This window comes from Carcharodon carcharias, chromosome 1 (assembly GCF_017639515.1).
Source record: "Carcharodon carcharias isolate sCarCar2 chromosome 1, sCarCar2.pri, whole genome shotgun sequence".
NCBI classification, from domain to species: domain Eukaryota; kingdom Metazoa; phylum Chordata; class Chondrichthyes; order Lamniformes; family Lamnidae; genus Carcharodon; species Carcharodon carcharias.
Genome location: NC_054467.1, coordinates 64,149,984 through 64,222,072, shown reverse-complemented (window position 1 = coordinate 64,222,072; position 72,089 = coordinate 64,149,984).

Genomic DNA, 72,089 nt, shown 5'->3' with positions numbered 1-72,089 from the left:
AGAGCACATGAGGTTTATGCTTCACTGTCAGAAGAAAGGTTGGTGAACTATGGTGTGGTAAAAAAGGCTACTTTGAGTGCATAATGAGATGGTTCCTGAGGCATGTAGGCAGAAATTTTGGAATATGAGAAAACAGCCTGGGCAAACCTATATTGAGTTTGAAAGATTAAAATAAAGTAATTTGACTGGTGGATATGGACCTTAAAGATAGAGACAACATATGCAGCTCTTAGAGAAGTAATTCTTTTGGAAGAATTTAAAGATTTAATTCCTTTGGTAGTGAGAACTGATGTGCAGGAGCAGAGGGTTCAAACGATAAGACAAGCAGTAGAGATAGCTGATGATTGTGAGTTAATTCATAGAGCTAAACCTTTTGTCATCACCCTCTTAAATCAGGGAAGGATAGAAAGTGGGAAGGTGAAAGGAAGATGGGTGGTCAGGGAAGAGAAGGAGTAGGTGGAAATTCCCAGGAAGTTATTTTCTCAGAATAAAAAGGAAGGTGCTGAGGGTAGAAGTGACATTCAAAAATTGAGATTTTTTCATTGTAATAAAGTTGGACACACAAAGTCAGAACTTGCAGGTAAAAATCTTTTTGAATTATCGGGGTGCAGAAAAGTACTCGAAGCAAAAGTACTGTGAGTTTTGAGGTTCAGGCACAGGAAAAAACAGTGGTTTGTGTTCTTTTAAAACAGGAAGAATTAGTGATAGGTAAAAAGTCGGAATGTGTTTGCAATTTACCTAAGAGAATTCTGAGGAGCAGGTTGCAGAAATGTTTAAAGATTTTATGTGTGAAGGGGAAGTTTTTCCATGTGTACAGGGTGGAGTAGGTAAAGATGTTAAAACCTTAAGAGACACAGGGGCTAGTCAATCCTTAATGTTGTGGGATAGTGACATTTGTTGTTCAGAGGGAGTACTGCAGGAATAGATAATAATAAGTGGGGTTCATGGAGATGCTAAACCTATTCCATTGTGGAAGGCAAATTGAAAGAGTAAGTGGAAAACAGCTGATGTGATTGTTGGGGTAGTGGAAAAATTGCCCATTTCAGGAGTTCAATTTACTTTGCATAATGATATAGCTGTACCACAGATGTGGATGATGCCTATGGTAGTTGAGCAGCCTGTATACATGTTTTCAACATAAGTGTTGCAAAGAGAGTATCCTGGATTGTTTCCAGATTGTGTGACAACAAGGTCACAGGCTCATAGATTGAAACAGGAAGAACAGGAAGCTCAAAGGCAGAGAGAAAGTGTGGAAATCCAATTAACTAACACCGTGTTTGATAAGGTTGCTCAGGAACAAACACTGGAAAACAGTTCAGCTGAAGTGTTTAACTCAAGGCAGTTAGTGGAGTTACAAAAAAGGATATGCAAATAAAACATTTATATCAGCCAGCTTACTCAAAACAGAGGCAAAACATGTTCCAGAATGTTATTACCTTAAGGGTAATGTTGTAATGAGAAAATGGAGGCATTATCATGTTTCAGCAAATGAAAGCTGGAGGGAGGTGCATCAGATTGTAATATGATTTGGATATAGAAATGAGATTCTGAGGATAGGTCATGAAATTCCAAATGGGGGGACATTTAGGAATTAGAAATACACAGGTGAAGATACAAAAACATTTTTATTGGCCTGGATGGCATAGGGATGCAGTCAAATTCTGTAGAACATGTCATACATGTCAGGTGACAGGGAAACTACAAGCAGTGATTAAGCCTGCACCTTTAATTCCCATTCCAGCATTTGAAGAACCTTTTACTAGGGTCATAATTGATTGTGTAGGATCTCTCCCTAAGACTAAAAGCAGAAATCAGTACTTACTGACAATAATGGATGTGTTTCCTGAAGCAACACTTCTGAGAAGTATTACAACAGAGAAAATTGTGAAAGAATTGACTAAATTTTTTACAAGATAGTATTTATTTAGGTAAACCATATCAGATCAGTGTTCAAGCTTCATGCCACAGCTGTTTAAGGAAGTAATGAACAGTTTGGGGATAAAACAGTTTAAGTCAACTGCTTACCATCCTGAATCACAAGGGGCTTTGGAAAGATGGCATCAAACTTTAAAAACTACGATGAAGGCACATAGTCAGGATTATCCACATGATTGGGATGGGGAATTTCATTCTTGTTATTTGGTATTATAGATGCTCCTAATGCAATGACTGGTTTTAGTCTCTCATGGCCATGAGGTGAAATGACCACTGAAATTGATTCATAGGAAATTGTTGGGTCAAAATTCAGAAACTACTCTCCTGGATTATGTATCAAATTTCAGAGAGAGATTGGACAGAGCATGTGAGTTAGCTAGGGAACATTTAAAGATATCACAGCAAGTGATGAAAGTGAAGTTACAGCTTGTAGTATTGTTGCTGGGAAGAAAGTGCTAGTTCTGTTACCAGTACTGAATGACTTGTTAAAAGCAAGTTTTAGTGGGACTTACTGGATTGAAAAGAGACTGAAAGAAGTAAATTATTTAGTAAATTCTTCAGATAGAAGAAAGAAGCAGAGGGGTGTCATGCAAATATGCTTTAAAAGTACTTTGACAGGGAAGAGGGCCAACAGGAGGTGTTAATGGTGGTAGATAATGAGAAAGAGGTAGAAGTGCAGAATTCTGAAATTGATTTTCCTCTAATCAAATTAGATAATGAGGGGGTATTTGAAAATTTAAATGTAATATTGAGCTACCTTCCAGACAAGTGTCAAAGTGATTTGGGGAAGCTATTATGTTCACACAAAGATATTTGTGGGAATAAGCTGGAAAGGACAAATTTAGCTATACATGATGTATGTGTAGAAGTTTCATCTTTGATAAGGCAACATCCTTATCGATTGAACCTGGCAAAATTATCACAAGTGCAGAAAGAAATTGATTTCAGTCTTCAAAATGATATCATTGAGTTTAGTTGTAGTAACTGGAGTTTGTCTATTGTCCTGGTACCAAAACCAGAGGGAACACAAAGACTGTGTGGACTATTGAAAGGTGAATGCGGTGACAAAAGCAGATTCATATCCTATACCATGGTTGGAAGATTGTATTGAGAAGGTAGGACAATCAAAATTTATCACAAAGATTGACTTGCTAAGAGGATGTTGGCAAGTACCATTATCAGAGAGAGCAAAGGAGATAACGGCTTCTGTGATGTCAGATGGATTATATCAGTTTAAAGTTATGCCATTTGATATGAAAAATGCACCTGCAACAATTCAAAGACTGACAAACAAAATATTCGCACATCTGAGCAATTGTGCCGTTTATATTGACTACTTGATAGTTTTCAGTCAGATGTGTGAGGAGCAGTTACAATATCTGGAAGAATTATTTGCTCGATTACAAGAAGTTAATTTGGTGAACTTGGCTAAAAGTGAATTAGCAAAAGTGCAAATTACGTATCTAGGCCATACCATTGGACATGGTAAGGTGACTCCGCGGGGTGTGAAAGTCAAGGCTATTGTGGATTTCCCCATACCTACAACAAAATAAGTTTTCAGATTTCTGGACATGAGTGGGTTTTATCAGAAATTTGTACTAAACTTTATCAGTGTGGTTGCTCCATTGACTGAACTATTAAAAAAGAACAAGAAGTTTCGATGGATACAGGAGAGCCAGAAGGCATTTGACAGTTTGACAACTGTATTAACTACAACACCAGTTTTGGCAGTACCCAATTATGCCAAGCAATTTAAGTTGGTCATTGGCGCAAGTGATATAGGTGTTGGGGCCGAACTGTTACAAGATGATAACACTGCAATTGAGAAACTGATAGGGTATTTTTCACACAAGTTGAATGTATGACAGAGAAGATATTCAACAATTGAGAAGGAGATGTTGGGTTTGGTGTCAGCATTGCAGCATTTTGAGATTTATGTTGCAAACAATTCATCAGAAACAATTGTTTATGCAGCTACAATCCTTTAACGTTTCTGGACAAATTTCGAGACAGAAGTGCAAGGCTATTCAGATGGAGTTTATTGCTCCAACCATTTAATCTACAGATTATACATGTAGTGGGATGAGAAAATCTGATTGCAGATGCATTGTCAAAGGCTGGAAACTTAAAGGGAAATTTGGACATTTAAAATCTGGACACTGGACTGGAATGATTTCTGGAAGGATTTGTATATTTATTATGTTAATGCAGGCTATTGTCTATTGTCCTGGTACCAAAACCAGAGGGAACACAAAGACTGTGTGGACTATTGAAAGGTGAATGCGGTGACAAAAGCAGATTCATATCCTATACCATGGTTGGAAGATTGTATTGAGATCTGGTAACATAATAGTGTAATAAATATACAAGGTAATGTAAGATAGGTTCAGAAAATGAAGTCATCTTTTTCAATTATGATGGTTCATTTTTTAATAATGGGGGTGATGTCAGGAAGCTATAATAATTCTCATAAAGTTATTGGATTTTATTGTAGAGTAGAGTAATCATGGGGTCTATGTCTATATGTGTGTGTGTCTGACTTAATTGAATTAAAGGCAGCTGGTCTGAAGGCTTTGATGTAACAGAAGATAAGCTTGGTTTGAAATGTTAAGTAGGTAAACATGGGGGAAGTTTTACGATATAAGGTTTAAAGGGAACAATTGCATTTTTAAATAAACCAGGCTAGGTTGAATTCAAAAGAGGGGGTGAAATATTACACCTAGCCAGAAGAAGTTAAACAGTGTGTTTTATTCTTCCCAAAGATTACTGGGAAAATGATAGATTTTATTATTAGAGAGGTAAAAATCCAAAGACATGGTGAAACAATGGGCATTTGCATTCAAAGGGGAACATATGTAGAAAGGAGCAAAGGCTCTGTGTAAGGGCAGGCATTCTAAGATCTCAAACAAAAAGCCTCCATCATCTAAGCCTCAAGCTGCTGCCTACAAGGAACTGAAGCTCAGAAAAACTCACTTTGAATTCGACTGTTCGGGGTATTGTGTATTACTTTGCCTGGGTCTTTTAAAACCTATGGGGAGAATTTTTTCTATGGCGGGTGGGCTGGGTGGGAGTGGGTGGGCGCGGAGCCAATTGCTGCCCGCGATCGGATGTGCACCGCCATTTTGCGCAGGCAGGCCAATTAAGGCCCACTCAATGTAATACGCAGCCGGTAGCACTCAGCACTATCTTTGTGGGCAGGAGGAGGAGAAAGAGTTGGGGCCTGTGCTCTTTCATGCGCATGCATGCGAAAGAGTGCAGCAACCTCCTTGAGGCATGTAGCTGCCTCAGGGGGATTGAATGGGTTACAAAACTTTTTAATAAATAAAGTAAAAATTTATTTACATGTGCCCCTCATGTGACAGTGTCACATGAGCTGGGACATGTTTGTGAAGCTAGGAAATTTTATTTATTTATTTTACGAAAGCTTCAGGAAACCTCATCCCGCCTGTAGATGATTTTTCCTGAAAAACGCGAAGGTCGCTTGGGCTCTTCTCCTGCCTTAAGCTTAACCTTAAGGTTGGATGGGCAGCGTTGTTAACAAGTTTAATTACTTTTTTAATGGCATTAATAGGCCATCGACAGCTTGGCGGGTGCACAACCACCTGTTGAATGAAACATCAAAATGATGTGCGAAGATGTCGGTATGCACGCCCGATGTCATCATGCATTATTTTATGCATAGGCGTGTCGGGCCCACCCCTGCATGCCGACAGCAAAATTCTGCCCTATGTGTCTCACTGTTGCCTTAACGGATGTGTAACTGGGGTTTAGATTACTTACGAGATTTAGAAGTTATCATGTAGTAATTTGTAGAGCTACGTATGTGCCTGAAATCACTTCTCCTATTAATAAAGGTTGAATTTAGTTTTGTAAGAAACCTATAAGACTTAGTGGCCTTATTACTACTGAATTCAAGGAATGCATCTCAAAATTTAAACAAATTGCAAAACAGTTGTGACAGTTGTTTCAAGTTTCCTTTTGGGTTTTGAGCAGCTCAGCATTTACCATTGACTGTGCCATAACAATGCTGAGTCCTCCCCAGTAAGGGCTGAGATGTTGGTGGTTAGGCTTTCAATGTTGATAACTTACCCACTAATATTTTGTGAGAAGCCTGAGCTGAGTGACGCTCTGGAGTGCATAATGCCATTATATGAGTATGTGTTTGGAGTGAAATGAATGATGCCTTACCCTGGCTGTATGGATGGGATCATTCATCCTCTTCCTGCACTAGATGGTGTTTCTCAGGTGGGTGCCCGATGAGTTGACCTCCTTTGCAACCAACTCCCAGGCTGGTGAGGTGAGGTTGGTGGACCTCCTGGAACCATTCCTCGGGTAGAGGACATCCTAGTGCTGGTGCACACCACAGAAAAGGGAGTCATTGCTGAATCTTGGCGCTGCCTTCTTTTTTCTTGGAGTCACTTCAGCCTTCGTCATCCACACAGTTGGCTGCAGAGTGTAATATGTGTGTTCGGCTGGTGCTTATAAATGGCACCAGGACCTTCGATCCCATTAGGTTACGGCAAGGCAGATGAATTATTGGTTGCTCCGCCATGTGATTTGGAGAGCTACTCACCAATGCATAATTAATGAGCTTTCATGCGTAAGATTGGGTGTGATTTCCTGACCCATTGATCAGCAGGAAACTTGCCACTAATCCCACCCACCACTGCACTTAATCTCCAGGGTAGAAAATTATGCCCATAGTTTTTGTTATGAATTCCCTCAAAGCTTTAACCATTAATCAGTTGGTTCAGATTTTGAGGAGCATTGGCAGCATATGATTTGGGACCACAAAGGTGAACCTATTTCCAAGCAGCAATAGATGTCCTGGGACCTCAGATAGGATTAGTGTGCACACTTTTGGCCTCAGGCTACCCATGAACACTGCCACAGGAGATTTGTTTTGTTAAACAACATCACCCTTCCTACCCAGCTCCCAAACCCTGACAATTTCCTCAGTACAGGAATGCTCAATAGAACCAGTTAACTCATTCATTGTGAACAACATTTTCCTTATCTCAGAGAATTAGCTGCAACATGTCTTGAAGAAACTAAACCTCCATATAAATAATTGTCAGGCATGCCACAGGAAGTTCCTTTCAGGAAAGTTTAAAGATTTTGAAAGATTTGTTTTAGCACTCTTTTGTTATGTACAACTTCTTTTGGAGGCAAAGACTAAACAAGAACACATCATTCTCACACAGCATGAGCTCAACTTGAAACTTTTCTGTCGTGACTTTGCACACAAACAATAGTACCAGAAAGAAATGGTTCTGTCAGTGTTTAGTTCACTTTCGAATTAATACAATTCATTCTGACAGTCAATGGACCATTTAACTAATCTAAATTGGCTCACATTGCTAGCATAAACACAATGGACTGAATGGCTTCCTTCTGTGCTGTAAACTTCGAGGGTTCTTTTAATTTCTAATTCTCTTGGTAAAAGTTATTTTTTCCAACAAGTTGACACAAATTCAAAAGCTAACTTTCAGCTTCAAGAGGGAGGAATGTGCAATATCAAAAAGTTGGTTATTAAAAAGATTTTAGGTGGCGCAAAATGTAGCAAAACAGAGGAGTTCAAGAGAAGTATGGAAAGTCATGGCTTTATGCTTTGTTATCAAAAATGGAGCTGAGGGGCAGGAGACAAAAAATAGATCAGAATTGTAATTGTGGAGAGGTGAACAAGGAAGGAAAGCCAGCAGAAATTCCAAAGCTGATTTGGGGCCAGGGCATGGACAGGTTTGCAAATGGGAACTGTGATTTTGAAACCTTCATAGAAAAGCATAATGCAATCATTATTTAAAGCATTAAATAGAAAAACAAGGCATTCTGGAAATACACAGGGTGTAAATGATGTCTCTAGACAAAATGTGAATCTAATGGGTCGTCTGTGCTTTTTGTCTTTATTTCAGATTTCCAAAATTTGTAGTTTCTTTAATTTGGCTACCAAATAGAAAGATAATAGATGAAAGCAAGGGAGGTGATCAATAACTTTGCAAGAGTAATTCATCAGTATTTATCTGACAGTAAGGTGCTCTCTGCAGTTGGCTATTTCCCCTCCAGTTGATATGTAGATAATTCCAATAATTTCCGATCAAGGCAGAGATGATATCATGCTCATGTGTTGGACAGAGAGAAATGTTCGAACAGGAAGAGAGTTCTTCCTCCAGATCAGAGAATATTCAGCTTTTATCCACTGACTTCTAGCTCAAAAATGTTTTCTCAGCTGGAAATCAATTTGATTTACGGTTTCAATTCTAGACAAAGGCTGCAACAGCTAGATTAAAGGAGTGATTAACAGGAAATATATCTTCTTACGCCACAGGCTTGAATATTAGATGTGATGGTATGGTAAAGCAGGGCTTGTTGTAGATTCATATTTTAATATTTAGTTGAAGTGTAACACGTTCAACTGAAATTTATTTGTAAATGAATGAGATACACAGCAAGGCTGTAACATGTTAAAATCACATCACATCAAGATATTACACAATAACAAGTGGGAAATCATGTGTTGTGAGGAATTTACAACTTCAACAATCATCTTTGTGGGAGCATCAAGTGCTAAGAACGTTATCTCAACTCTTACCTCTGAGTCAGTATAATTCCTGTTCAAGCAAACTATCTTGGTTGACACTAGATTGCAGTGCCAAGGGGGTGTTGCAATGTTGAGATGCAATACGTTAAGTGAGATGTGGAACTGAGGCCTATAGAGTTATTTAGGTGCATAAGATTAATTGACACTATTTGAAGAAGAGCAGAATATTCTCCTGGTATCCTGGTGAATATTCTTCCCTCCACCAACACTATCAAAAAAGAAACATAACTGGTCAATCACCTCATTGCTGTTTTGGTGAATTTGGTAAATTGAATTATCAGTTCAGCCAGCAGAACTGAGTGAATAGTAAGTACAGCAGGTGTTAGGAGCAGCTGAAGCGAACCCAGGGGAGATGGGGCGGGACTGAGGGGGTTCCGAGGGGTATTGAGAGGCCTGAGGTCCGGCCCAGCTTAGCCCGGCGTGGTCCAACGCCCACCCCTGATTGAAAAGTACTGTGGGGAGGCCACTGCACCAACCCAGCTCTGTCCTCTTTCCACCCCCCCCGCCCCTGCAACCCCCACCCACCACCCCCCAATCCGGCTCTCCCAATGTTTGCCCGGCTCTTGGCCCTCCCCTCGGTAGGTTGCTGCATTCAAGCACAGCTAGGCCTCAGGCCTCACTCTAGGTCTCTCTTCCGCCCTCATCACACCTACCACGCATCCCCCCCCCCAGCCCTTTTAGTGCGTGAGGATGAGCAAGTGAGTGCGAGGGTGGGTGGGTAGGTGGGTGACTGAGTGAAGGTGTGTGGTTTACACACAGACCATGTCCGTGAACTATGTAGTAGGTGGATTTTCAACTAAGACTGTCTGTTACAGCATGTTCTAATTTGCCTTGGCAAAACTCAAGCGTGGAACAACTATCCATATGATTACTGATATCATTTTTACTGTAAATATCCAATCCAGATACCTGACTGACTTAATGTATAGCTTTATTACCAATTCAAATACAGGGCGGACTATTCTTATAATGTTATTTGTAAGTGTATATGTGCGTGTTTGTGAGGGGTGAGCATATGCGAGAGACAGAGAGGGTTGAGAGGGAGGGGAGAGTGTGTATCTAGCTCACTCCCAGTCTCAGGGTTCTCATTCACCCTCACCCTGATACACCAACATGCACTCTAAAAGTGGGTGATGGTGAGTGAACATCTTGAGGTTGGGAGTGAGCTGGACACACACACTCTCAGCCTTTCACACTCTAATGGTTGTCTTTATTTATTACTCATTTTATTTAATTATCAATTTATTGTGTGACTTTTTTTTGCTGAGCAAGTTGTTTCTTTTCATACATCAGCTTTTTTTTCAAACTCATGTTTAATATTGTGCCAAACCTTGGGCAGAATTTTGCTGTTGGTGTGTGGGGGCAGGCCCAACATGCCGACGTGTAACATGACGCGCAATGACATTGGTGAGAGTGCGCGTTGGTGTACGAGGGTGAGGGTGAATGAAAACCCTAGATACACACTCTCCCCTCCCTCTCAACCCCCTCTCTCTCACACACATGCTCAACCCTCACAAACATGCACATATACTCTTACAAATAACATCGTGATATTTTGGAGGGCAGGCACGCTATGACTTCTGAGGCACACCCGCCATTAATTAATGGGCCAGTTAAGGCCCTTGATGCAGTTAAGGACACCGATTTCTAGCAGCCCGTGTGGTTAGGCCACATTTTTAATAACCACATCCACAGGCGAGATAAGAGGGGTAAGCTGGCTCGCGAATGTGAGTTGTTTGTAATTTACTTTTTAAACTTACTGCTATTTGCTTGTGTGAACAGGACAACTTCAATTCTCTTCAGAGCTGTTTTCACAGAAATTAACAGGCTTCTGTTCAGGACTCTGGAGGAAACATAATTCTTGGGGCATCACAGGTTTCAGGCAGCCTTCCCTTACCCTGGGAATGGGGATTGTGCTCTCCACTGGAGGTGCCTCCTCTGAGAAGGAAGAGAGGGCCAGTAGGGTGAGGAGCCTGGGAGTCCATATGCAGCTTCCAGGGGAGCCACCTTTGGGAGGACAGGTGCAGGGCCAACAGGAAGTGCAAGGCGGAAGGGGTCGCAGAAGACATCACTATTCTGCTGCCAGGGTATACAGGCGGCGATGCAGCTACCTCAATATGTCTGAGGTGCAGTGCTGAAGGAGGCTCCGTCTGTCAAGGGAGATTGTGACCTCCATCTGCCAGATGATTGGCCCTGAGATCAGCTCCAAATGTATGGGCGGACGCCCCATACCAGTGGCGCTGAAGGTCACGGTTGCTCTCAACTTCTATGCCTCCAGCTCTTTCCAGGGGTCATTAGATGATTTTTGTGGAGTCTCCGAGTCAGCTGTCCACAGTTGTCAAGCAGGTGACAGACGCTCTGTTCAGGCGTGCACTGACTTTCATTCACTACCACTGGGATGAGGCCAGCCAGGTGGAGTGAGCCAGAGGCTTTGCAGCGATTATTGTCTTCCCCCCCCACCCCCGTCCAGGAAGCAGTCGACTGCACACATGTGGCCATCAAGGTGCCAGCAGTTGAGCCCGGTGCCTTCGTCAACAGGAAGGGATTTCACTCCATGAACGTGCAGATAGTTTGTGACCATATGATGCAGATCCTGTAAGTCTGTGCAAGGTACCCAGGCAGCTCCCATGACGCCTACATCCTGAGACACTCCCAGGTGCCAAGGCTCTTCAGTGCTCCAGCCCGACTGGATTGATGGCTGCTGGGTGACAAGAGCTATCCCCTCAAAAGATGGCTCATGATGCCTCTCTGCCACCCAAGAACAGAGGCCAAGCAGCAGTACAATAGGAGCCATGTCTCCACTAGGGCAGTGGTAGAGAGAACCATCGGTCTTCTCAAGAAGTGCTTCTCTTGCCTGGACCGTTCAAGGGGTGCAATCCGGTACCCCCCCCCAGATTGTGTGTCACTGATAGTGGTTGCATGCTGCGCTCTCCACAAGCTGGCACTGGAAAGGGGGGACGCAGTAGAGAAAGAAGATGTAGATGCAGATGCTCTCGCTGCAGACGATGAGTCCAGTAGCAAGCCCGAGGTCGAGCACGCTCAGGGGAATGCTGAGGTGATAGATACTGACCCAGGCAACCTCCAGGGAGGCAGGGACACCTGGAAGGCTTTGATCCAATGCTCTTTCAGCTAGCCCACCACAGATGAGCCTCCAATGCATGCCAGGGCTTCAGGCTCCATACTCGATACCTGAGAGCAAGATTTGCCTGGTTAGGAACATTAACTATGTGACTTGTCAATAAAGCTCAATGACATTCAAGTCACTCATAACATCATGGGTTCCCCTTCACCTGCAAAAGTAATGAAGCACCCAGAGGCTTGTTGAGAACTAAAACATTTAATGATTGCAAACGAGAATACAGAAATGAAAGTCCATTAAAAGATGTTGAGCAGCACATCTACTGTTAAGCAACTAAACATGGGGCAAAAGAAAACCACCAGTGATAAGCCCGGGTTGTGCCTAAGGTGCTTTATGTTTATGCTTGCGGGTGCTACATCTAGGTGCTCCCCACTCGCTGGCACTGACATTGGAGACATCCTGCTCACTCTGCTGTCCTGTTGGCCTTGATGACCTCAGCGGGCGTCCTCTGGCCCGTGGAGCCTGTGCTGGCCCCGTCTGGGAGGGAGCGGCCAGTGCCACGGCTGGCACCTTCCCAGCCATCGCAGCCTCATCAGATGACACGGTCACTGGCAGAGGGACGGAGGAGCTGCTGCCATCATCCGGAGTGCCCTGAGAGGAACTCGCAGAAATGACAGGCAGCTCGTGCGCCAACGTGAGGTCGCTTCAGACCTCCCTGTTCAACATCGATGGATGGGCACAGAGCTGGGATATTGGGTGCCCAATCTATCTCCCACACTGACACTGACTACCTGTTGTGAGGGTTTGCAGGTCCGAGCGCACCCCCAGGAAGCCCTGATTGGTCTCCTGGAGGAGCCTCTCTGTGAGATTCGCCACTCTCTCCATGGAGGAGGCAATGCGCTCGGTCATGAGGGTCAATGCATTGCTCATGCTCCACATGGACTCCTCCATCAGGGAGAACATGGCAAGCATTTCCTCATGTATCTCTGTCAGATCCTCCTGCACACCCTGCTGGACTTCCAGCATCTGCTGCCTCAGGGATGACTCCAGAGGCACATCATCAGCTGCCAACTGAGCACGCTCCTGGTCCCCAGCATTCTTCCGACTGCCAGCGCCCTGGGAACACTCAGCTTCCGCCTACACCTCAAGTGAGCGTGAAGTGTCCTCACTGCTGTGCACCGAGATACTAGCCGACGATCTTACCGCCATCAAGGTGGTTGTGATCGTGGGTTTGGAAGGTCTTAGAGTGTGAGTGGCAAATGTGATGGAGGCAGCATCTAGGCAAGGAGGTCAGCCCTGGCTGCTTAGAGTGAGTGCATGGTGGCTCCAGGGTTACAAACCAGATGAGCCCTGTAATGTTTCACTCATGTGGGGGTGGCAGGGCTGCAATGGCAATGCAGGTACAGGGTGGACTAATCAATGCTCCTCTCTCCTTTCAGGAGAAGACCATTATATTAATTTTAGCTTCCAACATGGGATCTGGTATCTGCGCTGTTGCCTGCCTGGCTGAGAGGGTGTGACACTGGCGCGTTTATATCTTCTGGACTCTCAGGGGTCAGTGGCAGTCTGCCTCCTGAGTGTAGCGAGCTCTGGAGAGGCTGAAAGGAAGAACAAGGACATTTGATTAGTTGAAGTTGTGACACTGTTAATGTGCATGCCTGTCTCCCGGATCAGGATGCGCTCCTCCTTCCATTATCAATGGGCATCCCATATTGGAGGCTGAATTCACTGAACAGTCAACAGTGGAATGTTTGCACTGACAGACATTGTGACCTCCGTGCACAGCATTCCTGCCTCCCAGAGGTACCCCAACCTCACCGTGTCCGGTAAACCTGGGCGCATGGCGCCTCTTCAGCTCGAGAGCCTCCTGCTTGTATCTGGTGAGTATGAGTAGGTGGGCCTGCCCTCCGCCAGTCCACAGTCACTGTGTGTGGTCTTCTCCTGAAAGGAGAGAGGAGCATTGATTAGTCCGCCCTGCACCTGCATTGCCATTGCAGCCCTGCCACCCCCACCTGAGTGAAACATTACAGGACTCATCCAGTTTGTGACTGTGGAGCCTCTGTACGCTGACTCCAAGCAGCCAGGGCTGACCCCTTTGCCCAGATACTGCCTCCATCACATTTGCCACTCACGCTCTAAGACCTTCCAAACCCACGAGCACTGCCACCTAGAAGGACAAGGGCACACCACCTCCCCCACCACCACCACCACCCCCAACTCCCCCACACCACCCCCCCTCCCAACCACTCACCCCCACACCCAACCCCCCCACACACCACACCCAACCCCCCCACACACCACCTCCCCCACCACCACCACCACCCCCAACTCCCCCACACACCACCCCCCCACCACCCCCCTGAACTTGAGAAAAATTGAAATGTGGCCCCCTGCACGAAAAGGTTGGACAAGCTTGGTCTATACTATGGGCAGAATTTTGCCCTTGGTGGGGTGCTCAGCGGGGGTGGTCAGGAAGCCAACCACTGCCCGTGATTGACAGCGCACAAGGCCTGTCAGTCTGAAAAGTGAGCAGTAGCGCTTAGCGCTGCCTGTGCAGGGGCTGGGGTGGGGGGGAGGGGAGTGCGAATGGGCCAAGAGCAAACTTCGCACATGCACGCAAGTGAGCACTCCGTGATAGAGATACTAAAAAATAAAAATACAATGAAACATGGCCCCCTCAGTGCCAAGTAAGAAATGAAAAATTAAAGTTTTTATTCTATTTTTATTTGTTTTATGTAACTTCATCCTGCCCATGGATGAGGTTTCCAAAAAAATGCAAAGGCCGTTTGGCCTTTTCGCCTGCCTGCCTAACGTTATGTTGAACGGGCAGTGAAAAGTTTGATTTAATTGGTTAACTTAATGGTCATAACAGGCCTTTTAATTGTCGGTGGGCTCGCTGCCATCTCTGGTGCATGCCCGCCGACCGAACCATTATGCAACTGCACGTTGACGTTGGCATGCTCGGCCGACGACAATGCACGTCATTTCACGCTCCAGCAGGTCAGACACGCGCCGTCCTGCCAAACGAAAATTTCTGCCCTATGTTTCACTGTCTGTGAATGAGTGAATAAATGAGATGGAAGCCCTACACTAGACAGGTTAAAAGGACCCAAAAGAAATAAATCACAGAGATAGAGGTAAAAACAAAAAAACTACGGATGCTAGAAATCCAAAACAAAAACAGAATTACCTGGAAAAACTCAGCAGGTCTGGCAGCATCGGCGGAGAAGAAAAGAGTTGACGTTTCGAGTCCTCATGACCCTTCGACAGTATTTATCCTAGATTGTGAAGGGAGAAGATTTGTAAGATGTTGTCAGTCATTACGAGAGAGTTACCAGGCACTGGGGAGATATTGGTATGTTGGAAATTGATTAATCTGGTGCCCAATTAAAAAGGAGAGACAAAACAGACATAGATAACTACCAGCTCACTTTATAACTTCAATCCCATGCTAAATAATGGAGCTGGCTATCAGGAAAAAGAGGAATACCCCAGAATTACCAGCAATCAGGAAGGCCTGTTCACAGAGCATGCTGAAAGGTTTCTGGCAACCTTGTCTGGAGCAGAACATTTGTCCTCCCCAAAAATATCCCCAGCATTAGAGGGAGTGAGCACTCCCACCCTTGGGATTTCTTACTTCTTCAACCTCAGTGGGAACTGTTGAAAGATGGGAGGCTGTCGCACACACTGTGAGATGGTGAGAGTAAATCTTATTGCTGGGCAAAAGATGCCCTGGTCATAAATTTGGATTGCCCTGGGCCACAAAGAACAGGTAGTTTTTAAAAAGGCACCAGTGTTTCCAGCTTGAGTGAGATTGGAATGGTACACTGTGATAGCATTGGCTGAATCCAAGCAAATGAGGTGCCCTCCCATTGACCCTCATATTCCAGCAGGGCAGTGATAGAGGGCACTTGTGGGTGCACCAGATTGTGACCTGGTGCAATCCTACTGTAACCACTGGGATCATGGCCTATGCAATATCAGAGCTAGTAACTTCTAGATCATAATCTTTTTGCATATATATAGCTTGTTTGCTGGTTGGTCTTATTAGGAACTTTGTGAAAGTTTTGAAAAATCTGTTCCTACATCTGTCCTCTCACTGGTAGATAAATTTTAAATCAAGGCACCAAGATACTTTGGTTTTGCCATCCACAAATGTAAGTAACTTAATGGGAACATTGACTTAAACTTTTTATGTGGAATAAAGACTCCATGATTTGCACCTACACATATCACAACTTATAAAACTAACTAAAGCTGACAACAGCTTCAGAAGAGCCAACACAGCCTAGATATCATGAACACATGAACAGCCCTGATTATTCACTGTAGCCTACTTAAAAGCATTGAAGGCATGAAATTAGAATTATATTGTCAGTGGTATCAGCGGCATGCCCCCATTCTAGTTAATTAAAAGCACTTTATGCTTCACAATTGATTTTCTTTTTTCCAAATAAAAATAATACCAGTAAAACTGATATTGGTATTTTTAACAGACCAGTCAATCCCACCTCCACCTATAGCACCCTCAGCCCATGTTCATACAGGCAGTCTATCTTCCCTGGGTACAGTATTTAGTGACAGTCCCCAATCCAACTGTCCACACTCTCCTTCTCCAGCTCCACCAGCTCAGACTAACACTCATCACCCCTTTCTATGCAATTAAAATTTAACCTTATCTTTCACCCCACTGGCAATCTCCCTCAATTCAATCTGCTATTTCCTTTCACTTGAGCTCAAGATGGTGAACTTTCATCCACTACTTTGAGTTGCCTTTCTGCTTTCCACCCCAAAATTCAAGACAGCACTTCCCTTTCCCATAATCCTTCCACTTTTTGATGTTGGCACTCTTATCCTCACACCCTCTCAGCTATTACTCACTCTCCCCATAAGGAACGGAGCTTCCCTCCACACATTACAGGGCCTTGATGCCGGTTCTCCCAGCCATTTTTTAAAAATGTATTCATGGGATGTGGGTGTCGCTGGCTAGGCCAGCATTTATTGCCCATCCCTAATTGCCCTTGAGAAGGTAGTGATGAGCTGCCTTCTTGAACCTTTGCAGTCCTTATGGTGTAGGTACACCACATTGCTGTTAGGAAGGGAGTTCCAGGATTTTTACCCAATGATAGTGAAGAAACAGCGATATATTTCCAAGTCAGGATGGTGAGTGACTTGGAGGGGAACTTCCAGGTGGTGGTTTTCCCATCTATCTGCTGCTCTTGTCTTTCTAGGTGGTAGCGGTCGTGGATTTGGAAGGTGCCGTCTAAGAAGCCTTGATGAGTTCCTGCAGTGCACCTTGTGGATGGCAGACACTGTTGCCACTGTATGTCGGTGGTCAAGGGAGTGAATGTTTGTGGATGGGGTGCCAATCAGGTGGGCTGCTTCATCCTGGATGGTGTCAAGTTTCTTGAGTATTGTTGGAGCTGCACTCATCCAGGCAAGTGGAGAGTATTCCATCACACTCCTGACTTGTGTCTTGTAGATGGTGGACAGGCTTTGGGAAGTCAGGAAGTGAGTTGCTCATCACAGAATTCCTGGCCTCTGACCTAGCTTTGTAGACACAGTATTTATATGGCTAGTTCACCTCAGTTTCTGGTCAATGGTAACCGCCAGGATGTTGATAGTGGGGGATTCAGTGATGGTAATACCATTGAATGTCAAAGGGGATGGTTATATTCTCTCTTGTTGGAGATGGTCATTTCCTGGCACTTGTGTGGTGTGAATGTTACTTGCCACCTGTCAGCCCAAACCTGGATATTGCCCATGTCTTGCTGTGTTTGGACATGGACTTCTTCAGTATCTGAGGAGTCATGAATGGTGCTGAATACTGTACAATCATCAGCGAACATCACCACTCCTGACCTTATGATGGAGGGAAGGTCATTGATGAAGCAGCTGAAGATGGTTGGGCTGAGGACACTACCCTGAGGAACTCCTACAGTGATGTCCTGGGACTGAGATGATTGACCTCCAACAACCACACCCATCTTCCTTTGTGCTGGGTATGACTCCAACCAATAGAGCGTTTTCCCCTTGACTCCCATTTGCTCCAGTTTTGCAAGGGTTCCTTGATGCTACACTTGGTCAAATGCTGGCTTGATGTCAAGGGCAGTCACTCTCACCTCACCATGGGTGTTCCTGTGCTCTTGATCCCCAGCTAAACCCAGAGAAGAAGGTTGATCATACCAGGTGCACCAACCAAGCAAAAGGGGTAATGGTTCCACCAGGTCCAGGCCAAGATCATGGTTAACCTGCTAAAAGGTTGAAGTGTTAATGTTTTTATTATGTAATGGCAACCCTGTAAGACAGGGGTCTGCTTGACTACCACAGAGTTTGTGTTGGGTTTGGGGGAGGGGGTGTGTTATTAACTCCTACCCCACTCTGCAACGGGCAATTTATACCAGACTTCCTGTGTGTTGGGCAAGGAGGTGCACTGGAGGTGGCCACAAGATAGGCCCCTCTAGTAGCACGTGTATCGATGAAGGACATTCAAATGAAGCAAACTCCCACTGTCCCCAAAAACTCTAGCGGATTTAGCATCAGAGGTCATCAGTAAGTTAATTACTGTTATTATTACTGGAATTGCAGATCCAAATATTTTTTGGCCTGATTGTCAGTGTGAAATGTTAGTGGTTGATTTTTAAGTTTTTTAACGAGCCCATCACAAAAACAAGAAACTTGAAAACTTCTCCAGGGATGAAAAGGATTAGCCATTTATCTTTTTGACAGAAGGTTTTAGTTTAAAACACTAGATCAACATTTACTCTTTTCATTGCACAAAATATGTTTTGTATGACTAAAGGAGGTAAGTGCTATTGAAATAGCATGACATTCACTTCCTCCGTTCATGTCAAGGATCTCTCTGCAGTATTATCTTTCAGGGTCTGAGATGTGCATTTTCATGGAAACCAGGGGTGGGGGAAGAGACTGAACAGCTCACTTAATATGACTTGTCCATAGCTGGAAGGCGCCAGTTCTCTGTCGTCCCCCACTGAAGTGTAAACCTCCCTCAAAAAGTCACAATCCTAAAGATTGACAAGTGTGAAATTTACAACATATACTTGGATGATCTAGCAATCAGCTGCAGTTTTATTTTAGGTACTTAAATAATGTTAATATTTAATTACTTTTTCTGTCTCTGCACACAGATCATTTGAGTATTTGCTTTTCTCTGTTTGCAATTCATCAGTTCATTTTTTTCCCACTCCAGGCCATATTGTATTTAGAAGTTTAAATGTATTACTTTCATGTGTCTGGAGCCTGTTCATCAATTGATATCAACTAGAAATCATGCAGGGCCTTAAATGATTCTGATCAACCCCTGGGCAACATGGAGACTGAAACTGTCTTTGAAAAATGAGTTCTTAGCTCACATCTTGATTCGAACAAACTGGTGCACACACTATGGAGAAAAAAACTGTAAAGAGTAATATTTAGATATGATGTAGCTGGACTTCAGCTTCAAAAGATTCATTCTCTGCATGATAAGTTCAAAGTTGACCTTTCCTGATGTGCCAGGGATAATGTGAATCTTGCACCAGATTACTCAAGGACTGAAGTAATCTTAAAGATCAGAGAATCAAAAGCATAACCTCCCATAGTCCTCCAGTACAAACAGCAGGAAGTTGGATTCATATGATGTACTGCCCACCCACAATCCATAATTTCAGGGTTTGGATAGGTTCTGCACACTGCAACCAAGGAGTGGGGATTTTAATGTGGCATTTAGGTGCGGGTGGAGGGTGGAGAGGGGGTGGGGCTGTGGTTTGAAATGGAAATGAAAATTAAATGAACATGGTTTGAGGCTCTGACTGCTTCCATTGAACAGTCGGTGGTCTCTCTGCACTAACCTCTCACACAGTATGATCAGTTGCAGTAAAACGGACCCCATGGAGAATTAAAGGGAGATGGCAAAATAGAGAAACAAAAATATTTGGAAAGTCTCAAAATCACAACTCAATGCATTTTTCAATCTTTGTCAAACTGAAAGCGAAGAAGGCAAAGAGGTAACAAGCAACGGTGAAGGAAACAGAGACTTAAAGTGGAGGTATAAAGGCAAAACAATGTGAGGAACCATGCCAGCAATGGCCCTTCCTCCTCCCACACCTCCACTGCCAACCCTCCTGCCTCTTGCTGGTGTTACATTTGATGATTGTGAGAAAGATGGCCCAGTTTGCCAATTCATGACATCCCTATAGGTTAGCATTGTAGTAGGACTCAAATGTGGCGGAGACAGGCTGAGGCTGCAGCTGATCCATGCCAGTCCATTGTGTATGTCAGCAACAAATGTCGTTACAACAGGTGGTACAGTATACTGGCCTGGATCCTGCAAAGACAGGAGCGGGCAAATTACAGTCAAGCGTGCGGCCTGCGGCTGGGACAGGGGGTCCAATGGCCACAAGAAGTAGTTTCAGCCAATGGTCAAGGGGGTCCAACGACCACAGGAAGTAATTTCAGTTAAGTTAACCAATGATCGTGGGCTGGAGGCAGGCCTTTCTTGAGGAGAGAAGAACATGTCCTTGTGAGTGTGTTTTTGTTCAACACCACCAGTAAATCCTCACAGTTCAGGCACTGGGAGCCTCTCTGGTAAGTGCACTCATTCTAACTCCACTCTTGAAGTGGAGCCTTGAAGTAAAAGGCTCTCATCTTCCTCTCAGAAGCTGATCATTGTCTTTGAACCCAACTTCCAACTTCAATAGGCAGGCAAAGCAGCTTTCTTCCCCGCAGTCCTCAAACACATCCTGGATAATATCCCATGGTTGTATCCCCATCATCATAATGCACCACCACAGTATTCTCCATCCCAAAACTCTGGGAGACTCAGCTCCAATCCTTGGACTTTCTATTATCTCTTCCAACAACACTTGTCGCATGATTACATTCAGCCTGGGAACATTGCCCCCTGAGAGGCCTGGAATTCTGAGTTTCTCTGCAGCCACCGGTTTTTGTTGATGGACAAAGAAAGCCTTAAAGTTCAACAAAACCCTCCCACAACCCTCTCGCATGTCTCCGTTAGGGCACATGGTTCTCTACGTGCATAATAGACAGCAATGATGAGAATTAAGTACAATGGGGCATCCCAATGCACTTTACGACCAATAAAGCACTTTTTGAAGCTCAGTTGCAATGCAGAAAATACAGCAGCCAATCTGTGCCCAGCAAGATCCAACAAACAGCAATGGTCGTGGGATAAATATTGGCCACAATTCCTTGCTCTTCAACAACTAGTGCCATGGGATCTTTTTATGTCATCCTGTGAGGGTAGGTGGGTTCTTGGTTATATTTATAACAAATATCTTGTAGATTGGGACTGAGCTAAGGAGAAATTTCTTCACACAAAGGGCTGTCAATCTTAAAAGATCTATCCCACAGGGTTGTGGATGGTCCATTGTTGAATATATTTAAAGCTGCAATAGACAGATTCTGATGTCTCAGGGAACCATGGGATATGGGGAGCAGGTAGGAAAGTGGAGTTGAGGTTGAGGGTCAGCCATGATTGTATTGAATGTCAGAGCAGGCTTGAGGGGCCATATGGTGTACACTTATTCCTGTTTCTTACGTTCTTATGTTACCTTGTGGTTGCACAGGGCTACATTTTCACGGAGTTGGGGAGAATCCGTGGAGGTATGAAATAGAGGCCAAGATCCGATTCTGGGATTCCCAACCCCCGGGGTTTCCGATTTTTAACAGGGCCATTTAAGGGTATGAGTTGGTTCTTGTTGCAAGCCGGAACCTTGCAGTTCCAAACTGGCTGGGTCCATTGCAGGGATAGGCAGGTTCTAATCCTTTACAATTTTCATGGAGTTGGGCCAGCTTTTCAAAGAGTCATGGTTCACGGCACCTCAGAAGTGTCTTGAACCATAATCTGGATAAGGGAACCTTTTAAAAGGTAGTTCCAAAAAGCTTTTACTCACATATTCATGCCGCCTCATGTCCCTCCACCCAATCACCATGGCCTGTCATATGCCAAGACATGGCACTTCCATGCCAATTCTCAGCCAAGAATGCATAATGAGGCATGACTAAGAGCCCAGATATCCATTGGACTGTTGAAATAGCTCCACCCCAGGATAAACGTTGCTTGATTGACAACACTGGTTCTCTGATATATCCTGCCAATTGCACAATGTTTATTTACACAAGATAAAGAGGTTCCAAGTGCTTGCAGCTCCTGTTATTGATACTTTAAAAGGTCTGGATAATTGACACTTTTAATGGCCTGTAGTGAAAGGAGTTTTTTTAAGAAAGTTGGAAGTTATGAATGAGCGAAAGCTTTTTAAAAACTTTTTTTAACATCCTATTGTCACTATAGAGTTCATTGGTTCTAAACAGACAGTATAGTGATTGAATGAACATGGACGTGCTGTAGCTTGGCATGGAGGGTATGAGGGTACATGGGGGGTGGGTGGAGAGCAGGATGTGGCATGGATGGAGCATTGGGAGTGTGGGGGCAAGGGGATGTGAGGGGTGAGGGCTAGAAGACCTTATTGTTTTAACTGTAACTGGGACAAAGTCCCACAGCACTGAGGTGGGCTTTTGAACAGCTCGCCTTGGCACCCAGCATCTCCTCTGGCTACCTCCAAACTCTTTCTAAGGGTGGCGAGCCTGACACCTGTTAGCATATCTCCATTCCAACCCCACTGGAATGAAACTCCTGTCTTTGTTTCTCCTGAGGTGGGAGAGCCAAGCTGGGAAACTTCCCAATTCCCGGCACCCACCTCTCAGATGAAGATCCAGTCCTAAATGTTTGCCGGTACTTCCAAAAATTCAAATGATTAAAAACCCTTCTCAGCAAATAACACTTAAGTATCCATAAATTCAAATATATGATTAGTTAAAAAAACAGAAAATGCTATTGTGACTGTCATTTGATTATGTGGTACTTTGGGAGCCATCAGAGATTTGCCTTCAAAGCTTTGTCAGGGGAAATCACGATTAACAAATTTGATTGAATTTTCAAACAAGTAACTGGTTGTGTAGATGAGGGTTGTGCAGTTGTTGTCTACATGGACTTCAGTAAGGCTTTTGACAAGGGAGAATGGTCAAGAAGGTAAGAGCCCATGGGATCCAGGGCAATTTGGCAAATTGGATCCAAAATTGGCTTAGTGACAGGAGGCAAAGGGTAACAGTTGAAGGTTGTTTTTGTGATTGGAAGCCTGAGAGTAGTGGCGTACCGCAGGGATCATTGCTGGAACCCTTGCTGTTTGTAGTGTACATTAATGATTTAGATGTGAATATAGGAGGTATGATCAGTAAGTTCGCTGATCACACAAAAATTGGTGGTGTAAACACTGAGGAGGAAAACCTTAGATTACAGGACAATATAGATGGACTGGTAAGATGGGCAAAGCAGTGGCAAAAGGACTTTACTCTTGAGAAGTGTGAAGTGGTGCATTTTGGGAGGACTAACATGGCAAGGGAATACACAATGAATGGTAGGATCCTAGGAAGTAGAGGGGATCAGAGGGACCTTGGTGTACATGTCCATAGATCCTTGAAGGCAGCAGCATAGGTAGATTAGGTGTTTAAGAAGGCATATGGGATACTTGCCTTTATTAGACGAGGCATAGAATATAAGAGCAAGGAGATTATGTTGGAGCTGTGTAGAATGCTAGTTAGGGCAGGAGATTTAGAGGGGATTTGAGGAAAAACCTTTTCACCAAGAGGATGGTCGGAACCTGCAACACATTGCCTGATGGGGCAGTAGAGGCAGGAACCCTCACAACATTTAAGAAGTATTTAGATGAGAACTTGAAACACCATAACATACAGGGCTATGGGCCATATGCTGGAAAATGGGATTAGAATAGATAGGAACTTGATGGCAGGCATGGACATGATGGACCAAAGGGCCAGTTTCTGTGCTGTACAACTCTATGGACAGAAATTTTCACTTGGTGGGTGGACACGTGCCTGATCTGCTTGAGCATGAAACAACGTTGACGTGGGCCAAGCGTGCTGATGTCAACGCACAGTTGCGCGATAGTTCAGTTGGTGGATGCGCGTCAGAGCCAGCAGCGAGCTCATGGACACTTAAAAGGCCTGTTAAGGCCATTAAGTTATCAATTAACGTAAAGTTTTTGCTGCCCGTCCAACGATTAGCGGGCAGGCAAAAAAACCAAATGTCCTTTGTATTTTTTTGGAAACCTTTTCCACGGGCGGGATGAGGTTTCCAAAATCAAATAAAAATAGAATAAAAACTTCAGTTTTTCATAAATAACATGTCCCTGCTCATGTGACAGAGTCACATGAGGGGACATATCTTATTACATTTTTATTCTTTTTATTATTCTTTTATATCTCTTCATCTCCTGGAGGCAGGTCGCTGCCTCAGGGAGATTATGCAGCACATACTCGCGCGCATGCGTGAAGTTTGTGCTCAGCATTCTCGCCCTCCCCGCCCCCCTCCACTCCCCTCACACAGGCAGTGCTCAGTGCTGCTGCTTGCATTTCACTCTGGGCAGGCCTTAATTGGCCTGCCAACTTGAAATTGCAGTGCTAATCCTAGGAAGCCGACTGACGCCGCCCGTCCCTGCCGAGCCCGCATACCAAGGGCAAAATTCTGCCCATGATTCTGTTTATTTAACATTTGGAGATGGCATCTCAGTGATTAGTTATTTATGCACTTACAAAAATTAGAGCTATAAAAGCATCTTCTTTTCCTGCTAGAAGTGCAGCTAAACTTTAGAATTTTAAAAGAAAGATGTTGAATGTAATGGAAAGTGAAGAGTGTGTGGTTGCAGGGTACTGTTCTTTGAGAAAATTGAAAATTAAGGATATGTTGTCTAACAGGTGTGGAACAGATCATAAATGCACTTGGTAGCACCTCTTTTCAAATGTGCTGTAAGATTTGGCTCTCTATACATTTTTCATATTCAGATGTGGCCCTTTGGCCAAAAATTTGTCTAGCCTTATGCAAAGACATTCCTCACAGTTGGTAACAGGTCGGTGTAACTATGGTAGGACAGTTGGTGGCATCTTGGTGGATGCAGCAAATCAGTCTACCCTGGCTGTTGATCACACTGACATGTTCTTTACATGCCTTTTCTATTTGAAGCATGGCATACAATAACTGGGTTGCTTTCAAAGAACGATTTGTATTGACAGTTAGTCAGATATTCATATGCTATTTCTGTGCCTTCATGTCTGCTGTTACAGGCTCCTTTGTGAATATGAGTCTCCCAAGCATTGATCATCTGTCAAAGGTTCTGAACTTTTGTCTGCTAATGTGAGTGTGTGGATACCAGTAGGTGGGCATATCTGGTGGATCTTTGGCAGCCTGACTTTTGTTCTCCTTGCCGTCCTTCAAAACGCTGAGATGGGGATATATGATAGTAATGGTGCTTGGTGGAGAAAAATAAATGTATTTAGGGATTGACACAAAGATTCATGACAACATAAGTGTCCATAGAAAAATGCACAAAAAATGAAATAATCTAGAATTTTAAAAAATGCATTGTTTCATGGGATGTGGCATTGCTGGCAAGGCCAGCATGTGCTGCCCAACCCTCATCACCTTTGAATTGAGTGGTTTGCTATGCCATTTCAGAGAGCAGTTAACATCCATTACATGGATCTGGAGTCATATATGGTCCAGAGCAGTTAAGGATTGCAAATCCTCCACTAAAGGACATTAGTGAACCAGATAGATTTTTATGACAATCAATGATAGATTAATTGTCACCATTACTGAGACTAGCTTTCAATTCCAGATTTTAAAAATTGATTTAAATTTCACCAGCTGCCATGGTGGGATTTGAATCCACCACATCATTAGCCTGGGCCTCTGGATTATGAGTTCAGTGACACTGCCACTATGCCACTGTCTCCCTCAAATGGTGGTAAAACACTTTCCTTTCTGTTGTTGTGCATTTTAAGATAACGTTTGAATGTCTTCCCAACCCAAGAAACACTGGAAACCTAACTGAGATGTTGAGAATTGTTTACGTTGTACATCTTTCATGAACAAAGATTGGGAAATTGCTTACAGGATGTCCCCACCATCATTTCAATATTTAAGCGAAGTGTCCAATCCCAACTCCACCCCACCCACCCCCCACCACTATAAATATATATCTGAAGTTATGGGCTGAATTTTCCCATGGAACTGGATACCTGATATTGAGACCAAATACAGGTCTTGATCCCACATTGTCATGAAGGTGCCCACCAGTGCAACCTAATTGGCCACCTCCATATTTGCCATCCAATTAGAACATGAGAACATAAGAAATAGGGGCAGGAGTAGGCCATTTGGCCTCCTCAAGCCAACTCCACCATTCAATAAGATCATGGTTGACCTGATTGCTGCCTTAACTACACGTTCCTTTCTGCTCCCCATAGCCCTTGACTCCCATGTAAGTCAAAAGTCTGTCCAACTCAGCCTTAAATATATTCAATGACCTAGCCTCCACTGTTTTCCAGTGTAGTGAATTTCAAGGATTAATGAATCACAAAATTGTTACAGTGCAGAAGGAGGCCATTTGGCCCATCATGTCTGTACCAGCTCTCCAAATGAGCATTGTGACTTAGGGCCATTCTCCTGCCTTTTCCCTGTACCCTTTCACATTGTTTCTATTCAAATAACTATCCAATGTCCTCTTAAATGCCTCGATTGAACCTGCCTCCACCACACTTCCAGGCAGTGCATTCCAGACTCAAACCACTCGCTGAGTAAAAAAGTTTTTTCTCATATCACATTTGCTTCTTTTGCAAATCATTTTAAGTCTTGTTCTCAACCCTTTTACAAGCAGGAACAGTTTCTCCCTGTCTACTCTATCCAGCCCCCTCAATAATAATCCTCTTTCCTATCTTCCTGCAAATGTGCCCAACCTCAAGTTTCCCCACTTTATAATCCATCTGCAAAATTTTTGCCCACTCACATGGCATATCCATATCCATTTACAGATTCTCAGGGCAGAATTTTCCAGCCTTGCCAATGGTGGGCATCACGCAGGCGGGATGGGACAATTTGGAGATTTGGCTGCTCTCTAAATGGCCCCGTCCAACCTCCAACAATGCTTGCCACTGGCAGGGCTCGAACATTCCGCCATTAGTGTCCTCCTCAGAACTTGCTTTCCCATCTATCTTTGTATCATTAGCAAACTTAGCTACAATACAGCCAGTCCCTTCAAGCCATTAATATAGATTGTAAATGGTTAAGGTCCTAGCACTGGTCCTGGTGGCACTCCACTAGTTATTGTTTGCCACCCAGAAAAATTATCCATTTATCCTGAATCTCTGTTTCCTGTCAGTTAGCCAATCCTCTATCCAAGCTAATTTATTATCTCCAACACCATGAGCTCTTATCTTGTGTACTAACCTTATTGAATACCTTTTGGAAATCTAAATACACTACCTCCACTGGTTCCCCTTTATCCATCCTCCTTGTTACATCCTTGAAGAATGCTAATAAATTTGTTAAACACGATTTCCCTTTCATAAAACCATGTTGACTCTGCTTGATTGTCTTCTGATTTTCTAAATGTCCAATGACTTCCTTAATAATGGATTCCAGCATTTTCCCAATGACAGATGTTAGGCTAATTGGCCTATGGTTTGTTGCTTTTGTCTCCCTCCTTACTTGAATAGAGACATTGCATTTACAGATGCTGGGCAGGTTACTGAGGCAGGAGGTCCAATGACAGCAACCAATGACAGTGAAGTAACAGCAATATAGTTCCAAGTCACGATGGTGTATGAATTGGGGGAACTTGCAGATGCTGGTGTTCTTATGCATCTGTTGCTCTGCTTCTTCCAGGTCTTTGAGGCTACAGATTTGGAAGGTGTTGTCAACGGATCTTTGATAAGTTGCTGCAGTGCAGCTTGGAGATGGTATACACTGCTGCCACTGTGCACCAGTGGTGGAGGGAATGAATATTTAAGGTGTGGATGGGGTGCCTAGCAAGGGGTGCTTTGTCCTTGGTGATGTTAAGCTTCTTAAGTGTTGTTGAAGCTGCAATCATATAAACAAATTAAGAGTATTTCATCACATTCCTGATTTGTGTCTTGTAGATGGCGGACAGACTTTGGGGAGTCAGGAGGTGACTTACCTGCTGTGGAATTCCCAGCCTCTGATCTGCTCTTATAGCTATGGCACTTATATGGCTGGTCCAGTTCAGTTTCTCATCAATAGTAACCCCTAGAATGTTGATGATGGGAAATTCAGCAATGTTAGTGTTCTTGAATGTCAAGGGGAGATTGTTAGATTCTCTATTGTCTGATCTAATTTCTTCCTCTTAATGTTTCCATCACTGAATCCCCCACCAGCAACATCTTGGAGGAGTCCCCTTTGATCAGGGACTTAACTGAACCAGCCACGTAAATACTGTAGTTATAAGAGTAAGCCAGAGGCTGGGATTTCTGTGGTGAGTGACTCAACTGCTAACTCCCCAAAGCCTGTCCACCATCGACAAGGCAAAAATCAGGAGTGCAATGGATGAATGCAGCTCCAACAGCACTCAAGGAGCTCACCACCATCCAGGACAAAGCAAGCAGCTTGAATGGCGCCCTCTTAATCATCTTAATAATTCACTGCCTCTGCAACTGGAACACCTGGCTGCAGTGAGTATCATCTACAAGATGCACTGTGGCAAACCTATGATCTCTACCACTTGGAAGAACAAGGGCAGTAGGCACATGGGGATACCACCAGCTGCAATTTCCCCATCAACTCACAAAACATTCTGACTTCGAAATATATTGCGTCCCTTCATCATCATTGGGTCAAAACCCTGGAACTCACTCCCCAACAGCACCTTGAGGGGAGCTACACCATGTGAACAGCAGCTGTTCAAGAAGACAGCTCACCACCACCTTCTCAAGGATAATTAGGGATGGGCAACAAATGCTGATCTTGCCAATGACTCTCACATCCCATGAATTAAAAAAAAGTTCCATTTTAGAGACTTGTTCACCAAATCTAGGCTAACACACCAGTGCAGCATTGAGATGAAATTGCACAATCGGAAGTTCCAACTTTCAAATGAGATGTTAAACCAAGGTCTCATCAGTCCTCTCAGCTGGGCATAAAAGATCCGATGGTTCTATTTCAAGGAAGGTCAGAATTGCTTTCTTGATCTCCTGATCAATATTATTCCTCAACAACATCACTAAATGCTCTGGTCATAATAACATTACTGTTTGTGGATCTTTGCTGTGTGCAAATATACTGCCACATTTCCTACATTACCAGCAGTGACTACACTTCAAAAGGAACAACACCTCATCTTCCGACTAGGGACTTTACAGCCTTCTGGACTGAATATTGAATTCAACAACTTTAGGTCGTGAGCTCCCTCCCCCGTCCCCACCCCCTTTCTGTTTCCCCCTTCCTTTTTTTTTCCAATAAATTATAAAGATTTTCCTTTTCCCACCTATTTCCATTATTAAAAAAACCCCACTAGAGCTATACCTTGAGTGCCCTACCATCCATTCTTAATTAGCACATTCGTTTAGATAATATCACCAACTTTAACACCTATGTGTTCTATTGTACTATTGTCGTTGACATCTTTTGATGATCTGCTTCTATCACTGCTTGTTTGTCCCTACAACCACACCTCCCCCCCTCCACCTCTCTGTCTCTCTATCTCTCCGCCCCCCACACACACACCTTAAACCAGCTTATATTTCAGCTCTTTCCTGGACTCGAACTCAAGTTCTGTCGAAGGGTCATGAGGACTCGAAACGTCAACTCTTTTCTTCTCCGCCGATGCTGCCAGACCTGCTGAGTTTTTCCAGGTAATTCTGTTTTTGTTTCAAAAGTACTTAATTGGTTATAAAGTAATTTGGGATGTCCTGAGGTCATAAAAGATGCTATATAAATGCAAGTTCTTTCCTCGTCTTTCTTTGCTCTAACATCGAGACACAAAACAGATGTTTAAGTAGAGAAGATGGACTGAGTTTAGGAGAAAGGGTAGGAATACTTGGGTCATTAAAACTTTAAAGGAGGACAATGTGAGGAACCCTCATGGAGATAGAATAAATGATATAGGTAAATGAGAAAACCACAGGATCACATTTTTAAACTGTAAAAGGCAAATATAAGGTTTTCTTCACATGAAGAGTGACTGACACAAAAGGTAGATTACAAAAATCCTGGAATTATTGATGGTACAGTTGGATGTCATGATGGAGGCAGGAGGAGAGAATTGTATGTTCTTTTTGGGTTCTAGATCTAGGTTGGATGGAATGGTTATCTGCAACCATAGCTACATTACCGTGAGTGTTTGATCTTGACATTGAGTGGAAAAAGTTTTTCATTCGACAGCAACTGAGATTCCTCCTTCCACTGAACATTGAAATTCATCAAATTTTTAAAAATATGTACATGTGAACATGCGAGCACAACTCTATGCCAACTTCATCAGTCAATGGTACTTGAAGGATTATTTTGTATGTTCCCATGATTCATGTTGCTTATTATGATTTATAATTGTTTGGTAGTACAAAACTTGAGTATTGCTGAAAAAAGAGCCATATTGATGCTTTTTGTTTTGCACTCATTAGGACATTTCGCAAGAATACTAATATAAAGGGAAGACAACAATTTATACCGTATGGCCTATCTGTTTCCCTTGTCGGCGCATGCGATCTGCAGGCCCAGGAGCGGTCGGGAAATGGGTGCTCATTGAAACGTGCACTGAAAAACTCAACGCTGCTGGGGTGGGGCCAGGAAGAGGGTGAGCGACAACATCACCTCAGGCATGGTGAGCGCTTCAAGAGAACTTACTGAAGGCAGACAGCTGCCTCAGGGAGCTGCAGACCTGCAAACAATTAAATAAAGCACAAAAAAGCTGCAAAAAATGTCCATGTAGCACAATCAAGCACCTGATAGCCACCTCATAAAAATGCTGTCCCCAGATATTTCTTTTAACAGAGAATTCATCCCGCCCTTAGATGAGATTTCGTCAAAAATGTAAAGGCCGCCTGGCCAATTCATCCGTCCGCCAACTGTAAGGTTGGACAGGGTCATGAAAAATTGCAGGCAATTGCACCGTTAATTGGCTTAATTGCCCGCTTAATTGTCAGTGGGCGTGCTTCCGACTGCCGTGCATGCCCGCTGCGAAATATGATGTGAGTGCGTGATGACGTTGGGATGCTCACTCAATGTCATCTTGCGCGATTTTATGCCCATTCAGGTCAGGTGTGTGCCCACCTGCAGAAAGTAAAATTCTTCCCTATGAGAAGAGAGTGCTGACTGGTTGGTAAGTGGACTCTGATTGGTAGAGGCGTTGCCATGGAGAATGCACCAGTGATGATGACTGACAGTTAACTGCCAAGCATTGTTTGGAATTTAAACCAGGCGGCTTGATACTGATTGGTCAAGGTATTGCCCTGAGAAATATACCAGCGAATGGCTATCACTTGTTTTGTTTAGCTGAAACAGGTGCAATGTATGTGCATGTTCTTTCTGTTTGCAAAGAACTGGGCCCTATGTACTAACATAATATTATATACTAATAATAAGTACACACAACTGCGCCACACTCCAAATTTAAAAATGTTAAAAATAGAATAATAAAATTTCCCTGACATGTCCCCTCATGTGACACTGTTGGCACATGTCCATCGCTTTTAGCTAAACTTTTATTACATTTTTAAAAACCTACATGAAACTTCATCCCACCCATGGATGAGGTTTTGTGCTTACTCTGAAGCCCGCCAGGGCTCCCAGCCTGCCCGCCAACCTTAAGGTTGGACGGGCAGGTCCACTAATGATGTAAATTACTTTTTCAATGGCCTCAATAAGCCATTGACAGGTGGGCGGGTGCACAATTGATTCAGCTGCGCCCCCGCCGACCTGAAAATTGAAATGACGCGGGGTAGTGTTGGGAGTTCTGCCCGATGTCATCCCGCATCATTTTACGTGTCGGCGTGCGGACACACTGACCGGGAAATCCTGCTCATGGTGTAATTAAAATTGAACTCAACTGCGTGAGCTGCCAAGTTCATAAGTTCAATGAATGCTGATTTATTATGATTTATTCAGAAAGCTAACTGCATTATCAAAATGGCACATATTTCTTGCATGATGTCAGTAATATCTGAAAAGAAGTGCTGTCATATTACATTAACAACCACAAACTGTCTATATTTTGGCTGACACAGTACTGCTGTTGAAAAAATAAACACAAATGACCTTTTAGAGGTAGGTGTTTATGTTGAAAGGATTAATCTTCAACAAAGCACTGTTTCTTTTCAGTCTGTCAGTCAATAAATTGTGTGAGTATCTATAAATTGCTAGGCTTGGTTCCTTTACCTGTTCATATGGAATTGAGTGTTGAATTGATGATCCAATAATTATCCAATCACCTTGATGACTTCTGTTACTAAGATTGTTCTGTAATTCATTTTGAAATGCTTGTAGTACAAGGATTTAATAATGCATTTTTTGATTGTTCAGTACTCCTAAACTAAGTTTCCTTTCAGCTGGCAGCTATGGCAAGTATAGTTGGAATTCTTCAAATTCCAACCAAAAGAGCAGCCTGATAAGAACATTGTGATGGAAACATTTCAATTTTTCAGACCATAAATTTAGCATTTTTCCCTCTCTTAATATCTGTGCACCAATTAAAGTAAAGGGGTCAATGGGTAGAATCATCCCAGAATTGCAGAAGTGCAGTAGGCGTTGTGAAAATCAATGTTTTACCCGCCAGCTGCAATGGCGGCTTTTCACACCGTATTGTCTCCTTCCCGTCTCATAAATTATGTAGTCACGGGAAAAATGCAGTCTTGCTGGTGGGTGGCCTCCGATTTTCCCGCCATGCCGCTACCTTGCCGATTCATCACTCCGGGTGCCATATTTAAACTGCAGCCACATGCACAGTTCTCATTGCTTGCAGCCCAGGACTGCTCCAGTAAAGACATGGACCCAAAAGCCAAGAAGAGTGCAGCCACCTGATTCAGTAACACATCCCTGGAATGCCTTTTGGACATTGTGGAGGCCCACTGTGATGTCCTCTAGCCTTCACTGGCTGCAGGAGGCTCCTCAGTCTCGCCACATCAGCTTGGGAAGTGGTGGCAGAGGTGGCCAGTGCCAATGGTGCACACAAAAGGTCAGCCATCCAGTGTAGAAAAAGGATCTATGATCTCATCCATGCCGCCAAGTAAGTCAACCATCTCGTCACTCTCAACTCACCCACTCACCAGCCCATCACAAATTCACTGGCATCTCACTCACTGCCAGCTCAAGGGACATCATCACTCATTCTTTCATACACCCTCTCACATCTGGCCTCATCTCCTCTGGAGATTGCCTCCTCATCCCCTCCAAAGTTCCACTCAGCATTCATGCACATCTGGCATCCTTCTCATTTGGCCTGGCATGTGCCTTGCTCATACTCTCTCCATCTGTCTTTACGCAGGCCAAGATCACACACAATCACTGGGAGAAGTCCCAGACCTGGGGGTGGAGTGCAAGACATCAAGGCCCTCACTCCGTTTGAGAGTTGCGCATTGGTGCTGGCCAGAGAGGATGTGGACTGTTCTTGCGGTGAAAGCGAGGTCGGTGGCAAGCATCCACATGAAGATCCTGCACCACATCATCCCCCTGTCAACGCCCACTGTTCTGTGTGTAACATGGCAGCAAAGCACTAATAATCTCCACATTCTCTCCTAGGCACATCTGACACATCATCCTCAGGCATCCTTGACCCTGACCTCAGTGTTGAGAGCACCTCGGATGAGGAATCTGAGGGCAGCACCGTTGAAGACCTGTCATGGTGCTCACCCACACCTTCCACCAGTGCAGCGACACACACCTTAGTGTAGAGCAGCCTCAGGATCACAGTCTGATGAGCACAGCAACATATCCTGTTGCACAGCAGGAGGAGGCAGGGACATCTGAAGTTTCCGACACTCAGAGGACTACTAGATGCAAGGAACGTGCTGAGTCCGAGCCAGGCAATGAGCCTCCTAAGTCGGTCCTCAATCAGTTGGTGCAGCTGTAAAGACAATCACAGGAACATCAGGAAGGGATGTCTGGTGCACTCCTCAGATTGCAAGGGACGATGGAGGAGTCAGTGAGGTGAGAGCGCTGGCATGCCAATGCACCGAGGTCAACACTGGCAGGATGGCAGCCGCCATGGAGACCTTGGTCCAGGACATTGGTCCTACACTGCTGTGCGGGCATAGTTGGCCTCCAAGAGTATCAACGCAAGAGGGGTGCAGGGCAGCTTGATCTCACTCCAGCTTCCCCTCCTCCTCAAGGTGTCAGCCAGGGGCCTTCAAATACCCATAGGGAGGAGGACCAGCAGCTCGACCCCCTGGGGCCATCCACCCGGGTGACTCTGGGAATGTCCGGCCTATCCAAATCCTCTCTTCCTGTGACCCCATCATCTCCAGCTCCACAGGCTGAGAGCAGCAGGATACCCAAAGCAGGCCAGGTCCCTCCAGGTCTTGGCCTTCCAGAGGACGCCCACCAAGGTCATCAAAGCAAAGACGCAGCAGTCAGCAGGCTGCCTCCACCTTTGCTGTGGATATCAGGGAGTACAAAGATGTAGCAGCAGGAAAAGGAAGATTAAGAAGATGTAACTCTTTTGAGTACAAACCCATTTCCATCTGTTCCTACTCAGATGAAGTTACATTGTTTCATAGTTTGCCATTGTGAGATTTGAACTCTTGATCTTGGGGTTACAAACCCAGTACCATAACCATTTGGCTATTTAGGCCAAGCCATTAAGAAGATGTAGTTGCACCACATGGGCACAGGCGTTAATCACATGTACATAATGTTTACTATTGTAAATAAACTCCCAAGAATGTCCCCTTTCTTATTGCTCCCTGTTATGATGAGCAGTGTTAGTGTCATTCAGATGTGAAACCTTGGTTTCTGCACAAGATAAAGGCAAGTGTCTCAGCCTAGGGCCTCTTCCCTGTGTGGTGTGTAACCTTCAGTCCAAAGTGATGGTCTGTCTTAATGCTTTCTGGACACATAAGTGATGCCTGCACCTTGATGGTGCCTGTCATTGCTGCCAGAATGTCATGGGCAGGTGTCACAGAGTTCCATCATTCTCTCTGTGTGCTCTCAGCACCTTTGAGGTGGGGCTGGCCCCACATCTCTTCAGAATCTGTGTCTGGTGATGATGTGGCCCTGAAGGGTACAGGTTATGAAGGATGCCAAAGGATCAGATGCACTTAAAGTTTCACGGTTGTGTCTCCATGATATGACCCTGATCATAGAGCATAAGCAAGCTGCCCTCAGCCACACAAGAGTCAGATATTCACAAAGGCAATGTGAAGATCTATAAAATGTCCTCACAGCATGTTGTCATCATCCTCCTTGAATCTTATGACTGTTAGGAACTCCGCTGCATTTCCATGACATGAGCCTGAGAACTAATGGCATGTGTGTTGCCATCAGCCACACAGGAGTCAAATATTCAAAGATGCAAGGTGAGAATGTCAGGACTGTCTTCATTGAATCTTGTCCCAGTAAGTGTAAGTTGAGCCATTGCCAAATTCTTAAGGCTTGGTAATATTTTTACAGTGCAACCCAACCACAACAGAAGCAGAGATGTCTCTGCTGAACCCTCACATCAGAATCTTAAATATCTATATTTCTACATCAATAGTTTCCAACATTTTGAGTTACTTGTACCCCTTTGGGTTGTTTCCTCTCAATTTAGATACATCACTGGCTGCATGGAAGAACAGTCTGTCGTCTTATGTTGTCTTCAGGGAGATGTTGGAGAGCAGAGTGGGTTAAATTGCTTCCTGTGATCTCTCCCACATTGCAGAGTGCCATGTCTTTGCTCAGTGTGCCTCTCAGCTGTGTTTGTCAGCCACCAGAATGCCTTCTTCACAATGTTTGTTTTTAAGTATTCTTCATGTCTCTCTTGAGCCAGAGGGAATCTTTGCAGTCACTCTCTGTGTTGTGAAGTGAATACATTTTATTTCAGTTTTCAGCATATGTACTATTCAGCCCCTAGCTTGTTATAAGCTGAGGAATTTAATACAGTGTCAAGGTGCAACCAACGACTCGTGTCTGCTAATGATTTAACATAAAATGTTTACCACTATTATTGCAGAAGACTTATAACAGTGATAATAGCTTTTACAAGAGAAATTTAACAACAACATATACCCTTTGCAGTTACATAGCATCTTTAACATAGTAAAATATCCCAAGGTGCTTCACAGGAGCGTTATCAAACCAAATTTGACACTGATCCACATAAGCAGATATTAAGGCAGGTGACAGCAAAGAATTAGGTTTTAAGGAGTGCTTTAAAAGAGGAGAGAAAGGAGGCAAAGAGGTTTAGTGAGTGAATTCCAAAGGGCTTTGGCAGCTGAAGGTAGAGATGCTGATGGTGGACTGGTTAAAATTGTGGATCTCACGAGGTCAGGATTAGAGTAGTTCAGATGTCTTGAAGGGTTGTGTGATGAGATTGCAGGGATAGGGAGTGTCGTGGTCATGGAGGAATGAGAATTTTAAAATTGAGGCATTGCTTGACTGGGAACCAATCTAAGACAGCAAGCACAGAGGTGATGGGAGAATGGGGCTTAGCATGAGATAGGATACAGACAGCAGAGGTTTGTAAGACCTCAAGTTTATGGAGGGGAGAATGTGAGAGGCTGGCCAGGAAAGCATTGGAATAGCTAAGTCTAGAGGAAACAAAGGCATGGATGAGGGTTTCAGCAGCAGATGAGTTGAGGCAGGGACAGGAAATTCCACATTACCAGAGTGTGTGACACATGTAATTGAATAGCCCTGATCCAGTCACAGTTGAGCGTACATAAATCAGTTAAATCAGTGTAGTTATTCTTGAGAATTCTGTTATGTGGTACAGAGAAAAACAAGAACATTTATAATGAGGATTATAGCTAATTGCAAAAGTGCGAAAGATGCAGTTAACAGTACACTTGGTCAAGTAATTCTCTTTTTGTTTGGTCATGCATTTTACAACTTACTGAGCTTCAGTTTGGTAGGGTGTTGCGCTTCTGATTTTGCCACATAGTGAGTTCCTCAGTTTTGCCAAGCCTTTGTATAAAAGGATCATGCAAAGGCCAAGGCTTTCCTATATAGAATGAGAAGAAACTTCAAACACCAGGTTACCGAACACTACCGACAGGGTCCTTAGTTAACTGACCACTCTATATTTTAACCATAACATGGAGCATGAGGAGATCCAGAGGGGGTATAATAGAAATAAATACTGTAAAATGATTATTGAATTAAGTTTTATACTTTCTATCTTTTATTAAAGCCAAAATAACCACAGAATTAGAAGGGATAAACAATAAATAGTGCATTGCATTCCATTAGAAAATAATCACATTTTAAGGTACTTCAAATTCACATTAGACTACATTCTACTCCATCTCAGTTCAGCCTTACCTGATAGATATTATGCTACCTTCGAGGAGATAATGTCAGTTTTTCCCCTTTTGTTAGGAAGTTTTTCTTGGGCTAGCATTAGACCTTGATGCTTTTGCAACATCAAATGGACTCTTTAGAGACTCTTGATGCTGTTTCATTCCACTCTTCTTTATCACTTTGGGTCTGAAGATGGGCTGTTTCAATTATGCCATATGGTCCTGTGTTGTAGCTCATGCCGACTGTGGATCAAAATTCTATGTCACTTGGCTGGGCTTATAGCATTACGATAGATTTTCAGATCAGTTACACCTTAATAACTGTCATAAAGTCAATACAAATGATTGCAAAAATGGGTGGAGATCCATTATGCCAGATTTCTGCTCCTTTAGTATTTCATTCAATATTCCGATCATGATTAGTTCTGAGAATAGAAGGACCTGCCTGGCTGCAGTTAAATATATTAAAATTCTCCTTGATCATATTTCCTCCTTTTGTGCTGGTATTGCATTTAGTCACCTACTGCCTCATATTAAAAGGGGCTATAACATCTTGCTAGCCAGTTCAAGGGCCCTTGAATCTGCTCCACCATTTAATAACATTATGGCTGATCTTCCACCTCAACTTCACTTTCCCATCCAATCCCCATATCCCTTAAAGGCCAAGATATCCATCAATCTCATACTTGAATATAGTCATTGACTTAGTATCCACAGGTTTCTGGCGTAGAGAATTCCAAAGATTCAACATCCTCTGAGTGAAGATATTTCTCCTCATCTCAGTCCTAAATGACTGACCTCTTATCCTAAGGCTATGCCTCTTGGTTCTATATTCCCAGTCAGGCAAAATAACATCTCACCTCTACCCTGTCAAGACTCTTCAGAATATTATATGTCTGAATGACATCACCTGCCATTCTTCTAAACTTTGGAGAGTTTAGGCCCACTCTACACAATCTCTCCTCATAGGACAACCATCTCATCCCAAGACACAATCTAGTGAACATTTATTGCATCTCTCTAAGGCCAGTATATCTGGGGGAAGTTGGTGGGAAAAGAGCAGGATCCACAGTCGGAACCTCTCCCTGATGCTGTCTCACCTGTAGGTGATTTCCCCAGGATGGGTTACCAAGGGAATTGGCACCCTACTCCAGGGAGGTGGGCATGCAATGAAGCCAATTAAGGTCCCAATTAAGGGCCATTTTCCCCCAGTGCCATAACTTCTTCAGAGTCAAATAGCACCCCCTGACCCTGACCCTGTTTTGTTAGGAGCCTGGCAACACTGTGGAAGCAACCTCTGGCTGGGAGATCAGCGGGCCATGGGCAGTTAATTAACTGGTAGACTTAGGGTCACAGCTGTCTAGGGGTAGCCACAAATGCTCTTCTGGAGGGATCAATTCTCTACCCTGAGGCCCCTCACAATACTTTATCATCTTTTACACTATGTATGAAGAAGGCCTTTGTGTGTGCCTTCCTTTTGAGGTGCTGCCCGGACATTGCGGGTCCTCCTATTGGGCCTCTCGCTTCTCTGGTCCACCCATCAATTAGGAGGCTGCCTCATGTATAGTTGTTCCAGTGAGCATGCTGAGGCCGTCCATGAGCTCCGGACCTCAATGAGTTTAGGCCCCAGTACCCACAGGAAAATACAGCCCAACATTTCAGGTTGGTGACCCTTCGTTAACATACGATTTGCCTTCCTAATTATTCTCTGTACCTGCATGTTAACTTTTGGTGTTTCTTGTACAAAGATACCCACATCTGTCTGATACCAACATTGAATAGTTTCTCACCAGTTGAAGTTTTTAGTTTTTCTGTTTTTCTTATTAAAATGGATAACCTCCCATTTCTCCATGTCATACTCCAGCTACCAACTTCTTCCCCATTCACTTAACCCTGTCTATTTCCTTTGCAGATTCTTTGGGCGGAATCTTAACAGAACAGATCTGCACAAAGTGGGTGGCCAGTACCGGGTCAGGAACCCGTTTGTCATTGAAATGGGCTTTGCTGTGGCTTTTTAACTTGGCCATGGCAATTGCATCCCGCTTTCAGGTTCCCTGACCAATCAAAGAGGACATGATGATGTCCAGATCAGTCAAAGAATGGATTTCTAGTCAAAGGGACCCCAGCAGGAGTCAGAATCACTGAACTGTACATTGAATCCTGAGGCTTCAGCAACCACAGGAATGGAAAGGAGCCCTCAGAAGGCTGCCCCTTGAGTCTCTGACTAAACCTGGAGAGCTTATTGCAGGATCTGAGGAACTGAAGTGAAATTCCGTCTCCCACGGACAGGAGGAAGAAGTCAGCCTCTCAAATCATGGTGAGGAAGTAGCTGAGAAAGTCAGCAGCAGGAGTGTGGTCCCTTGAACCTGGATGTAGTGCATCAAAAGTTTCAGGGCCTCAGGAGGGCAGGAAAGGTGAGTGCTTAACACTTTCATGTTCTGACCCCCACACTCTGACTTCCCTAGTATTCTTCAGCACAGCACTCCTTAAATCACTCCTTGCAGCTTCATTCATCTCTCGCTCTCTTATGTACCTCCTCAGATCCCTGTCTGAATAGCCAACTCACACTCACCCTCATCTTTGTGCCATCTCACACCCATGTCTCACAGTCACCCTCCACAAATGTTGTTCTTCTCTCCTCTGCACACAATCCATTTCTTAAACTCACAATCTCCACTTTCCCTTCTTGCAGGAACCCTAAAAGAGGCAGAGAACTGGGTTGGGGGATGGGGAGGGAGCGTGATCCATTGAAAGCCACCATGACCTGCTCCACCGTGAAGGAGGTTTTGTTCCAGGAGGCTGCAGCTGCCAGCAATGTCCTGCCATCAAAACTTGAGCCTCATGAGGCACTGGCACACATATTGAGAGATTTCATCTTCTGACTGTAGATCCTATGATCGGGCTCTCACCTCCTTGGAACTGGGTCTCTGTATCTATCTCCTCTGTCCTGTGCAGCAGCATGCAGCTGAGGATGAGGTGATGGCTGACAGCAGGAAAGTGAAGCTCAAAGTGAGTGACAGGTGAACTGACTTCCAAGATGTTGGAAATCACCTGTCAAGCAGTAAAAAGTGCTCAGAAGAATTGCAGTGAGCACCAGCCTCTCACCTAGGCAGGCTGCAGTCAGTTAGTTTCATTGTTTCAAGGCTTGCCAGCTCGTCAGTTTCACTGAAAAAACACTTCTCATTGTGCACTCACCTGGTTGAGCCTGGCGAGTTCCACACAGCTCGGGAAACCCACATGCTGACTATTACAGCCAGCATGCTGGGTTAAATCCTCAGTTATTGAATATTTTAATACTTATTCAACAATTCCACAAGGGTTCCCTGCTTGATTACAAACCCACCTGGATTAAATCTGGAAGTGGGCAAGATCAAGTCGGGTTCCCAAACCGATGCCACTTTTCAAAGCTTGAACCTTGCCTCCCATTGTTAACTCGCCTATCCTTAGTAGTTAAAATTCTATCTTTTGCGACCTCCTCACAGATTACTGTACCTAAAAGTACAGACAGCAGGTAACCATTGCAGATGTTGGACTGGAGATGTGAGTGCAGGGAAGTGAAGGAAAGGTGAGTTCTCCAGTTTGGAAGTAAAGTTGCGAAAGTTAATGCTGTGTTCAAAACCCATGTGACAGGAACAGATATAAAATGAGCTTAATGTACCCTGGAAGTACAACAAGATAAACTAACCAGTTTTTCCCTATACTAAGTGGATGGACCAAGTATACTTACCATAAGGAGTTAAATATTTCAACGTACTGTACCCTCAGAAAACATTGCAGATCTTTCAAAGCTTACCATACATTTCCATAATAAAACAAGGCAAACTTTGTTGCTGCCATTTCAAACTGGAAGCATTGTCAAATTTGCATTTGGAAATTTGAGCCTACAAAATGACCTTTCAACCTAACCTAGTTTATTAATGATATAAAAACAGAAAATGCTGGAAAAACCCAGCAGTCCTGTTAGCATCAGTGGAGAGAGAAGCAGAGTTAATGCTTTGTGTCTGTATGACTCTTCTTCAGAGTTGAAGAGATTTGGAAATGTGATGGGTTTCATAGTGTTGACAGGGGAGATGGGGGGATGGTTGGTGTGGAGCAGGTGGAGCAAAATAGAAGGCCAGGGATAGGTTGAAGGTCAGGAAAGATAAAATGTCAAAGATGTCATGCGCAGCTTATTAGTACATATTTAAGTACTTCCACAGAAGCAGAGTTACAGGATGGTCACCTCAGTGTCACTACGTGTGTTCATCAACCCTTCCAAAGTCACCTTACAGAACAAAGTGATGCTGAACAGACAGGAACAAACCTTATCAGGAGGTGATCTGTGCAATATTAAAGTCTTAATTCTCTTTGAGCGTCATGTTGAACTTCCTAGGCAGAAAACATTGAAATTGAAGGATGCTTCCATGTTAAGAACTAGTACTATTAATTTTCTAGCTATTCCTTCTTCCTGTACTTTTTTTTATTCATTCAAGGGATGTGGGCATCACAGGCTATGCCAGCATTTATTGCCCATCCTAATTGCCCTTGAGAAGGTGGTGATGAGCTGCCTTCTTGAGCCACTGCAGTCCATGTTGTGCTAGGGAGGGAGTTCCAGGATTTTGACCATGCGACAATGTAAGAATGAGCCTAGGTCAATACCGGGTGGCCCATCAGGTTTCCTTGACTTTTTAGCAGTTTAATACAACTGAGTGGCTTGTTAGGCCATTTCAGAGTCAAACACATTGCTGTGGTTTGGAGTCACATGTAGGCCAAACCAGATGAGGATGGAAGATTTCCTTCCGTAAAGGGCATTAATGAATCAGATGGGTTTTTACAGCAATGGTTTTATGGTCATCATTAGACTTTAATTCCAGATTTTTATTGAATTCAAACTCCACCATCTGCTGTGGTGGGATTCAAACCCTCACCCCCAGAGCAATACCCTGGGTCTCTGGATTGCTAGTCTGGTGACAATATCACTATGCCACCAGGTACTTGCTCACATCCTTGTCTATGACTGTCCTGTGGCCAGCATAGTACCATTTTCCATCTTCAGTGTCCAAAGTTGAGCCCAAATGATTCATCCTATCAACCCAACAGCTTATGACACTCTAGAATTTAGCAAAAGAACACTAAAGACAAGGGCTAGAAGTTTGCACAAAAACGACCTTTAGATCTCAAATTTGTTTCTTTCTAAAAGAAATGGAAAATGTATCTCTTTGAAGCAGTTTCTAGTTGTGCAGAGTTTTTTTGGGGTGATGTTTATCTGATGGTGCCGAGTGATGTGATAAAAGTAACTATGTTGGTGTTGATGTTTAAGGTATTCTTCTAGGTGGTGTAAGGACTAAGTCTAATGTTGGAAGAAAGTGTTGATGTAAGCAGAGGAAGGGTTATTCAACTAAACATTCTCGATGATCTAGTAGCGTACAGGTCCGTCAACTGGTGGGATTTGTGGCTCTTGATCCTTCTCAGCATCATGCTATACATCCTGCTCCTGATCTTCCACTTCTATCTCCCTGGTTGACTAGTAGGGTTCTTCTTTTGCAGCATACAGCAAACTACATTGAATGTAGAGACAGTATTGCAGCTATGTCTCCAGGTCTATCCAAGCAGCAGAATCTTTAATTCAGCAGACCAAAGGTTTGGTCAGTCAGAGCCCTGGTAGAGGCATGTCTCTGATTGTAATGATCTTTTACGTCTAGTCATGTATTCCTGACAGGTGTTGCCAGCCATGTGCTTAGATGCTACCTCTTGTTCCCAAGCAGCCAGCCTGGTATCCAATGGTTTGGATAAGAGAGAGAGATTGAGCACTAATGCAGGCTAAAGGTATCATGATTACCATGAGGAAACTGGGCACAGAACTGGATGATGTGATTTCTGTCGTCATTCATCAGTTGCACACTGAGCGAATGGAAACCTATCCTGTTTCAGAGTAGTCTGTGGTCTTTGCATTAAGCATGCAAGGCTTATGTGGGTGCAGTCAATTATTCCCTGTATTTGGGGAATGTTTGTGATGTTGATGAAGAATTAGAGTTATCTGTTAAGCACACAGTTCATGACACCTGTCCACCTGCCTTGTTGACTCCAAATGGAAAGTGATTAATGTTGCTGATGTCACTTGTTTCAGCTGAGCTTAGCTCTCTGTATAAATTCAAGGTAACAATAACTTTTCAGAGCCACAAGCAGTGGAGCGCGTGACCTTTTATGCAGTTGATGCTGCAACAGGTGACAGAACTCGGTCACAGCCTCCCTTGTGAAGTGGAGCTGCTAAACGCACAGCATCTTGGTTAATTGGAGGTGAGATATTCTGTTTCTACAACTTGTGTGGTGTAATGCTTCCTGTACCCATCCCTCTTTTACCCTCTGCATTCATAATTATTGCTGTTCTTCCTCGTCATCGTATGCCTCAATGACAGACTGAGCAATGCATGCATGTTGCTGGAAGAAGTCTGTGCTCATGGCACAGGGCAGAGGTTGTCCAAAAAATAAAATGCACAACTCTTGGATTCAGCTTTGAAGGCCAACACATCCAGAATAAGTATAAAAGACCATCAGTAGTCTAAGAAGACCGCTGGATTCACACTTAAATGCAGTTGAGGATCCCATCAATTAAATAAAATCAGAAAAGTTCTGCCAATGTTCAGCATCTCTGGGAGCATCTGTGGAGAGAGAAACAGAGTTAACGTTTCACAGAATGACAGAATCTTTACAGTGCAGAAGGAGGCTATTCAGCCCATTGAGACTGCACTGGCTCTCTGAAAGAGCATTCCACCTAGTTCCACTCCCCTGCCTTATGCCCATAACCTTGCACATTGTTTATTTTCAGGTAGCAATCCAATTCCCTTTTGAATACCTCGATCAAACCTACCTCTACCACCCTTTCAGGAAGTTTGTTCCAGACTCTAACCAACCTCTGGGTGAAAAAAAAAATTCCTTACATCACAAAATTACTCCTTCTGCCCATTATTTTGAATCTGTGCCCTCTAGTTCTTGAGTGAGAGCGGTTTCTCACCATTTACTCCGTCCATACACCTCAGGATCTTGAATACCTCTACCAAGTCTCCTTTCAGCCTTCTTTTCTCCAAGGAAAAAAGTCCCAACATCTCCAATCTATTCTTATAGCTACAGCTCTTTGTCCCTGGAATCATTCTTGTGAATCTCCTCTGTGCACTCTTCAATGCCTTCATATTCTTCCTCAAGTATGGTGGCCAGAACTGAATGCAGTGCTCCAGATGATGCCTAACTAGTATCTTATACAAGTTCAACGTGACCTCCTTACTCTTGTACTCAATGCCAAAATGGATCACCTCACACTTCTCTGCATTGAACTTCATCTGCTACTTGTCTGCCCAATCCACCTACACTTCTATGTCCTTTTGAAGTTCAAGACTACCCTCATCACAGTTGACAACATTACTAATCTTCGTATCATCTGCAAATTTTGAAATCATGGCTTGCATACCACTGTCTAGATCATTAATGTATGTCAGGAAGAGCAAGGGTCCCAATACTTACCCCTAGGGAACTCCACTACAAACCTTCCTCCAATCTGAAAAACAACCAATTATCACTTCTCTCACTCAGGCAATTCCCGTGCAGTCCTTCTGTGGGACTTACGGGAAATCCCAGCGCATCTTCTGAGGTACCTCTGGGGCATGACCCTCTGCAGAATGGAAGATCTGGGCCAATGTTTCATCTTTGAAAAGCTATTTATTTCCTTTCTCACTCGTCACTCAGCCAATTTCTTATCCAAGTGCCTACTTTGCCTTTTATTCCATGATGCAGAATTTTGCTCACAAGTCTGTTGTATGGCACTTTATAAAATGCCTTTTGAAAATCCATATACAGCATTTCCTTTATCAACCTTCTCTGTTACCTCCTCCAAAAACTCCAGCAAGTTAGTTAAACATGATTTTCCCTTAATGAATCCATGCTGGCTTTCCTTAGTTATCCTGCACCTGTCTAAGTGACTATTGATTTTATCCTGAACTATAGTTTCCAGAAGTTTCCCTGCCACTGTGGTCAAACTGACTGGTCTGTAGTTGCCAGATTTATCCTTACACCTTTTTGAACAAGGATTTAATATTCGCAATTCTCCAGTCCTCTGGCACCTCCCATGTGTCTAAGGAAGACTGGAAGATTATTACCAGTGCCTCTGCAATTTCCACTCTCACTTCCCTCAGTATCCTTGGATGCATCTCATTCAGACCTGATGCCTTATCTATTTTACATCTTAGTCAATGACATTTCATCAGGATTGATGAAAGGACATCGACTTGAAAGTTTAACTCTGGGCGGAATCATCCCAGATTTGCAGTAAGTGCGGTAATGGCCAAGAAAAAGAATGTTTTACCCACTGGCCGCAATGGCAGCTTTTCACGCTGTTATCATCCCAATCCCGCCTCATGAATCATGCACTACCAGGAAACATGCCGGATTGCTGGCAGATCACCTCTCATTCGCCCGCCACATCATCACCTCGGCACTTCCTCACTCTGGGTGCCATATTTAAAGTGCAGCTGCACGCATACCTTTCAGTGCTTCCAGCCCACAACTGCTGCATAGAAGACATGGCCCAAAAGGCAACAAGACTGCCGCCCCCCGATTCAATGAGGCATTTTTGGAAGGCCTTTTAAGTGCCGTGGAGGCCTACTGTGATGTTCTCTACCCTCCTCTGGCCGCAGGAGTGGCAGCAACATCACCAATCTGGCTTGGGAGGCAGTGGCAGCGGTGGTCACCTGTGTGAAAAAGAGGACAGGCATCCTGTGCCAAAAGAGGATGAATGATCTCCTTCCTTCTGCCAGGGTAAGTCACTCTTCTCATCACTCTCAACTCACACACTCACAAACCCATCACATATCCACAGGAATCTCACTTACTGCCAGTTCAAGGAACATCACCATTCACTCTCTCACACACACCTTCATTGCCCTCATTCCATCCATGGGACCACTCACCACCCACACATGCCGGGCATACTTATCAAGTGGCCTGGCAAGTGTCCTGCTTACACTCTCTCCATCTTTATTCATCCAGGACAAGCTGGCGCAAAAGAGGGAGAGGTCACAGACTGTTGGATGAATTCCTGACATCAAGGTCCTCACAGACTTAGACAATAGAAGCATACAGCTGGCTGGAAAGACCTGGGCTATTCTTGTGCTGTTGGTGAGGTTGGCAGTGCTCAGCCAAGTGAGGATCCAGCAGTGCAACATCCATCAGACAAATATCCTGTGAATGATGTGTGCTGTTTCACAGGCCACTGCCATGCACTAATTATCTCCCATGGCTTTAGCAGGCACATCTGGGAAACAGCAGAGGGAGTCCACAACTCATGTGCTCGACTCAAGCCCTGAAGAAACCTCAGTAGAGGAATCTGTTGAAACCCTAATTGAAGATCCATCACAGTGCTCACCCACACCCTGCACCAGCGCAGAGACACACACCTTGGTGGTTCCAAGCTTTAGAGTAGCCTTGGGGTCACAATCTGGTGAGCACATTGTACGGTCTGATCCACAGCAGGCAGCAGCAGAGACTTACCAGTTTCTAACACTTGAAGGACTGCTGGAAGCCAGAAATCTGCTGAGTCCGAGTCAGATGACCAGCATCTGGACTCGGTCATACCTCAGTTCCTGGAGCTGCAAGGGCAAACTCAGGAACATCAGGAAGGGATGTCTGCTGCACTCCTCAGATTGCAAGGCACATTGGAGGAGTCTGACTGCCTTCAGACTGAGTTTTAGTGCCAGCATGCCAATGCACCAAGGCCAACACTGGTAGGGTGGCGGCCGCATTGGAGACCTTGGTCCAGGACATTGGTCCTGCACTGCTGCGAGGGCTGAACTCCATCGTTAATGCCATAGTTGGCCTCCAACAATGTCAATGTGAGAAGGGTGTGGAGCAGCTTGATTTCACTGCAGCTTCTCCTTCTCTTCAAGGAGTCAGCCAGGGGCCCTCAGGAACCCATAGGGAGTAGGAACAGCAGGTGCACATCCCAGGGCCAACCACCCAGGTGTCTGCAGGAGTGTCAGGATCATCCGAAACTCCTCCTCCTGTGACCCCAGCAGCTCCATCTCCACAGGCCGAGGAGTGCCAAACAGCATGACACCGAAAGCCGGCCAGGGCCCTCAAAGTCTTGGTCCTCCAGAGGACTCCTGCCAAGGCCATCATAGACAGGGCATAGCAGCCAGCAGGCTGCCTCCACTGCCGCTGATGATGTCGGGAGCGCACAAAGATGTAGCAGCAGAATTAGGAAGGTTAAGAAGATGTCGTTGTACAGCCTGGGCATGGGTGTTAATCAATTGTATATAATGTTCACTATTGTCAATAAACTCCCAAGAATGTCTCCTTGCCTATGGCTCCTTATTCTGATGAGCAGTGTTTGTGTCACACAGATGTGAAACCTTGGTCCCTGCGCAAGATAAAAGTAGATGTTTCAGTGCAGGGCTTCTTCCCTGTGCTTTGTGCAACCCTCCCAGCACGCTGATGTTGTGCCTTCACTGTCGCTGGTCATATCATTCATGTCTGCACCTCGATGGGGCTTATCAATGTCCTGAGCCAGCAGCACAAAATTCTATCATTCTCTCTGTGAACTCCCAGCACCTTGGAGGTGTGGCTGGCCCCCCATCAGCATCTGTGACCAGTGACAGTGTGGCCCTGAAGGGTTCAGTTCACAGAGAATGCCATTGGATCAGGAGAAGTTAAAGTTTCCCCACTGCATCTCCATGAAATGACCCTGTTCACTGAGTGAGGTGCTATCAGCCCGACAGGAGTAAGACATTCACATAAGCTATGTGAGGATCTGTGGAGTGTCCCCACTGCATGTTATTATCCTCCTTCTGAAATGTAGGGACTATGGGCATCCACTGTGTCTCTCTGACAGGAGCCTTATCACAGAGGGTATGTGCTCTGTCGTAATCCAGACTGCAGTCAAACAATCACAGATGTAATGTGAGGATCTATGGTGTCTCCTCACTGCATGTCATCATCCTCCACATATCTAGCAGCTATGAGAGCCTCCCAACCGCACCTGTCTCATCTGGCCAGTGTGATGGCCTCATTGTTGTCATCCTCGCCTTCGAGGACCTCCTCACCCTCATCCCCATTGATCTCCTCCTCATCGAAGGAGATGTGCAGCTCCTCCATCTCCTCCTCAGCCAGCTCCTCTAGCTGTAAAGTTGTAAAGGGCGCAGCAGCCGATGACGATGAATGACACCCACTGTGGACTATACTGCAGGGCTCCACCTGACCAGTTCAGGCACCGGAACCTTATTTTCTACATTCTGATGGTTTGCTCCACCAAAGTGCAAGTTGCAGCATGAACCTTGTTAAACCTTCTCTCTGCTGCAGCCTGAGGTTGCCACACGGATGTAATTAGCCACTTCCGCTGCAGTTAGCCCTTGTCCCTGAGGAGCAAACCCTGCAGCCTCTGTGGACCCTGGAAGATGTCAGGGATCTGAGACCTACTGAGAATGCAGGATTTGTGGACACTCCCTGGAAACCATGCGCAGACCTGCCCACCAGCTGAACATTCAGTAAGTGGAAGCCCTTGCGGTTGACGTAGTTGACTGCTTGTTGCCATGGATATTTGAGCACCACCTGAGTGCAGTCGCTGGCACCCTGCACCTGTGGGAAACCTGAGATCTGGGCAAATCCCAGCGCTCTTGCATCCTGGCTTTCCTGATCCGGGGCAAATGCACAAAGTTGTGTGCCTTCGCACAGTTGGCATCCGTGACCTCTTGGATGCACTTCTGCATGGAGGCTTGTGATAATCCACTGAGGTCACCTGTGGAATGCTGAATAGAGCCACTGGCATAAAAATTGAGCATCATGGTCACTTTCATGGCAGTGCAGCCCTTGCACTCCCTCCCCCGCCCCACCCCCAAATCGCCTCAATCGCAGTGCAGCCCTTGCCCTGGTACTGTACTGTCAGCCAGCAGGAAAATGTGACCTGTCTGTGCCTTTGCCTGAATGCATGGCACGTAACCTTGAGGTCCAACAGGCAACCCTCGCAAGTGCTGTGCAACATTATTGTGCACTCACCTCTGAGTTCCCCTCGAAGTGTAGCTCGACACTTGCACGCCTTATAAATGCTGTTGTGAAACACATCGCCTGGATGATCTGGTGTGGGGGGATGATTCCAATGAGCAGGGCTTACAATTATATGCAGATGTATTACAATGACATTCCTGACATCTGTCGGCAGGAAAAGTGACAAATTTGGGCAGGATTTTCCACTGAAGTTATGTCAGCTTTACTGTGTAACCCCAGCAGATGGGAGCAGGATTCAGTTCAAGTGCTGTTTCAATCATCCCAGATATCCCTGCCTCTTTCAGAATTTTCTTCTAGAAGCTATGGGTAACATAGAGCGTTCAGTGCCATTTATATGCAACAAGACCTGGACAACATTCAGGTTTGGGCTGATAAGTGGCAAGTAACATTCATACCACACAAGTGCCAGGCAATGACCATCTCCAACAAGAGAGAATCTAGCCATATCATCTTGATATTCAATGGATTACCATCGCTGAATCCCCCAATATCAATATCTTGATGGATACCATTGACCAGAAACTCAACTGGACCAGCCATTTAACCACTGTGCCTGCAAGAACAGGTCAGAGGCTGGGAATCCAATGGCAAGTAACTCACCTCCTGATTCATCAAAGCCTGTCCATCATCTGCAAGGCACAAGTCAGGAGTGTGATGGAATATTCTTCACTTACCTAGATGAGTGCAGTTCCAACAATGCTGAAGAAGTTCGACATCATCCTGGACAAAGCAGCCCACTTAATCAACACCCCATCTTAGACACCTTAGACATTCACTCCCTCCATCACCTTAGACGTTCACTCCCTCCAGCACCAGCGCACAGTAGCAGCCATGTGTAGCATCTAAAGATGCACTGTAGCAACTCACCAAGCCTCCTATGACAGCACCTCCAAACCATGACCTCCTCCACCTAGAAGGGCAAGGACAGCAAACAAATGGGAACACCACTCCCTGCAAGTTTCCTTTCATGCCACACACCACCCTGACATGGAACTATAGACTGGTTTTTCATGAAAGAGGCAGGAAGGTCAAGACAGGGAACCTCAGGATGTCTTTGAAATTGAAATTTTAAAAGATAAACTTTTAAGAATCTAATCTCATTCAAACACACCACATGGAAAAAATCTCTCCTTCAAAAAAATTACATTTCCTCACGTGGTCAACCTGTTGTGAAAACAAATAAACATCCATTTCACCAAAGACAACTAATCCTTTATAACCTATTAAAATGGCCAATAAAAATATCTATTTTTAGACATGCTAAGATAAGTAGGTCTGGAACTTTAGAAACCCAGTCAAGCATTCATGATGGGCTGAGATGTCATAATAAATCATTATGGTTCACAGGCAATGGAACCTATTGAATTTGCAAAAGCTGATGGCTAAGTTTTCTAAGCTCCACCAGATGGCCTGTCAATCAATGCACTCCAGCAGCAAGTGAGTGTTTTTTCTCTGACAGCTGCTGATTTTCTCTTTTCACTTTTAAAGGGCTCTGGCCATTTAAATCATTTTGCACCACTACACTAGAGTTCCTAAGCAATGTTTTCTTCAGTTTTTAATGCATAAGAGTGCTTTTCCCAACAGAAAAAGGACTCTGATGCATCTCAACCCTTGCACAGTGCTGGTGAATGTAATGGTAAGCTTACCTCTGTATGACAGAGACTCATAGTCAAACACTGTAGTGAAAACACATCTACTTTACAATACAACATCTAACTATTGAAACTGAAAGAACAGTTTTTCTTGTATTTCAAAACTAGTCAATGAAGGAATTCCAGTTTGTGTAACTTTTTTTTTGGTTCTCCAACTGGGGCTGGGACTCCCTCTTGGTTCACAATTCCTCTGAGAAGCCATGAACCAGGTATACATACCAAAGGGGCCTGGCTCCACAGAAATTGCGGGAGGGGGTGTGGGAGGTTGACTACCCATGCCTGCAAAGGAGCCAGCAAGAGTGGGAGTGCTGCGAGCAGGCAAGCACATTGGCGAAAATAGCCAGAAATTGGAATGGGGGCAGGAATCCTGGAATTAGGTCCAGCTGCTGTTTTTAAAGGGCTCCCAAGTCAGCTCAACTCTGCAAAAATCCCAGTCCTTTATCTTCACTTCTTCACAGTTGTTGGGTCAAAATCCTGAAACTCCTTTACTAATAGCACTGTAGGTGTGCCAATACCTCATGGGCTGCAGCAGTTCAAGAAGGTGGCTCACCACCACTTTCTCAAGGGCATTTAGGGATGAGCAACAAATGCTGGCCTAGCCAGCGATATTCACATCCCACAAAGGAATAAAAAAAAGAATATGGATGGGTGTATTCTAAAGCAATCCAAATATGTGTTCACTGTCATTTACACACTAGCAAAATAATGAATTGCATAGGCTAAGACAGGATTGGGCCATAAATTTAGCAAATAAATAATTTTTTCAGGCATCCCTGGAGATCACTGCCTGAGGCCTTTTCCTGCCATTCTACATCCTCCCCTCTCTCGGGTGACTTCCTGACAGTAGCTGAAATCCCACAAGGGGACTATTGAATTTATTTAAATAAACCCTGGCACCAGAAAATCAGCCAGTGTTATGGGCAGGTTATAGGAGTGGGCAGAATTTCCCACTCTGCTAACTTTTGTGGCAAGATCTGCTAAAGAGGAAAATTCCAGTCGTACAGTCAAAAGAACAAAGCTTAATAAAATCAGATTTACCTTAGCTTTATTTAACTTAATACCACTAAAAACAACAAAAAAGGAAAGCCATACAAATTCACTGGTGTTTTCCAGTCTTTGGAAATAAATTCTTTTAACATGAAAATGCCTATGTATAAAAAGGAAATTCAGAATTACATTACAACATTTACGTTTGCTTAAAAGAAATGTGCCTTAAGCAAGTCTTTGAAAATATTTATCAAAAGAATTTTTTTTCAGAAGCAACTTCTTGATGTTTTACTTTCTGATTTAGCTTGAGTAAAGCATTTTGCCTAGGAGGAAACATTGCTTTGAAAATCTGAAATTAAAATAAGATGAATGAATTTAATCTCTGTTTAAATAGTAAATTCCAGTTATTATATCAAAATCTTATATAGCTGCTACTCCCAATAAGCCACTCCATTTTTTAACACTGCATTAAAAGGGCCAGTTAACGGCACAGAAAAGTGCCCCTTTAAGACACAGCAGTTGCTGTTTTATGTTCTGCCTGACTTCACATTCCCAGCTCCTTACCCAACCAGAACAGGGAATGCTCTATAATTATTTCAGTGAAGGGGCCTCAGAAAATACCAGCAATCTCCCCTCCCTGTGCTTTGATCTGAGATATTCCTCAAATTTGGTCTGCCAGAAGGGTAGGTTTCATTTCACCCAATGACTCTGGAACATTTCTTTATTAACTCACTGTGGCTCCAGTGATTACTAGCATACTCTCTGCTCATTTTTCTGCAGCTGTTGGAATGTAGGTTGTTCTTTCACATGGCAACTGGTAACCTTGTGTTACATCTTAATGCTCTTTACAAAGCGGAAGATTGTACATAACCATTCACAAAGAATCCACACCAGTGGCAGATCTGTGATGCCTCACTTATGAAGAAGTGTTCAAACAGGCACACAGGAGCAAATCCCAGAGGTGAGGTGAAAATGACTGCCCTTTACATCAAGGCAGCAATTCATTGAGTGGCATCAAGCAGTTCCTAAAAAATTTGAAGTGGGATTCAGGGGAAAACTTTCCACTGTTTGGAGTCATACCTAGCACAAAGTCATTTGAAGCCACTCATCTCAGATCCAGGGCATCGCTACAGGAGTTCCTGAGGGTAGCCTCCTAGGCCCAACCATCTTCAACTACTTCATCAATGACCTTCCCTCCATCGTAAAGTCAGAAATGGGGATGTTTGCTTATGATAGTGTTCAGCACCATTCGTGATTCCTCAGATACTGAAGCAGTCCATGTCCATATGCAGCAAGACCTGGACAGCATTCAGGCTTGGGTTGATAAGTGACAAGTAACATTCATGCCACACAAGTGCCAGGCAGTGACCATCCCCAACAAGGGAGAATAGAACCATTTCCCTTTGACATACAATTACCATCACTGAAACCCCACCATTAACATCCTGGGGAGTCACTGTGGACAAGAAACCAAACTGGGTCAACCATATAAATTCTGTGACTAAAAGAGAAGATCATAGGCTGGAAATTCTGTGGTGAGAAGTTCACCCCCTGATTCCCAAAGCCTCTCCACCATCTACAGCACAGTGTGATGGAATACTCTCCACTTGACTGGATGAGTGCAGTTCCAACAACACCCAAGAATCTTGACACAATTGATTGGCACCCCTTCCAGCACCTTGAACATTCACTCCCTCCACCACCAATACATGGTGGCAGCAGTGTGTATCATCTACAAGATGCAATGCAGCAACTCATCAAGGCTCCTTCGACAGCATCTTTCAAACCCACAATCTCTACCATCTAGAAGGACAAGGACAGCAGATGCATGTGAACATCACCACCAGCAAGTTCCCCTCCAAGCCACTCACCATACTGATATGTAAATCTATTGCTTTTCCTTCACATTAATTGGGTCAAAATCCTGGAACTCCCTACCTAACAGCACTGTGAGTGTACCTACACCACATGGACTGCAGTGGTTCAAGAAGTATCTCACCACCTCCTTCTCAAGGGCAATTAGGGATGGACAATAAACACTGACCTTCAATGGTGCACACATCCCACTAATGGATTGAATAAAGAAAAGCCCCTCCAGATAGTTCAGGCAGAGGCCATCAAGGGACAGCTTGCTGACTTTGTGCTAACCCAACAGGGTGACTGGTGTTACTACTTCATCATCTTGCTAGTACCAACCAAACAATTGTGACAAGCAGGGAGCTGCATCAGCACCTCTGCTGCAAGGTATCATTGTGGCCTTGTTGCTGGACAATCATTAATGTCCTACTCTTTATATAGGGAGCCCCCAAATGTGAAGAACCTGTCATCAGGAGGAGCAGGTCGCAATGACATCACATAATATTCGAAGGAGAGCACAGACAGCATAAGACACCAGCCCGGGAACATCCACTTTGGGGGACTGACTAGGGAAAGTCGAGCGGAAGCATCAAGTACCGCTGAGGTAGAGAAAGTGAAGATGACTGCAGACATCCAATTACTTGAGGAAGTAAGGTTTAAGGCCAGGCAGAGAGCTATAGGGCGGAATCATCTCAGATTTGCACTATATGCGGTAGCAGGCAGCTTTTCACACTCTATCGTCCCAAATCTGCCACATTAATTATGCATTCCCAAGAAACATGCTGTTTCCATGGCAGGCGGGGTCTCATTCGCCTGCCATGCCATCACTTCACCACTTCAGTCCAGCCGCGCGCACACATCTCAGTGCTTCCAGCCCACGGCTGCTGCAAAGAAGATAAGGCCCTGAAAGGTAAAAAGACTGCAGTTCCCAGGTACAATGACACGTCCCTCGAGCACCTTTTGGATGCAGTGGAGGCTCGCTGTAATGTTCTCTACTCCCACTCTGGCTGCAGGATGGGCAGCAACCTCACTAATCTGGTTTGGGAGACAGTGGCAGCGGTGGTCAGCGCCAATGCCTTTCAAAAGAGGAGAGCCACCCAGTGCCGAAAGTGGATGAATAATCTCTTCTGTTCCACCAGGGTAAGTCACTCTTCTCATCACTCTCAACTCACACACTCATAAACCCATCACACATCCACAGGGCCCTCACTCACTGCTGGCTTAAGGGACATCACCATTCACTCTCTCACACACCTTCATTGTCCTCATCTCATCCCTGTGACCACTCACCATCCACACATGCCAGGCACACTTAGCATCTGGCCTGGCAGGCATTCTGCTTACACTCTCTCCATCTGTATTCATGCAGGACAAGCTGGCACACAAGAGGGAGAGGCTGCAGACTGGTGGAGGAATGCCTGAAATCAAGGTCCTCGAGGGCTTCGGAAACAGAGCCATCCAGCTGGCCAGCAAGGATCTGGACTGTTCCTGTGCTGACGCTGAGGTCAGTGGTGCTCTACCAAGTGACGATCCTGCAGTGCAACATCCATCAGACAATTATGCCATGAGTGATGTGTCGTTTTTCACAGGCCACTGCCATGCACTAATTATCTCCCTTTGCATCCGCAGGCACATCTGTGAAACAACCGAAGGAATCCACGGCTCAAGGCCTCCAACCAAACCCCAAAGAAACCTCTGCAGAGGAATCTGAAGGCACCCACCTTGAAGTCCCATCACAGCGCTCACCCACATCCTCCACCAAAACAGAGACACACACCTCAGTTGGACCTAACTTTAGAGTAGCCTCAGGATCAGAATCTGGTGAGCACATTGCACTGTCTAATCTACAGCAGGCGGAGGCGGGGACTTCCCAGGTGTTCGGAACTTGGAGGACTGCTGGAGGCCAGAATGTTGCTGAGTCCAAGTCAGATGACGAGCCTCTGGACTTGGTCATGTCACAGTTGCTGGAGCTACAAAGGCAAGCTAGGGAACAACAGGAAGGGATGTCTATTGCACTCCTCAGATTGCAAGGCATGATGGAGGAGTTTGTCTACCTTCAGGCTGAGGTGATAGCGCTGACATGCCAACGCACCAAGGTCGCCATGGAGACCTTGGTCCAGGACATTGCTGCAGCACTGCTGCGCAGGCTCAACTCCATCACTGATGCCATAGTTGGCCTCCACAGTGTGTGCACGAGATGGGTGGGGGCAGCCCGATCTCACTCCAGCTACCCCTTCTCCTCAAGGAGTCAGCCAGGGGCGTAGCAGTCAACAGGCTGCCTCCACCTCCTCTGCAGATGGCTGGGGAGCACTAAGACGTAGCCGCAGAGTTAGGAAAATTAAGAAGACATAGTTGCACAGCCTGGGCATGCATGTTAATCACTTGTACATAATGTTCTCTATTGTCTATAAACTCCCAAGAATGTCTCCCTGCCTATGGCTCCTTGTTCTGATGAGCAGTGTTGTTGTCACTCTGAAGTAAATCCTTTCTGCACAAGGTAAAGACAGGTTTCTCAGTCTAGGGCCTTCAGACCAAAGTGATGGTCCAGCCTCACACTATCTGAACACATTACTGATACCTGTAATTCAACGATGCTTGTCATTGCTGCCAGAATGTTGTGGGCAGGTGTCACAGAGTATTGTAATTCTCTGTGTGTGCCTTCAGCACCTTAATCTGGGGCTGGCTCCCATCTCTTCAGCATCTGTGACCAGTGATGCTGTGCTCCTGAAGGGGTCAGGTGCTGAAGGCAGACAAAGGATCAGATTCTTTTAAAGTTTTATGGCTGGGTTTCCACGATATGACCCTAATCACAGAGGAGAAGCAAGCTGCCATTGGCCAGACAGGAGTCAGACATTCTCAGAGGCTATGTAAAGAACTATGGAGTGTCTTCACTGCATATTGTTATCATCCTCCTGCAATTGAGCAACTATTAGGGCCTCCACAGCCTCTCCATGACAGGAGCATCATCACAGAGGGTGTGTACGCTGCCATAAGCCAGAAGAGAGTCTAATGTTCATAGATGCAATTTGAGGATCTATGGTGTCTCCTCACTGCATGTCGTCATGATCCTGTACCAATCTAGCAGCTATGAGGGCCTACCGAGTGCGCCTGCTTCATCTGGCCAGTGTGAGGGCCTCATCCACCTCATTGTCGCCTTTGACGACCTATTCACTCTCATCCCCGTCGATGTCCTCCTCACCAGAGGTGACCGCCTCTTCCTCCATCTCTTCCTCTGCCAACTCCTCTCCCTGTTGGAGTGCCAGTTTGTAAAGGGTGCAGGAGATGATGATGATGATGCGCAACACCCTCTGTGGACTATATTGCAGGGCTCCACCAGACCGGTCCATGTACCGGAACCTAATTTTCAGCATCCCAAAGATTTGCTCCACCAAGTTGCGAGCTGCAGCATGAACCTTGTTGTATCTTCCCTTTGCTGCAGTCTGAGGCCGCCATAAGGGTGTCAACAGCCACATCCTCTGCGGGTAGTCCTTGTCCCTGAGGAGACATCCCTACAGCCTCTGTGTCCCTGGAAGACTTCGGGGATCTGTGATCGACTGAGGAAGAGTCATGCACACTCCCTCAAAACCATGTGCAGACCTGCAGGATGTGTTTGTGGTGGTCGCATGCCGGCTGCACATTCAGCAGATGGAAGCCCTTGTGGTTGACATAGTTGGCTACCTGTTGCGATGGAGATATGAGCACCATATGAGTGCAGTCAATGGCACTCTGCACCTGTGGGAAATGCAAGATCTGGACAACTCCAATTGCTCTTGCATCCTGGCTGCCCTGGTCCCGGGCAAAATGCACAAAGTTGTGTGCTCTCGTGAAGATGACATCCATGACCATGGGTGGAGACTTGTGATATCCCACAGAGGTCACCTGTGGAGCCCTGAAAGGATCCACTGTCATAGAAATTGAGCGCTGTGGTCACTTTGATGGCTACTGACAGTGGATGCTCTCCATGTCCCTGCAGCGCCAAATCCTGCAGTAGCTGGAGATGCGACCAAACAGTTCCCGAGGCATGCCCAGTCTTCAGCAACACTGGTTCTCAGTCATCTGCAGGAATGAAAGGTGGCATCTATAAACCCTGGGTCTAGCAGGGCCAACTCACCTCCTGACTCCCCAAAGCCTCTCCACCACCTACAAAACACAAGTCAGGAGTGTGATGGAATGCTCCCCAAATGCCTGGAAGAGTGCAGCTCCCACACACTCAAGGAGCTTGACTGCGGCAGCTCAAAGCAGCCTGCTTGACTGGCACCACATCCACAAATATTCACTCCCTCCATCACCGACACATAGTAGCAACAGTGTGTACCATCTACAAGATGCACTGCAGGAATTCATCAAGACTCCTTCAACAGCAGCTTCCAAACCCATGACCACTACCATCTAGAAAGACAAGGGCAGCAGATAGTTGGGAACACCACCACCTATCACTCACCATCCTGATTTGGAAATATATCTCCGTTTCTTCACTGTTGCTGGATCAAAATCCTGGAACTCCCTTCCTAACAGCACTGTGGGTGGTACCTACACCAAATGGACTGCAGCGGTTCAAGAAGGCAGCTCACTACCACTTTCTCAAGGGGAACTAAGGATGGGCAATAAATGCTGGACCAGCCAGTGAAGCACACATCCCGTGAAAGAATTTAAAAACAGCTAAGCTCACTGTGGCTCTTCAGCGGTAAGTGTGGGAGACCCAGTTGCTCCATCTTCCTGAGGGTGCTGCTCCTCCCACTGCCCCGCCAGGCACCTCCATCACTCTCTTCTCTTTCATCTCTGCTCTCTGTAAGCCATGAGGCCTACAGCTAGGTCACCAGGTTCCATGCTCCTTATGTACTCCTCCTGCAGGATGAAGGAGAGGTGCGTGGGTTAGCATGGGTGTACTAAGAACCTCTTTTGGTTAAGTCTGAAGGCCCCTTAATGCATCCTGGAGAATGCTGGCCACCACATGGAAGGCCAGGGATTAGTGCGCAGCATGGCTGCCTGAAAGTCCACCCACCTCCACCCCACTCCACCTTTGCCCATTGGACTGCATGCTGAGATCTCAGCTCAGGCACAGGCATTCTGCCAATGCGCGCCACAAGGCTGCAATGTTGGCTTGAACCATGGGAGCGACTGGTCCAAACTGGGATGATGACACTGCAAGGGGCTGTGAGTGCCTCCCCCAGTGGCTGCTTCATGGCCAGCCTTAGCAAGGAGATTGTACAACGTTCCCGTGCCCAGTCATACAACTGTTCTGCAGTCCACTAAAACACTCATTAGTTTGCAGTCTGTGCCCAAGGGGTGAATAAATCTGGAGCATTTGGTGGCACTTTGATGCTTCTGGGTTGCTTGAGCGGGCAGAGAAGCTACAGACCCAACTCCAATCATATCAATAAAAACAAAAAAACTGCGGATGCTGGAAATCCAAAACAAAAACAGAATTACCTGTCGAAGGGTCATGAGGACTCGAAACGTCAACTCTTTTCTTCTCCGCCGATGCTGCCAGACCTGCTGAGTTTTTCCAGGTAATTTTGTTTTTGTTTCCAATCATATCAATGTGGCTGTGCCTGAACTGTCTCAGCTGCGGAGGAATGGTCAATTTATACAAGGTTTCCCTAATGTGTGGCTGCTTCCCTCACCCAAACCCCCCAGCCCACACCTGCTTGTGCGCTACCTTCAACCACAGGGCAGCCCTTGCACCCCCCCACCCCCCACATTGTGCCTCAATTACAGGGCAGCCCTTGCCCCCTGCCACCAATGTGCCTCAACAGCAGGGCAGCCCTTGGCCCCACAACCAATGCGCCTCAACCTTGAAGTCCAACAGGTGACCCAGACGAGCTCTCCGCAATGTTATTGTGTGCTCATCTCTGAGTTCTGCTCAAAGTGCAGTCCGCCAAGTGCACGCCTTTTACGCTGAATATTATATGTGAAATATGTTAGTGTGATTGCACGCCAACGTGGGCTGACAATCTGGCGGTGGGGGGGGAGAGGGGGTTGCAATTTCAGCAGGCTGGGCTTATAATGCTATGCAGATGAATTACAATGAGCTTCCTGACATCCAATGGTGGGAAACGCAGTCCGCCATCGACGGGCAGAGTGGATGATCACAAACTGGTTTTACAACATCGTGAAACCAATTTTTGGCCTTCTCGCCATATTGTCTGCTTACACCACCGAACACGCCCAACGCCAGTGAGCATGGACGATTCCGCCCATAGATTTGTACTTTACATATGGTTCTGCATTCCACACTAAACTGTTGAATCAACAAAAGTTCTTCATGTCGTCCTTTGAGAATGTTTGAGCTCCCTGAATGAGGATGCAATAAACAGGCTGCTCTAACATTGTATAGCTGAGTGAGGAGATTTTATGAAACTGTTGGAGTTCATGAAGTGAATAGCAATTCAAGAGTATAGTCAGCAAAGTGGAACAGATTCCCTCTCTGATATTGAATCTAACTAAGACAGAAGGTTAACTTCACTCTGATCAATTATTTCTGCCAAGTTCTATCTCCACAGGGTACAGTTGAGTTTGGATGGGAAGAAGTGTTCAATTGCCAAAAGTATGGGATATTACAGAAACGCTATTTATTTCATAGGAAAATTAAGCTTGATTTATATTTCAGAAAAATTAAAGCAGCATCTGGAAATTGTCAGAGATCTATGACATGAAAATACAGTTTGATGCTATCGGGTTTTTCTTTAAATAAAAAAATGATTCCTGCTAAAACCTTAGACTGACTTTGCAAACTGACCCCTCCATTAATTACAACTTAAAACAATTTGTGCTAGCGCTGAATCATTCCCTGAATAATTGACCCTTTAGTTATTTGAATTACCATACGGCCGGACAGTAACGTAAACACATTTTGTCTCACTCAATAGTGCTGTTGATGAATACTGAGTGCACATCAGCTCAGTAACTGGGCATAATTTCAGGGAACATTGCATCACAATGCATTAAAGTCGTCACATAAATCTTCATAGTTTATCACTGTGTATTAATAAGAATGTCCAGAACAGGCTACATACTTTTTGTACAAGAAAAATAATAAAGCTTCCTGCTTACATTTAACTGAGATAAGTTGCAGTTTGTCTTCACCAGGTTACCACTGGACTGAAAAAACAGACTTATAATTGCACTATGATTAAGATCAAATTAGCTATATCAAAGAATAAAAAATTGTGTAATATGAGTATTTAATGAGACTGAATAATAAAATGGATTAATACATACAATAGGTGGTAGTTAATGGAAGCGATGGGGGTCTCACCAGGTGGCTGGAGAGCCGGCGAGGGACCGACATTGTCGCTCTTCGGGAAAGCCCTGTATTAAGTGCCAATCAGGCACTTAATTGGACAGCAGCGTGCCTACCTCGGGATCAAGGATCCCGGGTGCATAGATCCAGTCGATCCAGAGCTGCCAGCCAATCAGAGGGTGGCACCTGTGCATCAGCAGGGAGGTGGCTGCTGCTCCTACGACACCCACCCAAGGTCCAATATTGTCGATGGATCCCAGGCCACAGGTGAATGAAGGCGGGTGGATGATTGCAGGGGTGGGGGTCGCAGGGGGACACGGAGGAGGGGTTTTGGTAGCAAGAGCAAGGGGATGGCTCTCAGTGGGCCCACCCCTTCCCAATGCTGGGTCCCTCGATTAGTTACTGAGTGCCTTTGAACAAGGAAACCACCACATCCCCCCACCCCTCCTCCCTGCACCACTACCCTCCTCTCTGCTGGCTACCCCTTCATGGACTTAATCAGGGTGGAGGTAGGAAGGCAGTGGGGTTCCCACCCACCATCCTCTTGCCTGAGTGAAAGACCCTCTCCACCATTCCAGCCACAGGGAAGAGCATTAAATTCTGCCCAATGTTTTTTTGTACTTCTAGATATCAGGAATGGCAGTGTAATGATACAATATCATTTATAGCTATGTCCTTACTTCTGTGAGCTTCAGTGGCCTAAAATTATTGTTAGCAATGTTATTGTTTGAAAATGTAATGTTTCGTTTCAAATACTGCTATTTTAACTGACATAACTTATTTTAAAAAAAAATTAACACCTTTGTAACAGGTGTTACAATGTAACAGAGAGAAATTTGATGTGGGAAAATTAAATGTTTATTTGAGTTTCACTTAGATTTACATTCACAGATGGAAACCACCATTAAGAATATAATCCTGTGAGTAGATCATTTGGTGTCTGACAAAGCACCATTTGGCAACTGATTTGAGGCAAGTTGGTCTAGCCAGGAAGCCTGTGGCTATAATGTTTTAAGCTATAAAGTTGATTTATTTTTCATTCAATCTTGGATAACTAAGAAATCAAGAATAAGTTCAAAGTATAACGCATTTTTTTGAACTCAGTCAGTATCCAAACTTAGGTTAGAAAGCCTACAAAATTAAATCTTTTCACGTGTTGGGATCATTGGTGAAACAGGTCAGAAATACTGTGGACCAGATGCAGAGAATAGCTCTCTCTACTTCACCTCAAAAACATAACCCAGATTCATAAGAACACTACTTCTCTGTTAAGCCAACATTGAAAACTGACAAAAGTTGACCAATGGCTTCAAAGAAAGCAGGCAAACATCCCCAGAAAGCTGATAATTCAACAGCGACCCCAACAAGATTTAATTTTGCAGGCTTTCTAACCTAAGCTGTTGATCTACATAACATTCCTCTACCTGTACTGGAAAAAAAACAGAAGAACATGAAACTTTGAAGGGAAAATCCAAATACTGCAGGCACAGAATAAACAGAGCATTTCTAGAAGAAGCTGGGGGCTTGAACTCCTGTACAATTTACACTTCTACGTAAAAAATGAAACAGAAGTGCTTCTCCTAGCCCCACAAGAAAACTCTCCCTGTCCTCTGCTTCCCTTGCTTCTAATCACTTAACCATGGTACCAAAAACCAATTCTTTGAGTCTCCGATGGTGGTCTCCTGCCACCCTTCCATTGTTATCCATTCCTCTGATTCCCAATTACAGTTCTGCTCCTGTTTGCACTGGTCCGATTCTTCTCTCCTTTCCTTGCCACACCCAATGCAAATGACAGTGATTTCAGTCTCCATATACTGTCAGTAGGATTGCCTGAGAGTTCTTGCTTACATTATTCAGAGGCCTCAGTTCCTGCCGTTGTCCCTGAAAGTGGACCCAGCAGACCCAGTCTGCAGCTACAGATGTTTGATGGGTGGAGACAGTGGGAGGAATGTCCTACATTGAATTCTATGGGCAGGATCTTTAGGTCGGCAAGCGGGCCAAAATGACACGGGATGACGTCATTTCCATGTTCAGGTCGGCGGGGGCGCAGTCGAGTCAGCTGTGTGCCCGCCGACCTGTCAACGCCCTATTGAGGCCATTAATAAAACAATTTAGGTAATTGACAGGGCTGCCCATCCAACCTTAGGGTTGGTGGGCAGGTCGGGAGCCCTGGCGGGCTTCAGAAAAAGCATGAAACCTCATCCATGGGTGGGATGAGGTTTCATGAGGGTTTTAAATTTTTTAATAAAGGTTTGAGTTAAAGTGATAGACGTGTCCCAACTCATGTGACAGTGTCACATGAGGGGACATGTCCAGGAAATTTTTAAAAACTTACTTTAAAAGTTTTAATTGTGAGCCGATCTCCCTGAGGCAGTGCTTAGATCAGGGCACTCTTTCGCGCGTTTGCCTGCTCCTGCTCCTGCACATCCCCCCACCGATGGGGGAAGAATTTTTGCCTAGCAGTAAATGTTGAGAGAACCAGAGTGAAAGCTGATGTTTGCTTGTATGCCCACTATACAAAGGCAAATTGTTCCACTTCGTCTTCCAGCAATCCTTGTGGTCATTAAGAATAAGGTTCCTAATTAGGATCTTTTTGGCCAAGTGGTGGCTGGTGTTATGCACTGGGATCATAGCCATAATAAATGTGTTGATTCTACTCAAGCTCTTCAGTCAGCAGAGAAAGACCTTCCTCACATCAGATAGGCTGGATTCAGCTCCAAGTCCTAAAACTAGAAAGCCAATAGAGCTAAGCTAACCTGCTGCTGTACCTTAGTGGTTGATTTTAACAGACATTTATCATCTTAAACAAGCTACATCTTTTTAGAAAACTCAAAGGGATTAGACCAGGCACAATGCAAAAATAAAATATATCAGTATGAACTGGTATACCATGATATTGATCTACAAATACCTCTTTAGGGACTACTTTTCTTCCAAGAATTCCAAATTCAGCAGCATGAACTTGGACACTAGCGTCTACAGACTCCTCGGTGAAAGAAAAGTACAAATCAAAAGAGTCCACACTGCCCTTCAGTGACCATAAACAAACATTTGAAATGTATTACATGTTTTTCAGGTCCAAGCAATCAATCATAAAGTCAAATCCTTAGATCTCTGGTTCTTAGAAAAACAAACATTTGTTTAGCTTGGCCTATGCTTAGAATTTTGGGTACAAAATTATTGCACTAATTTTCCTGTCGTTCTCTGGGCAATTTTAACCTGTGCAATAGATTTTGTTAAGAGAGTATCTGATCCACTGGAGTTGAAGCAAAGTTTTATGATGCTGGAGTGCTCGAACATACCTGGGTCACAGTTCAATGTGACATTACAACAACTTGTATTTATAGCACTTTAGAATAACAGTCCAACATGCTTTTCAGAGGCATAGGAAGTAGGAGAAGCAGATAGCATAAACAGACTAAAATGACACCAAGCCAAAGAAAAGGATACTAGGAGGGGTGAGCAAAAGCCTGGTCAAGAAAACAGATTTTAAGGAGAATGTTAAAGGGAGAGACAGGTTTAGGGTTGAAATTCCAGAGAAATTGACTTTGTTGACTGAAGGCCAGAAATGGTGGGGAGAAAGGAGTGGGGTATATACAAAAGACAAGAGTTTGATGGGGGGGGTGAGGGGGGTGCGGTGTTTATGGGCAGGAGATGGGAATGGGTGACACCATAATGGGATTAAATTTGGCATGTTGTGGATTGGGAATCAATGAGGTCAACAAGGATAGGGCTGATAGGTGAGTTGGACCTGGAAAGGGATTTTTTTAAAAAATTGATTCGTTCACAGGATGTGGGCATTGTTGGCTAGGCCAGTGTTTATTGCCCATCCCTAACTGCCCTTGAGAAGGTGTTGATGAGTGCTTTCTTGAACTGCTGCAGTCCATATATATCTTGGTACACTCACAGTGCTGCTAGGAATGGAATTTCGGGGTTTGGAGTCAATGGCAGTGAAAGAACGGTGATATAGTTACAAGTCAGGGTGGTGTGTGTCTTGGAGGGGAACTTGCAGGAAGCGATTCCAAATGGCAACATGTTAAAACAATAACAACCAAATGGGGTGATAAAAGTAGTTAGCAATCTAGATTCTTTGTCCAGAGGCAACTGTCAAAAGCCACTGTTTGCATCAAATTTTGTGAAGAGGGTGCTTTTTGCTAATTTGGTGCGACTTTCATCCACTGATGCCATCGTATGGCTCTTGCACTCTACTATCTTGTTTAATTGAGTCACATCCATGCAGATGCTAATTGAACCATTAGGCTTTGGTACTGTGACCATTCCAGAACACCAATCCGTCGGTATGGTCACTTGGGAGATGGCCCCTTGTTATAACATGTGTTCAATCTTCCTCTTGAATTTGTCCAAGAGTGGGTTAGGGATCTTCCTCCCTGTGAAGAAATATATAGGCTGAGCATCTGCCCTTAAGGTTACATGATATTCTTCTTCAGCTTTCCTAAGCTTGAAAATTGGGATAGAAATTCATTTCTGAATACATTACTGGACTGCTCATCAGTAATTTCATCAACCTTGTAAATTAGTCTCAACTGCAAGCATGCTTTCCTGCTTAGAAATGTTGATTCCTGCTTCTGTATAACATATAGAGATTCAATAATTTCTTTATTCTTGTAGCTTAATTTTGCCAATTGTTGACCTATTACTTTCAGTGCAGTCGCTGCTGGATCTTGCAGCTGGATGGAGGATGGCTGTAATGTGATTTTTTAAGCATCTCTACTTCATCAGATAATACTGAAATACCTGCACAAGTATCTAGCTTGAATTCGGTGGGGTGACCATCAACTTTTAATTTAATACTCCGGCAATTGTTTTCTGTTTTATTAACTTCTCCTAGGAAAGTTATTTGTTTTTTCAGTGGTTCTTCCACCTTTTGAATTTGACTTGTCCTTGTTATTTTCTCTTTCTTCCTGTGAGCTACTTGCATTTTAGATCGGCAGACATTTTTAAAGTGTCCTAACTTTTCACAGTTGTGGCAGTCTGCTCCCCCTGCTGGGCATTCTTCCTGCTTGTGTAGGGTTTTCCCGCCACAATGAGAGCACCTCAAGATGTTGGTTGGTACGCTCTTTCCCGATTTTGTGGGCTTTTGCTTCACTGCATTTTTTCTTTCCTGCCCGGCATGTTGAATGGATTCACTTATTTTTTCCAAGGGACATCACTTTCCCCACATACAAGCACTCTGTTTTGCTTCCTAAGCTCAGTCTGTCATGCTATTTGTACTGCCTTTGTAAGAGTTAAATCTTCCCTCATTTGCAAAAGATCTGATGGAGTTTCATCTAAGACTCCAACTACTATACTATCGCTTATTAATTCATCCCTGAGGATTCTATAGTTGAAATTCTCTATGAGTCTGTACAAGTCATTTATGAATGAATTCCTGCATTCACCCAGTTTTTGTTTCCTCTTTTTAAATTTTGCTTGTTCAATGATCAAATTTTTTCGAATACGGAAGTAAGCATCAAATGCCTGGAGGACTTCACCATATGAGCTTGAAACCTCATCAACTCTCTGTCTCGCTATTTCGTCTCTGTAATAGCCCCTACTGCATGGAGCAAAGTACTGACCTCCCCGTTGTTCCTTCCTATGCAAACCTGAAGCTTTTTGTATCTGGAGAATCTCTTCCTTCAATTGTCCCAGTGTTGAGCCTGTTATGAGCCTTTAGCACTTCGGAAAGGTTCCGTGAGTGGAAATGTAGACTCCATGCTTGTCCTAAGCTGTGGACATTTTTCTGTTTCAATAGCATAGCTTGTAGGTTGTGACCTGTACTCACTGCTGTCTGGACTCTGGGTCTGCGTGTCTGCTTGTATCTGCAGCACCCATGATGCTCTGTTCTTACGTGAGTCTTCAGTTTTTTATCTTTGTGTCCTTTTCCAAGGGTTTGCAAGTCTTTGAGGTCTACAGTGATCCCTTGGAGTTTTTCTGGGTCTTTACGCCCTGTCCACTGCCATCATGTTTTGTCTTGAGTTCAGCGTCTAGATGGGCTTTCTTTAGGATTTGTCTGTTGTTCTAAGAGTGCCACCATAGACTGTTATTCGTAAAAAGCATTCTTGTTTACAGATCCATGTACATCTCAGTACTCTACACGAGGTTGCACATCTTCTTCCCTCCATATCTCAGTTACTTGATCATGAGATGCTGCATCATAGTGTGATGACTGTCACTTTAAGATCAGTTCAACTGAGTAGGGGTCACGTGATTTGTTCAACCAATGTGTGGCTAGTGCAGGAGAATAAATTCTAGGGAGGCATTTCCTCGGAAAAAATAGCTGGATGAGGGGCTGTCTGGATACAAGCAGCCACAGAAGTTCTTGTGTAAATAAAGTTTGTTTTGTTAAACTAAGAAGCCTCCCAGAGCATGTTTTTACACATAGTTACATCAGTATCAGGTGTTCCTGATTTTAACTCTTTAGTTTACAAACAATACAGCACTCCCTCAGTAATGTACTGGAGTGTGAACCTAGATTGTTGCACTTAAGTCCAAAAGCAAGACTTGAACTCACATCCCTCTGACTCAGAGTTGAGAATACTACCAACTGAACCATAGTTGATATTGCCTAAATGTTTATGCTCAAGTTGCAGTGGGGCTTGAAACCACAATCTTCTGACTTAGAGGCAAGAGTATGATCAACTGAGCCACATGGGACCTCTTGAAGTTCAGAACATCATATTGTTACCTCTGATGGCTTGTTAGTGATAACAGAACAAACTTTATTCTGGGAAATCCATTTTATTTAGCTCCGTCCTGTAAACTGTTTCTGACTGGAGGTTGGCCACAGGCAGACTGAACATGTTTCGCTTGTTGCATTGACAGTCTAGGATAACGTATTGTCCTCACTGGTCAACCCTGACCAAGCATTGAAACATCTTTCTGGAAATGGAAAAAAAAGTGGTGCGTTTCAAACTCTTTGGATATTTCATAACATTCAGTTCTCAGCAGGTTCAGTGCTTAGCTTCTATTTGTGAACTTTGAGACAAGGTTTAAATTTAGATTAAAGTAATAATGGAAAAAGCTATTTTGAAAGCAATGACATTAAAAGCAATAAAAGTGGAGATAAATGGAAGAAAACTGGAAAAATAAATAAGAAGTTAAACTAAGAAAAATTAACCACTAGAAGGCAGCAGTCAGCTGTAAGTAAATTCAAGCTAGACTTTTCAGCAGTGAAGTTAGGAAACACCTCTGCATGCAAAGAATGGTAGAGCTTTGGAATTCTCTTCTGCAAATGGCAGACTAATGCTAGACCAATTACAACATATGTTGGATGCTGACATTAGCAGCATTACATGAACACATTTCTCCTCCACTGTTAATTAAATATGTGCAATATGGTCAGGAGCTTAAGTCAGAAGTAGGTTGATTTCTTTATTTTAGGTTTTGATAATCTGCATAAAATGTGTTTTTGTGATGAGGGTTTTTTGCCTCTAGCATCTTTTCAGGCAGTAAACTCAAAGAAGCCTAGAAAATTAATTGCATAAAAGGAGGTTATTTGGCCCATTGTGTCTGTGCCAGCCAAGAAAGTCCTGTCCAATCACATTCCACATTCCAGCTCTTAGTTTGTATCCTGTAGGTTATGGCGTTTCAAGTACACAACTAAGTATTTTTAAACGCATATATATTTTTAAAATACTTTAAATACATTTAGCAACAATTGTTTACAAGCATACAACAGTGAAATATTTGGAAAAACCCCTTTTCTGTATCTCCTGCACTATTTAATTTCATGCTGAAATAAACATTAGCTACAAACCATTAGCAGTAGAGTGCCAGACAGCATTTGAAACAAGCATAAAATGAATTACATAACTTTTTGTTAAAGTATTATTAATGTTACCAAGGACATCAATTAAAATAAGGAACATCTGTCTTAGACTTAATGATATCCGATGGATAAAAATGGCTTGGGTAACAGCTAATGCTGGAACAAATTTAGGCAATGAGAGCTGAAAGCCTTGGGAAATAGCTATGAAAAGTTATTAAATTTTTACTGAATTCAAGGAAAAAAGAACCACAGAAAAGGGTACTGAAATGTGATAGCTCAAGGGGTAAATATTTGACAGAGAATTACAGTTATGTAATTTCTTAATGGTATAATTGCTGGGAAGGAATATGCTCAACAAGAAACCCCATGTTATTGGCTTTTTTAAAGCTTGTTTTTCTAGTTAGTGAAATGTTTGAGATTCACAGAAACTTCCCATCATTGTTAAGAATCTCTAAACCAAGCTACTGAAAAATCCACACTGGTAAATTTTCTGTTTGCCCCATATAATGTGCATCCCATTGGGGTTTAACTTACTCCCCAAACCTCAGAAAGATCAGGCACAGACTGGTCCAGCCACAATGGGTGGAGATGTTGTCCAGGCATGTAACCAGCTAAAACCACGTAGCATATTAGCACAGCACACTGGTATGCTTGTCCATCTGGGCCATTTATCCTTTAAGCACTGGTTTGAAGGGTTATCAGGAGCTGAATGGCATGAATCTCAGCTCCAAGTAACAGGCAGGTCTATCACTGCATGTGGGGGCCCATCTGCCTCCATTTTCACCCACCCAATGAGGGTTTGCCCTATGTCAGGATGGGAGAATTTAGCGCAAAATGTTTGTTCAATATCTCTGCCATTTGTCTATTCCTCATGATAATTTTCCTGTCCCTGTTGTATGGGACCAATGTTGCTTTAGCTACTCTTGTCCTTTTTATATACTTGTAAAAGCTCTTACAATCTCTTTTTATATTACTGGCTAGTTTACTCATGCTATTTTTTTCTCTTTTTAGCAACATTTTGGTGGCCCTTTGCTGGTATCTAAAACACTCCTAATTCACGTTCTTTGCCACATTATAAGCCTCTTCTTTTAATCTTATATTATCATTAACTTACTTCGTAAGCCACAGGTGGAATACTTTTGTTGAATATTTTGAATTGTGTCTTTAAATGTTTCCCACTTTTTATTTAATGCCATACCTTTTAACCTATTTATCAATCAACTTTAGCCAGTTCTCCCTTCATACCTATTAACTTGGCTTTAAGCTTAAGTTGGGATTGGAGTGTGTTGCTTTTAATGTGGAATTAAATTTTATTATGATCACTTGTTCCCAGAAGATCATTTACAATGAGATTTTCCAGTGGACCTTTTACTTCTTTATATACTTGTTCTTTAACTCCACTTACTTTCCCCAAATAAAAATTGTTGCTATGGGTATCTATACCCATATAGTATGGGTCCTAGCTATGCCTGCCTTTTTGTGGGATATGTGGAACATTCATTATTCCAGTCCTTTTTAGATCCTCACCCTCACTGCTTTTTCCAGTATATATTAATGACTGTACCAGTAATGTTTCTTGCTCTCGTCATGAACTGGAAAATTTCATTGACTCTGTTTCCAATTTCTCTTGCCTTCCCATGGTTCATCTCTGACTCTTTCCTTCCCTTCCTCAACTTCTCTGTTTCCATTTCTGGAGATAGGTTATCAACCATTACTCACTATAAGCCCACAGCTACCTTGCCAACATGTCCTCATACCCTGCTTCCTGTAAGGACTGTATTCAATTCTCCCAGTTTGTTCATCTCCTTTGCATCTGTTCCAACAATACGACCTTCATACTAATAATTAAGATAGGTCTTAATTTTTCCTCAGCTGAGAATTTCCCCCAGCCATGATTGACAGGGCCCTGAAGGGTGTCCATTCTAGTTCTCATACTTCTGCACTCACCGCTTCCTCCAAGAACCACAATAGGGTTTCCCTTGTCCTAACTTTCCATGCCACAAGCCTCCGTATTCAACGGATCATCTTCTGCTATTTCCACCATCTCCAGCGTGACGTTACCACCAACTATACCTTTCCCTCCTCTTTCAGCATTCCAAAGGAACCATTCCCTCCACAACATCCTGGTCCACTCCTCAATCACCCCCAACAATCTTTCAACTTCCCGTGGCAACTTCCATGCAAGTGCAGCAAATGCAAAACCTGTCCTTTGACCTCCTCCCTTCTCACTGCCCAAGGCTTCAAACATGCTTTCAAGGCGAAACATTGGCCAGGATCTTTAGGTCGGTGAGAGGGGGGTGGGGCCCGCTCACCAATGCGTAAAATGACGTGGATGACATCGGGTGGAACTCCTGACATCACCACATGTCATTTCAATTTTCAAGGTCGGCGGGGTGCAGCCAAATCAGCTGTGTCCTCGCCGACCTGTCAGCGGCCTATTGGGGCCATTGACAAACTCATTAATATCGTTAATGGACCTGCCCATCCAACCTTAGGGTTGGCGGGCAGGCATGGAGCCCTGGCGGGCTTCAAAAAAAGCATGAAACCTCATCCATGGGTGGGATGGGGTTTTGTGAGGGTTTTTAAAAATTTAATAAATGTTTGATTTAAAATGATGGACATGTCCCAATTCAGAGGGGACATGTCAGGGAAACTTTGTTTTTGTACATTTACCATTTTTACATTTGGCGCCGATCTCCCTGAGGCAGCACTTAGCCTCAGGAAGATGAGTACGCTCTTTCGCGTGCATGTGCGAAAGAACGGACTCTTGGCTGAGGGAAGCTGCCCCCCCTCCACACACACAGGGAGCGCATAGTACTTCCCAGCGGACGTCACACTGGGCGGGCCAATGTAAAATGGCGGCGCACCCCCAATCAGGGGCGCCGATTGGAGGTGCACCTGCATGCTCCCGCTCCTGCACTTCACCCCCGATGGGGGGAAAATTCTTCCCAATGTTTTAAAATAAGTGTTTTAATACCTAAGCTAAAAGAGCACCGTAAGGAATATCAGACAACTGTATCAAATGCTTTTATGCTAATACACAGGAGATAATTTCAAGAGCTGAAGGGCAAACTTGTACAATGAGAACATCAACCCACTTTTTCAGTCATTTAAAACTAAATACATTACTTACGGGAGCCTCCCAGTCTCAGGTTCTGAGTAACTGAATAATTTTTAAGCAGCAGTTCAGGGTCTAGCTATTTTCATACATTTTTTCACTGTCAGTTTGGCTCAGTCGCAGTTTGTCTCTGGCTCAGAATTTCATGGGTTCAAGCTCCACTTCAGGTTTGATCTAAGCTGACATTTCAACATTGTACTGAATGCTGCACAGCCAGAGATGTTCAGATGAATTAATCAAAGGTAGCACTCTGTCTGTTGGGTGCAAAAGATCAAATTGCATTATTTGAAGAGCAGTAACATTTTCTTGGTATCCTTGTTAACACTAACCCTTCAACGAACAATGCCAAATAAGGTTATCTCATTGTTTCCACATTTGCCTAAAAAAATAACTGCACTCCAAGTAACTGTAAAGCACTTTGTAACATCCAAGTGGGTCAGATTCTCTGGTTTCAACTTTACTGTTTAAATTTTTCCTTCCAAGTTTCAGATCTCAAAGTTGGACAGCA